Genomic DNA, 72,089 nt, shown 5'->3' with positions numbered 1-72,089 from the left:
ATTAACTGGCCAAAAACATTTGGTGAAAATGTAAATCCTTGTAAACCAGACCACGTATGGAAGAATATGTCGATTATTCCTCTCAAACTTTGAGAGGAATAAAAACAGCTGTTAACATTATCAAGTCACCATTAAACGACTCAGCAGGTAGCAAGAAAGCCAGTTAAATTAGTGTTCCAAGTAGTTCCTTGCTAGTTTTATATTGTAAAAAAATGATTTTACTCCTCTCTGAAAATTTCCATTTGAATGTATTGCTCCCTCTTTCCTTTATTGCATGAGTTTATAATTTTTTTTTCAAATTCTCCACCGCCCCCATTCAAAAACCCCAGACTGTTCCACACAGTACCCCCATCTGCTGCAGTCTCTTACAATATATTTAGCAGCCCCCTCATTCGTCCCTGACGTGAACTGCTTTCTAATGACAGAAAAGGGAAACAGAAAACCAAATAAGTTAAAAAATGCATTAATAAATAAAGCCAAAACAGGATGAAAAAGAAACAGAAAAAAGGACAGATTTATAAAAATAAATGCAGAATAGAAATTACTTACAAGACATTACATTAAGTGCTAAAAACCGTGAGAGAGAGGATACAAACAACAGTTAAAAAAAAAAAAAAAAAAAATTACAATAAAAGCAATTTTAAAAGACAGCCTAAGGAACACTATAAACTTTTTTTTTGTCTTTTTGGTGACAGATTAAAACTGGGCTGGATGTATGAAGAGTTACAAAGTGCAGTGTTTTTTGTGGAATATCAATGTTACTGTCAATGTTACAAAAACACTTGGGCAAACGTTTGAAAATCAAACAGTATGACAGTATTTGCACTTGGGAGGAAAGACCTTGATAAATCTGGCCCATTGTCTGCTGGCTCTACGTGTCTGAAAGCCTGCAATGCACGACTTTACTGCAGAGCGATTCAAAAGCCTGGCATCATGAGAAACATCACAATCGCCACTGAAAACGGGCGAGCGCAGAAACGGCAGCAGCATACAGCACCGTTCTGTTTGATGCCATTATGGGCTGCACATCATCCCACCTGCAATGATTCTTATCACTAATTTGCATTGCATGTGCATGTGCAGAACTTCTGAATAACCCTGTAAACGGAGGGTACAGTGCACTACTGCAGGTAAGCTAGTTTCAGTATTTGAAAGAGGAACTGAGATGAGGATTGTTTTTGATACACAGAAGAGAATGGAAAATCACAGTACAGTAACTGTGTCCCCCCACCTCCGCCCCCCAAGTCTCGGAAAAGTTGCATGATACAACATGCTTTAAACTATTTTCACATGATATATATAAATATATTTTTTACAACACATTTAACAGAAAAGTCTGGCAAAGAATTACTATAGAACTCGATTGGTTACCAATAAAAATTAAAAAAAAAAGTAAATAAAATGAGTTTGATCTTGTATCTCCGGTGATGCCATAAGCACTCAGCCTTCGAAACTGTATTTTTGAATAGTTTTAAAGCCACAAACTTTCAGCGTCATCTACTTACTGTATATGATATGCAAGCTCTGAAATAAGATATTTCAAAATCTCTATACATTAATGTAAGATTGGTCGGTTATCAAGAACAGGAGGCATGCTTAACCCCATTTAAACTGTTTATAACAACAAATTATAATGTCTCACTTTAGACTATTCTTTGCATTTTTCAAAAAAGATGGAATACCAGCAAACTAAGGTTAACTAAAACAGTTTTTTTTTGTTTTGAAGTCAGCGTTTCCTTTCCCCTTCCTCTCTGACAGTCTCTGGACTGCGCTTGCCATTAATAAAGCAGATTCGGATGGATTCAAACCTAGTAACGTTCCCGTCTTCATCACCACCACACTGCCCTTGTGGGAAGGGGGAACGTGTTGTAATGAGACTAACACAGTACTGCCCCCAGCAGCCTAGCCCTGACGCGCCCGACCCTGGCTCACTCCCTTTTAAAGTCCTTATGGGTTTGTTTCAGAGCTGCATCAGCTCGGCGTCTCTCGGTAAGGGCCGCTCATGTAGAACAACACAAGGCAATCTGCTGCACCTTCCCCAGCTCCATCAGCAGCTGCTTGATCCGGTGCTTCAGCTGGGGTAGTCTGGCAAGAGGCTCTGGAGGCTCCAGCTCCCCTGTGTAATCCAGCCAGCTCTCCAGAACTAGGAGAAAAAAAAAAAAAAAAAAAAAAAACAGATAAAGCAACACTGCGTTAGACAGAATAATCAAGCTCAGCTATTTCAACATTTGTGAATATTCTTAGTCCAGAACTTTCCCCAAATTCATCTCCCTTTTCAAGCACAGGTGACATTAAACGCACTGGTTTGTAATAGGCATGGGAATTTGGAACAGTTTTCTAGTCCCTACTATTACACGCCCAAGAATAAAAGGCAAATGCTATGTGTACCACAAACAGACAGCTTAACAGCGTAAACCAGTAAAGTTTAAGATTAGGAATACAAACAATGTCCCAGACATGATTTCTTCATTCAATACTCTTGTCATTAGGCACAGTTTTTTCCTTTTCTTTACTGAATTAAAATACAGAGCTCAATGAAACTTTCACCTCTTCCAATTAAAGCCTTAGCATAATGCTACACAGTACAAAACAGAGTACCAAATAATCCTTTTTGCTGTATTCAGAATAAAATAAGACTTATCATACAGCAACCTAAATATTCTACAGCTGTTTAATTCTAGCAAATAACATTAATAAAATAATCTGAACAGAACAAATATTGTAACCTGGCCAAAACAGAAAACACATTCCAACGTTACAATAGTTTGACATTACTACCAATTACAACTAGCCATTGAGTACTGGCATCAGATGAATCTTAAGCCAAGTTACTTAGTTTATTCAATAACCTGTAAATAATTCAAAACAAGGAACATGCCTGCTTGTCCTTTTAATGGTCAGTGCAAACGTTGACATTACTCCATCCATTCACAGAAAGTCAACAGTAGATGTTTTGCATTGCAGTCCAGAGTTAAAAAATGACTCCTTTCCAAGTATATTCTTATCAGTCATTGTTCTGTTTAGTATTTAATATGCCTTTATGTTCATCATAAAATTAAATTGCTTTTCCAATTTCAATGTCACCCCATGTCATATACATTTATTTGATTTCAGTTGACACATTTAAAGTTCAAGTGGTAGTGGTTTCTCGACTACCTAGCAACAGTGCACAGCTGCTGCGTGGAGTCACTGCAGAAGAACTCAAGCAGCGATCTGTTAACATGAGCTAAAAACAAGGCAACAAAATTGGCAACAAATTTCAAACAGAGTGAGTTTACTGTAGAATTTTACTGTTACAAGCATTGCGTAATTAATTAGGGTCTTTACGTTTAATATGCAAATAACACTCGTCAAGCGTTAGCATTTAAAATAAGACGTGTTTGCTTCTACCAGTAGGCTTTTTTCGTGTACTCGTATGTAATATGCTAGTCAAATAATTTTCAGGTATTCGACTACACTGACTCATCCTTAGTTTGTAAAACTTTCTTTAAAAATGAACTTTCTATTAGCAGATCCTATGATCATGTTGTCTGTTGCATGATATTGTTTTAAAAAAAGTAATAAATTAATAAATAAATATTGAGATACCATCCAGCTCCCTCTCTATGAAGTCCATTCTGTGGATGACTTCATCCTGAACAGCCTCGATATGGTCCATCAAGTTGATCTGCCATTGCTGCTGGAAGTTCATATCACCGTCCCTGTCCTCCCTGGCCACCTTCACATTGCAGCTTTCACCAGAACAGCTTCTCTTGGAAACTTCAGCTTCCTGACAGAAACAAACGCCACTTACAACAAAGTACAAAATCATGCGCCTGAAAATGACAGACACCTCATGGTGGCATACAAAAAAACCCTACAAAGTTAATTGTGTCAAATTACAATTTATCCAATTAGGTTTTTTTTATACAAAACTGAACAAACCCTTATTTTAAGTATGTGATTTAACTTAACTGACTGCAAGATAAAATAAATCCCACACAAATACAAAACACAGTTTGTAGCTCCACTAAGTTTCCAGACCTTGTCCTGTTCTTTTTCCAGGCGAGGCTCCCAGTCTGCTTTTCTTCTGTCTTGATCGGGGCTCCTCCCGTAGCGCTGCTCCAGCACCAGCAGGTCCTCCCCATTCTCCCTGAACCCCCTCATGCGCTCCTCCAGCTCAGAGCCCCGAGTCTCCACCACCAGCCTCTGCTCCACCGCAGGGTAGTAGGTGCGGGGCTTCTGGTAGCAGTGCTCGCTGGTGATGTAGGACTCCTGAACGGAGGGGATTCGACAGGGCTTCTCAGTGGCACTGATCTCCCTGTCCTCACCTTCCACCAGCCCTGCTGCGGTCACCTGCCTCTTCCTGGGCTTCTCTTTGGCGTCCACCTGCTTCCATGACTGACACCTGAACTTCAAGTCTGGATGGGCCTGGCTTCTAAAACAATGAAGCAAGACACAGTACTTAGGGGCCATTAAACAATACTATTTTGCAGGACACCAAAGTCCCGCCTATTGATTGACATGTACTTCGCTGCTCTAAACTGATTTAGAATTGCTCAACTGTTTGCTCCATCCCGATCTTTCCCATGGAGTTTTCACACCCACAATCCAGAGCAATGAAAAGCACCAAACTCCATTTTGTGCGCTGTTGCACTATGCAACTGTTCCCGCCCCTTTAATCATAAGCAGCCAATGGGAATGACATACTGCAGGATGCTCATCTTGAGCTGCAAGCCGTTCAGAACTTCAATGACTTTGTGGACGTCGCCCAGGAGCTGGTGTGTGGCTGTGATTTTCTTGGCATTTTGGTGGGAGTAGTTCTCTTCCAGGAAGGATAAGCCATACATGTGTCCATTACTGAGCCAGTCTTTGTCGTACCAGTATTTCAAACTCTGTCTCTGTCCTGGAACAAGAACACGAACACCGCGGACTGTGATCAACAATATCCATTTGTCAGAAATTCACTTAATACAGGTTGTGACTTTAAAATCCCAAGTATTTCAGATACTAATAAGCACTAGATGTTAATATAGAAGCCACATAACTTGCCTGTTCAATAGCAACATTAAAACATTAATATTTTAAATGTACCAGCCCCATTTTATATTATTTTTTTTAAATGAAACAGTTTATAGAATGATGAGACGTGTCACAGACACTTTTCCAATGGTGTTCTGTATTCAGAGGTTGACAATCTACCCATAGGTGTTTTTCAATGGCTGTCTGTTTCCCAACATGCACGCTACCTGGTTTAATATACCCGTTTAAATCGACAGGTCCCTTGTGATTACCCTCTAAAGAAGCTCATTTCTGAGCCTGGCTCACCTGGCGGATCTCGACATATATAGCAGATGTACTTCTCTGGAACATTGTCCTCAAGCAGACCCATACAGACCCCATGCTGCCAGCACAAGCACTCTTCACACTGTTAACAAGGAAAATAAGTAAAAACTTCAATAATTCTATTCAAACTTCCCCTAGAGATGTTTTAATTAAATTGCATTGATACTTTAAAATGTGACACTATGTATTGCACAACATGTATGGGTACAAATACAAAGCAGACAAAAAGAAAAGGTGACGTGACCTAGAATAATCACGCAGCGTTGATTCATTTTTCACCTGTATCATGAAGTCGTTCTCCTCCTGGACCTCGCAGATACAGCGGACAATCTCAAACTCTCGGCGCCCCTCGTTAGGCCCGTCGTCATCTGGGTTCGTCGTCACGTCGACGTCCTGACCCAGCTCGTCCTCGCTCCAGAGCAGGCTGTCCGTCGAAGAGTCGCTCACAGTGTCTTCGTCTGCAATATCCAATAAACACACCATACATACACAGGGCTCACAATCAGATTGTGCACTCTCTGTGTTACAATCAGAGCTCAAAATGGTACAGAACCCCAGTGGTGAATGGGTTGTGCTATTGCTCAGTGTGGATTATTCTTCAAACCACATTACCCCAGTAATAACAATTCTACCAGAAGAATTGATCAGCTAGCTGTTTCAGCCCCATGCTGGTGTAAAACTATCCTTTCCACTTGCACTTGCAAAATATACACATCTCTTATTATTAAAAAGGCATAGAAATATATAGAAAAATACAGTTAAAAAAAAAAAAATCTTAATACCCACCATCCACTTTTATCTTTTCTGTGTATCCGGGGCTGGAGTTGTATAACAACTTGTGTTTGTGCGAGAAGGGGGATTTGTGAGACAAATTCAATTTGGATTGAACGAATATTTTCTTGGGTGAGAAATCTCTAGAGATGTCAATATTTTCTTCACTACCAGTATACTCTGTTAAAGGGAAAGCAGACGCAGAAATAATTAAACAGACCAATTTGAACAACACTAATGGCTGAAAAGAAAAGCCATACTAAAAAGTTACAAGTATCTTATTTTTTTTTTGTCACGGAACGGCTAATGTTATAAATCAGTAAAATTGTATTTAGGGTTTGGGAAAATACAGCAGAAACAAACTTAAATTTACACTATAATAAATTGAACAGTGACTGAAATTAGACAAATCAGGTATGTAATAGTTTTGTAAATAAACAGTATTGCTCTAGGTGACTGAGTAATTTGGGGAGATTTAATTAATTAATTAATTTATTTATTTTAAATGAAAGACCCAAGAATTTCAATATTCAATTTCTATCCAGATCAAGCCCACCCCATCCAATCCCTCCACCTCTCGTTGTTACCCTCTTTAGTAATTTGAGAGATTTCTCAATCAGTTCACACTGGACTCATGCCGTGACTCATTTTCTGTTCCTTCTCTCAAACTATTTAACCTTGGGAGGATCTTGTACATGTAAAACAAATCAGGTATTTCTACAAGTAGTTTAAACTCAAGTCTGACATCTCAAGTGCAGGCTGGCTTACACAAACCCAAATAAAACACAGACCAGCGTGAACTTGAACTTGACCCTATAAAAAATAAAAATCTGCTGGAATTTTGCAGAAACTTTTCCCCATGCTTCTATGCACATAAGAGTGCATTTCAATTATTATTTTTTAAATGCACTTTACCATACTTCTCAATGCTCTGACCCTACGAGCTTAACCTAATTAACAACATCCCCCCAGATTTGAAAAGGGAAGAACAAGAGGGCGGAATGAGTCCAGTGTGCAATGATGCACCCCTGAAGAGTCCCTTACCAGATTTGTTCTTCTTTTTCTTCTTCTTCTTTTTCTTTAGCTTGACTCTCAGGAACTCCCTGTGTTTCTTCTCTCTGATCTTCTCTTTTTCTTTAACTACCAGGACAGAAACATCCAGAGCACATTACATTACATTACCATATAACACCTGAGGCTGTCCAAATCAGAAACAAGCTTAAAACGCACAGTGTACACTCTGAAATGAAATGGTGAGATTTGTATTAATGAAGGGTAGCGTTCTAAACCTAGACCCTCTCCCCCATGTGCAAGGATCACCTGTCTTGATTGTGTGTATGCATATCGCCAGGATATAAAAACAGGAGGTAGTGGGTCACCTGTGTCATTGGCACCCTTGTCCTTTTCCTTCTCCTGCTGCTTGCGATTCGATTTCTCCAGCTGGTTCTCTTTGCTCTTTTCTCGGAGGGAGGGCCGGTGGTTGTGCAGTGTGTTGACAGCAGGGGGAGCCGACGTCCTCCTCCTCTCGTGCAGTTTTCCAACCTTGCTGTCTGTGCGGGAGGAAGGCAAGTTTCTATGGGCAGAGTGCAGTGGTATATCTAAAAAAAATAACAAACAAGCTGCAAGGACATTATGATAGTCCTGAGCTTTTATTGCTTTTCGACTTTTTTTTTTTTTTTTTAAAGGCTCGAGTGAAAATACTCACATGCACTGGAAAAGTTCACTGGGACCTGATAAGTCCATGTCCTGATGATTCTAGTCTAGCCTACAATGATATACACATCTGAATATAAATCTTGCGGGGCATACATTTAAAGTTCCTATTGAATAGCAGTTCAAGTCATTCCAATAGCAGTTCAAGCTCACACTAAAAGCTGGAATGACTCAAGCTGCTGCGCGACGGGCGCGTGTTAAAAGATGCCCTGGGAAAGATGGGATGCTTACGCAAGGAGGCTGAAATGGTGCGTCGTCTCTTGGGGTTCTCCAGGGCTGCCTGCTTCTCCGAGGCGCGGGTCTGGATGCTCCTCTTCGTCGGGCTCTGCTCGCTCTCGGCTGCCTTGTCCACTCCGTGGTAGTACTTCATGTGGTAGTGCAGGAGCTTGGCCTTGCGGAAAGACTTGAGGCAGTCTGGTACCTTGCACTTGAAGGTGTGGTTTAGATCAATAGTGAGTGCCTTAGGGGACAGGGAGTCCTGCGATCGCTTTATAGCCGTGTACACTTCAATTCAAAAATAAAAAAAAATCTTGTTAAAAAAACACGTATTACCTACACAGTGTTGTTCACTTATGTTTTCATTATTATTTCTTTACTATAATTAGAAGGGTTTTACTTACAGGGCTCTCTGCTATATTTGTTAGGGTTTGGTGGCTGGGGCTGACGTTTCACAACAGGAGCTGTAGAAGAAACAAAACACAAGATTAAAACAAATCACTGAAACGCTGCTGAGCTGAGCAGTTATGCACATTATACCGACCGGAATTCAGTGCTTTAGCACATCTTATTTTCTGTTCATTCAACACCTTTTTTCTTAGCTTTTGTACACGTTTATTCATCTTTGTTATTCTTTTGCTTCTTACCCGTTTCAGTGGGCAGTTTGCCTGGCTCTCCTTTCAAAGCTGTTGTGGGAGTCTCGTTCGGTGCGGCTCCTTCCTCCTGTGTTGGTTTCTCACTTGACGGAGGTGCTGGGGATTCTGGAACAGCATTAGAGGATTCCTGACTCTGCCCTGAGGAGTCAACAGCAGATTTGAGCTCTGCTGATTCACCCTGATCTGCACACAGAAAGCACATGACACACGTAAAGAACTTTTAGTTCCAACAAGGCGTACAAAACTGCTATGCACAGCTGTTATTTGTACAAAAGTAATTTATAATCACAAATAAACGTACGCAAAGATGACCCTATTTCCTATGGTTTAAGAGAGACTGCACCCTGAGCTGTAATTATGGGAACGAGAGGGGAATTTCTAATCCTATAGAGGGTTATTGTAAAAATGTACTGGAAAAATAAAGCAAAAAACAAAGACACTTAACCTGTTGCAGACTCCTTTTGCTTGCTATGAGACTGTGTCGTGTGTTTGGAGTCTACGGGCACAGGCGTGCTTTTAATGGAGTGCTGCCCATGACCGTTAATAGGCAGTCTTGATGACTTTCTCCTGCTGCGGTCTTGATCACTACTGCCGGACTGACTGGACTTTTTGGTCTCTGAACAACAGAACAGATCCTTATTAAAAATGGGGTGCAAACACGTTTTGCATTGCAGACTGTTTTTGGTCATTACAGGTTTTACTATTGTGAACATAACTGGACAAACCATTAAGGTTATAACTAAGCTCAGGTTTTTTAGTACGCCCCACTATTTCCACCCCACTATCCGATCTTGGGAAAATTTAAAAAAAAAATAAAATAAAGAAAATGCTCAAAGAATGTCTGCAGTCTGTTATTTTCTACTCTTACTTTCAAAACCTTTTTAATAGTAAAGATTCAAACCACTTCTTTGAGCCAACACTGACCTGCATTTGTATCAAGCTTGGTTCTCTTTGACGGCACATGTGCTCCCAAAGATATTTTTCGTTTTCTCAACTCCAAGACACCATGCTGGTTATCAGGTGATTTAGCTGAGAAAACGCCAACCACAGGTATTACATTTCAATAGTTAGTCAGATTGTTATAATTTGTTCAGTAAAAGTGACCTAGTTTTAAACATGGTCTACACAAACCTTTTGATGGGGGTCTGCCTCGTTTCCTCCGTGCCTGGTTTGGGCTCTGCTCTGCTGGTTTTGAATCTCCAAGCTCTGCCGCTGGCTCTCTGTCCTCTGTAGACTGAGCGGTGGTTTTGGCAGCTTCCTTTTCCTTCTTTTCTTCAGCTTGTCCCTTCTGCTCCGACGTCTCTCCTCTGTCCTCCTCCTTGCCTGTCTCTTCGGTTCCATCGCCAGACCCCTCCGCTGTCTTCGCCTCTGTCTCTGGTACTTTCTGTTCTGGTTCTGTCTTTTTCTCTTCTGGTTCTGTCTGCTTCTCCACTTCTGTTTCAGTGTTTTCCGCATCCTTGTTCTCCATCAGTGCTTCTTCAGGCTGCTGGCTCTTCTCCTTCTCTGCAAGTCTGTTGTCTTCTTTCTTCGACTCTTTGCTGCTTGTTTCTTGCTCAGCCGATGTTACACTCTTCTCAGTTGTTTCCTCACCAGATTCCACGTTCTTCTCTTCCTCTTTCTTCTTTGTTTCCTCAACAGTTTTCTTCTTGTAAACTGTTTTTACTCTGGACGCTTTCCTCTCCTCTTTCACCATTTCGCTAGTCGAGCCCTGCTGTAGTTTTTTAGATTCCTCCTGGACCTCTCCCTTCACAGCCACTTCTCTGTCATCGTCTTCTTTATCAGCATCTCTTTTATTTTCTGTCTCGTTCCGTTTATATTTTTTACTCTTCGGCGATGAGCTCTGTTCTTTGATGTCTATAAATTTTTCCCTCACCTTAAGTCCCCTTGTGGATTTCTCTTTATCACACACTTTTTCTTTCTGTTTGTCTTCGATCTTAGATTTCCCCCCGCTTTTCTGTGAATCACAAAAAAGGATATGAGATTGCAACATTTCGAAACACAATTTTCCTGGGAAAAATACATCAGAAATACTTAAACTTCTTACCTCATTGCGGTAAGGTTTGACATGGATATCCTTAACAGCCTGAATAACTCCATCGTAAAACTTCACAGTGTAGGAAGCTAAAGGAAATTAAGGGGCATCAGTTACAGTGAGCAGGTCACAGGTTTTTAGAGAGCAGCTTGGAAACGTCTCCCAAGTAGCAATTCATTAATTAGCCCCAGCTAACACATGCAAGCACAGCTGTCTCAGGAGTACACCACTTTAGCATCTAATCACTGCTGCATGCTGAACACCTACAAAATATGCAAACCCATTCTCAGCAGAAACACAACTGTTAGATGATGCGCTTTGTGCTTTCATTTGTATATAGACTGAAACAGCATGGAGACGACTTAACCACTCCACTGTCAAATTCATCTCCAACACTCTTCTTTTATATTATACAACTATATTTCTATTGCTTGGCAGAGCATAAAGTGAAACATTTTCAAACCCCTTCAGATTTTAGTCCTCCTGCTTTGTACATCTGTTTGGAAATTAAAACTACTGCATTCTTCATGACAGAACTTTGGAGGAGATTTTTCTTTTCTTTTATATATATTAAGCAGTCACGTATACTGAACAGACTGAGTAAATAATAGATTACAGACTTGTTCAACACAGAAACAGTATGTCTATGCCCTTGTGCCCCCTTTAACTGCTCTAGTCGAAGCACATCTTGAATTGTTCTGGATGAATAACCATTACTCTCCAGCAACACTTACAGAGATCTCTGTTCACTGACAGGACCTTGGCAGGGTAAAATCGACAGTCCGTCCAGCTTGCAAGGACCTTCTCGTTCACTCGAAACTCCTGTGTGTGTGTGACAGATTGACACAGCTAAGAACACATGGCAGAGATCAGTTACAGCATTGCTCTTATTTTATTAGAATTATGCTTGGGAGGGGGGGGGGGGGGGCTATGATTAAAAAAAGGTTTATGTGATAAATACATCACAGGCGGTAAGCTAGACTGCGCTGGAGATGTACCCTGCTGCATTTAGCTTCTGTTGATAAATGCAAGCCCTGCCAGATTAGCAAATGACCAAGTCACAGAATGGGCTGCAAAAACTGTCCTGGCCTCAAAGAAAGCCTGCACATGAACCTGAGAGAACACGTATGGGATGAACTTTGTCACAGGTGACCATGGCATGATAATCTGCAGGAATTAAAGGAGGTTCACCTATTCCTTTTCCAAAAACCAGGACCTTCACTGATTCTACGTGATCTTTAGGCACTACAGAACAAGCATCAGGAGGGCATACAGTGAATCCTGTATGCTGTCCAATTCTAGTCCTGCGCTTGCTACAGGAGCCACAACAGCAGTGTGTCTTGAAGCTGCTGTATAGCTTGTATCTGTGTAGATATACTCACAGCCTGGACCTCCCCCTCCTGCAGTCCCTCCTTCCTCAGCTGGATTCGCTCGACTGGCCTGAGATAGGGGCTGCTCCATTCGAACCATTCATCATAGCGATGACTCCACTGTCTGTAGTGAATCAGCACTTTCTCTTCCTCATAATCAATCTTTTCAATGTTTGCTGCGTACCTGACCATTAAAAACACACACAGAGCAAAACCATTCAGTTTTATTAATGCAAATAGCCTAATTCCTTAGTGTTTGTTTACTACATTTCTTCCAAAAAACAAACAAACAAAAAAAACACCTTGGCTGACTGTCCAGTTTGTTTACATTTCCCAAAGGTAATTTTAGCTGAAGGGCCACCCCTTTGAAACCTGCTTGCTGCAATGTTATTATTAAACAGTCATGCTCTGCTGATACTTGCAGCGGTAGGAGGTTATAAATTACATTCTCGAGCTCTGTTGCAGCTGAGGAAGCAAAACAGAGACGTGTCGATTTATTAAATAGAATATCAAAGCATGCAAAGCACAGGCAGACACCTCCACTACTCACCAGTTCTTGAGAGTGTCCCGGGCCTCCAGATGAGCTCCCACCTCAAAGACGATTCCTCTTCGGTTTGGTGGATTCTTGCTCATTTTGCACACATTAAAAACCTAGGAGTTGAACCGAGAAGAATAAAATTCATCAGAATTTAAAGAAAGATTTAATCAAACTAAAAAAACACAACAATGTAAATGAATGTGTTACCCCCCTTTTTTAATTCAAGATGATCTCTGAGCAGCCAAAAAAAGCAGGAAAAGACTGAAAGAGTTCCGCTATCCAAAGAATAAAAAGCGAAAGTGTGCTGACAGGCTAGCTTGATGCTGACTGTCTTGTTTATAGTCTGCATTGAACTCCAACATGCAGAGTCAAGTTTGCTTGCAGGTATAATATACACCTGACAAACCTATCAATACCAAATGCATCAAGTTTCACCATAAACTGCATGACCAGTTCTCTGGATATGTCTAAAATCTAACTGAGCTACAGGCTACATACTTGAGGTTGGCATACAATGTGCTACGCGCATCTGACTGCTGTGTGATTAGTTTATAATGCTTAATAATCACTATGTGAATTTTTATTGAGACAGGCTGGGTTGAATTAGTTTCCAGAGCCATTCAAAGATTGAGCATCTTGGATCCTTGCCTCCATGCATTTCTGAGCACATCAAACTCAACTGTGATTTTAATTAGATATCACTGTGACACTGCCTGAAAATCTGGCAAGGTGAGCAAATAGGCTCTAAAACCGGTGCGATAAAATTGATGTGAAAGGCAATGGTCTGCAAAACTGTCATTAGAAACTACGGCTGCAACTAGTTCATGTGAGGGATAGTTAATTAGAATCTAGTTGACCGGTCAGTCTTATTTGTGGTCTCTGCATTTGAAACCCTTCTTTTCATTTGTACAAGTTACTGCTGCATGGCTAAGATGCACCTCGCTTGCTGTGCTTTGCTTTGCATGGTTCAGTCGAATCTGATTCAGACATTGTTACAGCTAGCAAATAATAGGAAGTTTGTGCCTTATATGTTCTTTATTTTTTGTTTCTAATAAGTATATTTTATGAACTGAAACAAACAAAAGAAAGTTAGGTACTGGTTATATATCAACCAGTTGCAGCTAGCCTATTACTGTATATTCACACCCAACTAGTTGTTGCTGGACTATTATTGCACAGCATTTTCTCTGGAGTATCACTTCATTTTAAATTAATCTGTTCATAACGATAATAATAATCATAATAAATTTAGCATTAATATTAATAATAACCGCATGACCAAAGTGTCAGCCATATTATGTTGAGGTCAAAAATCACAGACAAAGAGATCGCATTTTAACACTTAAAGAATTTATAGAGGCTTGAGACTTTCACTTCACCCTCACAGAGTAATCAGTAGCACAGCCTGTGATCCAAAGGTTCCCGTCTGTACTGCACGTTACATCATATTTGCCGACCCACGCTGGAACCTCCCACATTCAACATGATTGTTTGTTCCGTGATGGCTGGTAGGCCACTTACTGTAATTGTATGCTTTAATTAGACAGACTCACTTGTCAGATCAATAACCCACACACACTAACTACGCCATCTAAAATCAGCAGAAGCAGTCGTGAAATATTATGGTAATGCTACTGTATTAAAAATAACTAAAAAGGGGTCATCATATACTCATAGACTATTGGAGATAACTCACATTATATTCAAAACAACACTTTGTTTATATTGGGAGGGTGGCGGGGGGGTATTAGGCTCCCTACGTGACACGAAGCTACTAATATCCCTTCATTACAACAACAGCAAAGAAAAGAAACAAGCTGATGCATTGCGTAAAAAATAAAAACTAAGTGTTAAGTGTAAAAAAACTGTCATGATGACATACATTTGAAATCATATGTTTTATTTAAAATACTCCCACTGAGCAAGAAACAACTGCATAGGACAGTACAGGTCATCCAGCTAATGCTTACAGAGGGGGCTTCTCAGGAAATGGGTCACAGTAAAAATACTGCTTTCTTTCCAGAATTCCACTGGGGAATGATTAAGCAACCCTTGCTCTCTTTGCAGCCTGCAGGCTAACACAGCACCCCACCTGGTCCCCAAGGTCTTCATTGCTGTCTGTGTGCATGAACTGGGCCATGATTGGCTAACAACCAAACAAAACATCCAATCACAGCGTCTAAAACACCAGTACAACACTACAGCAGCAGGGCTTTTTTAAAAAAAAATTTAAAGGAAATCTGAATTTTTGAGTTTTTCCAAAATATTAACTAAAATACAGTCCTATAAATGAGTTTAGGAAAAATAATCTAGGTGTTTAGGAAATGTAACTCAACTTAAAACCAAATACTACCGATTATTGTATTTAACAGTGTTTCTACAATTGTCAAAACTGAAACTAGCCTGCCTAACTCAAATGAAGCCTGCGCCGAGTGTGATAACTCCACACTAACAGTTTAGTACTGGAAACACAGTAGGTGTTACGATTATTGAGGTGCAAAACGGATTAGGGTAGTGTTTGGTGTTTAAATACATACATACCGTCTAATATATTAATGTTAGGTTTCTCAATAAAGTACAGAGATGAGAAACTATGTTTCGGGGGGGGGGGGGGGGGGGGGTAATGTCTGTTACGTAAGTAGAAAGCACTGTAAACCGATATATAACACAAAACAAAGACCTCTAATTTTCAATTTAACCCATTGCGAAACCCCCCTGGGTCAATCTCTAAAGCAAAGCCAACAAGGACAGACAACCACGGTAGTATGTAAACGCCACGATTGAACCAGTGCATATGTTTCAACCTGCTTCAGCCTAACCTCCGCCTTGGTTTAATTGAATTTACATAAAACACCATGTGAGCGGGCCTGCCCACATGTGCATTATACGCGATTCTTTACAACAGCATGTCATTAAAATCAGTCAAACATGTCCACACCCACCTGGTTAATGGGTGTTATTTGTTTCATACTAGTTGACGACATATCAACAAGCAACGAATATTATACAACGCAACAGAGACGCAATCAGCGCCAGTGATGTGAAGCGGTACACAGTCATCATGACACAAATGGCGCGCAATAAGGCTCTCATCCGCGTTGTTTACCATACCGCATACTCGCATAAAACCAGACTTAAAAACTTCTTAAAGACTGGTAATTTAACCTACAAATAAACTTCTGTGTGGTAAAATAAGCAAGCCTTGTGTATTGATGAGATGTATTATCTTACGATACGAAACAGTCTTTATTAGAAAAACGTGCATGCAATTTTCTTTATCATGTTGTCCTGGTTTAAGTCTACGGCAGAATTACCTGATGTAAAGAACGACGACACCGTTTATACTGCGCTAGTAATACCAGCAAGTTAATTCACTTATCGAAATGAATACACAATAAAGAAAGTGAAATTACATACTGCTAATATCAGCCCCCGCCTTTTTGCCGACTCTGGACGCGCTCATTGGACAAGAACTCTGCCAGTGACTTATTTAAGACGCACGATAGGCTGAACAGACTGCCAATCCCTCGCAGATTTTACACAGGGCCTGTCTCTGGCCTATTCTTGGTGCCCACCGTAATGATCTCAAATGCATAGGGCCAACTTCCCGTAACACGCTGGAAAAAAAAAAGAAAAGAAAAAAAAGACCGGAGCATCGCCGTTGCACCAGCCTTACACCGGGCGACAGCATCCTAACGGGCAGCGCGCACCTTTGCATTGAAGACAAAATGGTTTGCCTTTTTTTTTTCCCCCAAGAAAGTCGTAGCATCACACTGTAAACACATGCGACAACTTTTTCTTGCGTCTATTCTGGAATTGCTTGCACTGTATTTAGCTCTAAACAATAATACGATAGTCATTTGTGCAGCACATCTTTGGAATCCGTGTTACACAAGCTCATTACCTGTTTTCCGCCCCGTGCGTCCCCCGTTGGTGTAATATTTACTGTTGTTAATCCGTATTAGCTTGTATTTAATACCCCGGGAGCCCACGCAGTTTATTTTCCCTCTAGCTGTGGCGGCGAGGTAGTGTGTGATGAAGCGCCACTCTGCGCATGCGCTCCAGCACAAAACGCTGTTTCTTCTCTCTCTCTCTTTATCTTTCCTTCAAGCGGAAAACATGTTATGGAGGAAGGATCGGAGAACAGATTTCTTGGAAGTGCTGTGTGCCAGTAAACGTAGATACAAGTTCTGGTAAATAGCCGCCAAGGTTGCAGGACGAGGGTTTGTTCAGAAAATGAACAAATACTGTGTGCTGACTGCATAACATCGGTTCGTCATATCGACTACATCAAATAAAACAAACACGACAACAGGTGATCGAAACAGCAATGTGATAAACTATAGCGATAATGTTTAACGGCCAGTCTCGCATCAAAATAAAATGAAAGCCAAGTTAGAATTATAACTCACTGAAGTACATTAAACAATTTAAAAATGACTCATCGTGTGCGTTCAACGTCAAGAAGTGTCCATGCAGAGTTCGACTACGTTTAGATCGTATACCCACATCTCATACCAACTCAGTGTACAAAAAAGCAGGTCAGCATGACGTGGATTTTAATCACTCAAGATCAACGAATTTCAGCACCAACTTTCATCACAAGTACAATTCTGTTTTACTAGATCTTAAGGGCTATGTTCCCAAATTGTATAATGAAATTCTATTTTTGAAAGGGCAAGTCCCATGTGACGCACCACAATGGCAAAGATGAGCGTGTTTAAGAGATTGTGAATTAGATTATTTAAAGTTGTTCAGTTCTAGTTTTGCAAGAGATTAAAATATTTTTGTCTCCTTTCAAAAACGCAGGAGATAATGGAATGATGGAGTAAACGACTTAAAAAAATGCGAATATCTAAAAAAAAGTGTGATACGTGGGCTGATGTAAGGATAAGCTCCTCCGCTGCATGTGTGTTTCCAGGGATAGGCATCACCACCATTACCCTTACCCTGGTCTAATTAGCAAGTGTGTCACCGGTTCTAAACGTAATCACTGAAAGGAGAGGTATGCAATAAACAGGTTATTTGATCAATCCACGACCACTGCATAGCAATCTGAAAAGCTTTAAATATCAGTGAATCAATGTTATTGAACAGAAGTTTCTCCCCTCACTGGCCAGGTTTCCTTTCTACCCTAAACCGACTTGTGGAATGAGGGCTGCATAACAAGCAAGTGGTTTGTGTAGATATAGGCAACACAGCAACATCTCACTCAAGAAAGTGATACTGTCTTCATTCTGCCACTAGAGCGCGTTATAAACGACAGTCATTCGTCACTCTATACAGCTACACAAATAGCTGCAGAGTGAAATTGATTTAATAAATCGTAAAAAAAATCTAAATTCACTTACAAAAGCTGTTTATTTAAAAACAATAGAATCATCCTTCTACAAGTTCTCCACAGTACTCATGTAGTTACTATACTTTTGGAATGCTCACACCATTATTTACAATGCTTTCAAAAGCTTTTCAACAATCCCAGTGATTACTTTGCAAATCATTTACTTGATGTATTTCACAAAGAAATAGATGCATTACTTTAAAAGGCAAAAAATAAAAAAATACAGGTTTGTATCTGCATTACTAAAACATGTGGATGTGCTTCTTCCATTCACGTAAATGATAGACTATGAGAAAAATCGTGGTGTACAAACATTACTGTGCGTACAAACAAAAAGCACTGCATTTATAAATGCATTGTGTGAAGACAAAGAAACACGACATGGTTCCAATGAGACTCTACTAGCACGATGTTTTAACTCTTACTGCACTTCTCCAATGTGTACAGCAGAGGTCAGCACTCTCCTAAAGATAAAAACACAAATGTAGCTCTGCAAAGCGCTCATTGACTTGTGCTGTGGAGTGTATATCATTTGTATATTGTATTATTAAATTACTTGGCTCATAGGTTAAGAAATCAATTGACCAGCAGCCACACCACACTCTTATTGTCAGGCAAAAGCTATCATTTTCAAATACGCAGGGCAACATTTCTTGTTTTTTTCCCCCCATAGCATTAGCAAACGTTTTGCTTCATTTTATATGTCCGATTACATTTCAGTCCTAGTAAGCGGGGGTTTGGTGTTTCATGGTTAGGTGGCAGTGCCAGTGGGAGTGGAAAGGAAGATGCTACACTGTTAAGAAAAAATGATTTTCAACAAGACTTAAAAAGTGATAAAAAAAAAAGCCAAGCTGGTTTGCCTTACTGCTAGAATCTGTTCTATTTTAAAAGATGGAAATTAATGCAACCAGTTCACACCACCATCACTGTGACAGGCCTGCATGTTACAGAAGGGCAAGCAATGTGAGCTGACGTTGTTCTGCTGGCCCGCTGCTGCAGTCCTGGTGTTCTGTAACACAGTTCACACGCCCTGGCTCTCTGAAATGCTGCATTGTAGAGGAAGAGCTATGTGAATACATTTATATAAAAGTGTTTAGCAATCAAACTTAACACTATTCGAGTGCATTAGCTTTCACAGGGCATTTGTTCGTTTGCTCCCAAGCTCTGGAACTCTGCCGAAATCCACTATTAAAGATGCTGTCTCGTTCAGAATGTAAACCGATGAGCTTTACTAGCAGGCTCCGGGGAGGAGCGGCTTGTGATTGTACAGTACCGGACTCAGAAGGCTTTTAGGAGTTTGAACAGATCTAGTCCATTTACATGCTCATGGAGTCAATGGTAATGTTGCACACGCTTGACAACTGGGATGCTCTACATCAATGATTTGTTTTATATGCAAATAGCACACCTCGCATGACATACATACAAGCTACATCTCCCTCTTGTCAGTTAATCTCAGTCTTGATAGGCATGATGGCCGGTCAGACAGGCTGATAAAGAGCTGGTGGTAGGCAGTGACTCAGGTACCACTCTATCCCTGGCTGGAAAAACCTGGAGTGTCAAAAGGGTTAAACCCCCCACAGGCCCATTCTGGAGAACAGACCTGCCTAAGATTTCAACCCCTAACACTTTCAAAGGAATGAAGAGGCAGGAATCATTGAGGTAATGGTAATGCACACCTGTAGCAATTTAAACACCTTGCAGACTTGTCATGTCAAGGCAGTGTTGTCTTGGATACAGTGCTTGTCAGTCTGTGCGTGGAACAGTATACGTTCTGAAAAAAAACATACTGTTGTCATTCAAGTAAAGTCATCTATTGAGTAAATGTTATGGCTGAAAGTGAATATACCTTAGTGGATCAAGAATATTGTACAGGGCAACTGACAGAAATGATACAAGCATTCACACTGTCTTTGTATCTCAGTCACAGCCAGTATACCATAAATATAGGATTTTGGGGTCATCGTTTTATCTGGCTTAAATCAGTACACCTATTTGAACAGAACGCACTGTAGCATCATGTTGTCAGGGGGTGGATGGAGGATATATTTAGCTGGTCTGCACAACAGTGCCATATTAAAAGAGTGAACTTTATCTTTTATTCATCACAAGAGCGTGTGGGAGGGTATTGTAGAGCGAGAGCTCTGAGCCGCAGTCACGTCTGGATTCAATTACCAGACAATGCACGCAATAAAGAAAGAGCTGCATTTGTGCTGAAAAAATGAATAAATAAAAAGAACCCAAATAATAGCACACAAAACTATTTAAAAAAAAACCTAACAGGCAAAATGCTTTGTAGAAATAACTCGTGATTGAACTTTACACTTTTTTTTTATTATTATTTATGAAAATTACAGAAATGAAGAGTCAACATTATACCAACTTTCACTTTGATCTCCTCACACACATCTGCAGAATCTCAGCATCATTTACAGCAAGGGCAAACAAACAGCATCCGTAAATAAAAACAGCAAAAAAAAAAAAAAAAAAAAGAACAGAAGCTAAGTGCAAAGGAATGACCTGCCACTTGGGAAACTGTATGCTTTACAGTTACAGTGTTACAGTTCACAGTTACAAAGAAAAATGTACAAAAAGAAAAAGTGGTTGCATTATTGTGAAACACAACAGGCAGTCTATGGCAAAACAAATACTGGTACAAAGAGAAACAGCTTCCTTCCCCCCCCACCCCCCCAACAGAAATATTATTTTTCTTCATTCCATATCACTCCGAAGTACAGTCATTAAGACATTACTATTCACATGTGCTATGCATACAGTGTGTTCTGTAATTCTGGACCCCCTCCCCGAGACATTGTTAATCTTCAATGTGTTTGTGCCACACAGCTGCGTTCAGGGAAATGTAACACGCTTGTTGTTTCTGAGCAACTTCCAGCTGTTCTAACCAGTCTGCCCCACTGCCTGCAGCATTCAAAGGTTAAACAATTATGCAATTCAAACAAACTTGAGATAATGGTTAGAAAAACACTTTGCCTACCGGAGCAGCGAGATTGCCCTAACACTTGTTATACCAGCCCGAACAGCTCCAAAGAGCATGCCAAACTATCTGACCAGGTCTACTCAATTACAGATTTAAAAAATATTGAAGCTGTCCATTTATTTACACATACAAGTTCCATCATAGTATAGTATGCAGTTATCTGCTCTATTCCTGCATATACTGTCTGTTAACAGAGAAAGCACAGTTCCCTACATGTCAATGCTCCAAAATCTGGGTCAACCGAAGGCCTTGTTTTAATTGTTCGACTGAGGTGGTGTACAGCTATAGCTACTGCTCCAGCATTCACTTTGCAAGTACTTTCCTTGCATATTTCTATCGTTGCTCATGTACTGCCACTATCCAGAATTCAATTATTTACTTATTTTTAATTAGTTTTCGAATCCAAATGGGTACTGTTTAATGAAACAAGATGTGATTCAAGGTAGATTATTTTTGCATTGTTCTTCAGACATGTAACATCTATACCCCTGTAAAGGGATATTTAAGTAGTTAAGTGGTAATTGGAGTGGTCATCGAGGTATTACCTCTTCCGAATAACTCACAGCCCGTCCTCTTTGTAAGGAGCTGGACAAGTAGGGCATTTCCACATGTCGAGCATGTTACTTTTACAACAGCCAGAACATGGCTGCTGCTTGCAAAGGGTTAACCCAAACAAACTAACCTCACAGAGATTTTTGGGGGTTTGAAACACACCCTTTAAATTTCACAAGCAGGCAAATTCGGTTTAGTTTCCAAAGAACTAAAAAAAAAAATGGTACACTGTGGAACTGTAATGACTGCAAAAATAAATATGGTTTTAGCCCGAGAGGCAGCCACAAGCTAGTCCATAAAAAAAACAAATAACCCCTTGACTGCAGAAAGCATGGTCTTCCATCCACGGTTTACCACACTTCACTGGCAGGACAGAAAGCAAAAACATCTGAAGCCATTCGTACAAACTGAAAACCACATCTATAAATAAGATGCCATTGTGGAAAACCAGTCAATTCTGCATGAAATGAGGCAATTGAAATGTGAAATCTTTATTATTATTATTACTTATGTATTATTGGTTAAAGCAACCCTATATTTCATGGGTTCCCCCCATACAAATTATTAGAATAGAGAATAGTTTTAGCGTAGTTATTTATTTTAAATCATAAAATCTAACCGCTGTGAAATTTACATATTTTGTTGTAGTTTTTTTTTTTAGGCTTAGATTACATTTCTGCTCAGTTGTCGCTCTGAATGCAATATGTTTTTAAAACATACAAAAGAAAGTCTCTTTAGAAACTGCATACTCAACCTACAACTTCATTTTTTTTTTCTTTTAACTAATATGGTGGCAATGCTCTACCATCTTTAAGATGAACGATTGCGTTTCATGATCAGATCATTGTGTACAGATAGGCCTCGCACAATGGGTAGACTAGGGGCTGTCACGCAACATTCTACCCAACAACGAACTCCACAAAAAGAACACATTTCAGGACTTGAATGATTGTCTAATAAAACACCGCTCGAACAGTACACCTGGACTGGAATGACCTTTATTGCAGACGCACAGTGAAGGCTGCTTGCCAAAAATCGGCAGCTTTGTATACTGCTGTGTTTGCTTCAGAAATCAACACTCCCACCCCGCAGCTGTACTGGGGATTTACTTTACCATCCATAAGAGAAGAGGGGTTGTTTTAATGATCTAAAACATCACAAAAGCACCATGCTTTCACTATATTAACCCTGGTGTGGTGCTTCACCATCCCAGCTGGGAAACTGCATGACCCTCTTGTTAACATCGCTAAATACAACAAGAAATACATGGATAGAGGTCCACAGAGCTGGTTTAATGCAGGTTCACCACTCTTTAGATCATTAAAACAGACCCCAATCTGTTGTCAAAGGCAGTGAATTGCACATATAAAATGGCTTATTGAGGTCCTGGTGAAAACATAAACAAGGACTATTTACAAGCACCAGGAACTGCAGTTGAGACACAATGCTTTTTAGCTAATATACCACATCTATGCACTGATAACTCACAGCTAATTGGACATGGCATCGTCCTAGCAACGGGTGACATTAAAATAATAGGATAGCAAACAAAATAAATAACTGTTCACAAATGACCCTGAAGAGAAAGACCAAGTAAAAATCCGAGCAGGCAGTGTCCATATTTTTTTTGGTGAAAGAAGCAGGATCCTGGTGGATCTAGTTTTCTGTTCTCATTTTAGTCAGTTGGACCAGTCCACAAAGAAGCAAGTTGTATTTGAAGGCATCACGAGCCCAGTTGCCAGTAGTACTGAGTTTAACCAGAATTAAATAAAAGGAACTTTAAAAATTAAATAAAAGAAAGAAAAAAACAGGAGCAAATCAGTTGTCATACAGAAGATTCAAAAATAAAAAAAAACAGAAACAAAATTAAAACGAACAAAAAAGGTAATATTGACAGACGTCAAGAAGCGTGCCAGAGGCAGTGTTCACACAATCCCTTCGATGAAACTGGTGTCTAGGTGCACGATCAGCATGCGCAGGAACGACATCTCCTTGCGCGTGTTCTCGAAGATGATGCGGGGATCGTCCGACTGGCACCGCAGACAGTTGGGTGCCATCACCATTGCCAAGTTATTGACGTCCATCTTGGTTTTGCTCACGTTCACCGGCTGCGCGAAAACCTATTCAAAAGAAACAATTAAACCACAGCATTTATATTTTCTCTCAAGTTAAGCCTTGTAAATAAACATGAAACATGTTCAAAAGTGAGACTCAAATAATAACCACCATTAAGAATACTCCTAAATAATGTTGCACCCCACTCTGAATTCTATGAAATGGACATATCTAATGTTACTGCCCAACTTTGCTTTGGGTAAATCTAATGCACTCTGAACTATTGTTGCAGGACATCCCTGACCATGCAAGCTGGTTTGTGGGTGCAGCACACCTGTATGGCAGGTCTAAACCCTTCACACTGGAACAATGAGCATCTAAAGCAGACATGCACTACTCCTTTAGCCACACACATGCTCTACGCAGCTGACGTTTGACACTGCAGAGCTCCAGTGAAGTCTGTCTTTATTTAGAGCTGCACAATGGAGGGCATGTTCGGAGAGAACCAGCTGTTTCCAATCACGCCCAGTCCCCAACCAGTTGTCAACAGCTGCACGCTTTGTTCCGTTATTACTCACTTTAAAAAGGTTTTATTGGTGGCAGTTTTTGATTTGTATAAAAATATAAACAAACAAAAAAATGTTTCTGCAGAAAGAAGTGAGGTTAGTTATTTTTTATTTTGAATGCCTTTGAAGTTGCAATAAACTGAAGCCTGACCTACAGAAGTATGCACAAAGGCTGCTTTATGGTGCCAGGCCGCTGACCTATACCAGGGTGTATGAATGGGCGGCTGACCTGCAGGAAGTGGATGAGGTAACACAGGACCAGGCGGTTGAGCTCGGGCAGGAAGTGCACCACGGCGATGGCAGCCTCGGGGTTCTCGTAGTTGTTGATACACTGCTGGTAGAAGCTCTGTGGGATGAGCGGCTCCTCCAGCTCTCTGTACCACAGCTTCAGCAGGGAGGCTGCAATGAAGGGGAGGGGGTGACATTTCAATACAAGTTCACCTTCTCTTCCAACAGGGGTGCACAGGACAAACCACATGTTTTAGTCTATGTATAGATCTAGTAACAATCTATATATAAAAACTGGTGAGCAACCTATCTATGTATGTACAACAAAATAGTGACACTCATCTTGCTCCCCTGATAAACTAACACTATACAGGATATAGCAAGAAGAGCCAAACTAGGCAATAGTTGTGTTACCTGGGACGGTAGGATCAGAAAGATCGTCTGGGATTTTCCACTGATCCACTAGTAGCTTCAGTGCGTTGACCTCATCGATATCACCAGGCACTCTGAAAGCAAACACAGCAAAGCCATGGCTGAACACTACACTCCAAACCGACAAAAGCGACAGGCGCATGAAAATCGACCTCCACTCACGATTCTAACAGTCACTCAACACGCGGGATCTTTTATTCCACAAACAATCCTTTTGACATTTTAAACCACACAAATAATTCAATGTTAAAAGATTAAAAACAGTTTCTGGATTGGTGTAACTTTACCATGCCAGTCATTTTGGTTACCAAATAAAGTCATTGTGAATGTTTCAGAAACAGAGCAAGCAATCTGCTGGTTTCACAAACCCCAGATTAGCAGCAATAATAATAATAATAATAATAATAATTTTTATTATTATTTGGCAGATGCCTTTATCTAAGGCAACTTACAGGTGTTATAGGGTAATACAAGGTTTCAGTGCAAAAACAATTTAAATACAGCGTCGCACTAACCTTGGATTACCTGATGTGACTGTAGGTAATGTAATCCAAGATCAATAATATTCAGGGCCTGTGAAACCAGACAAACAACTGACTGTTTGAATTTAAGCATGCAAACATGTTAACGTGAAGCCTGACTACTTCCCAGCCAGGACTCTTACCTGAAGATGCCCTCAGTCTGGGCTCCCCCAAGCGCCAGCACATACTGGGAGAGCTGGATCTGTGCCCAGGGCAGCTTGCGGTCGGGGAAGAGCTGGTGCTGCCGCTGCATGATCTCCTCCAGAGCGCTGCCGAACAGCGAGGGCGTCACGATGGCGTTCTTGGCGTGGTTGATCTCCTCGATGGTGGGCTTCCGCAGACCCTGTGGGACGAATTAACAAACACACATACCAACTGAGAACAGGGCCACCGAGCAGAGTAATGAACCCAGCCCCCCCCCCCAGAAATAACACAACACTGCATGACTTCTTTTAAAAGAAAGTGAATGAAACCATTGGCTTTGCTTGAACTGCCAGTACAAACCACTATTCAGCTCCCAAAAATCCTACATGCCAAACTCTTGGTATAGTTTTGAGAGACTAAACAGTCGTCATTCTGCGCTACGGGACAATCTGAAGTCTAGATTTCTCATTTCAATCAGGATTGGGTGTTCAGCTTCCACACAGTTGTTTAGCTGAGTGGGTTGTGGCACAAAGCAGCCAATTGTCTTGCCTCCCCTTGAAGGTCACACAGTGAGCAGTGCCTGCGAGTTGGAGGACCCTGGATTTGAATCCCAGCTCAGTCATCTGATCTTCCCAGTAAACCCTACTATCCTTCATAAATCAAACAGAACCATAGTATAAAACACTGAAGGTATAGCTTCTGCACTTTTGCTGCTTTTAAAAAACGCCTGTTTTTTTTGTTCGAGACGCAAACAATTACCGAGCACAAACAGGAGTATATAAATATTGACATAGTACTTAGACAGAAAAACACTGTCTATTCTATTTACATTACTGTGACAATAAAGCACACTCCACCCTTATGCAAAAAGGCTGCTGACTCATTTTATGTAAAGGACACCTGATCTCTCAACCTTACCTTTTTGCCTCCTGTGACAGCCACTTTCTGCAGTTTGCGGTAGCAGTATTGTGCATAGGTGCTGATCGGCAAACCTGTTTGTAAAAGAGAATAATAATAATAACAATAACAGGAAGATGAAAGAGCATTCCACCATTAGGTGATCAGCTGAACAGGAACCAACACTGGGGTCTATTCAATTGATGTAGCTATGACTGTCCTTTAAATAACTAAACAGAGCTTCCCTGGTGCTGTACATAATGTTTACTACAGAGACTTACAAACACTTTAGACTTCCCTTCTGGAAAGCACCTAGGTTTACAATAAACTGATACAGTGCTCAATAACTCATTGTAAAATACCCATACACGTCTGATTAAACTCAGGTGAACTGTTCCAAAGAAAACAGCCTAAGGTATATTAGTCAACCACAGGGATGGAAATAAGGCTCACATTGCATAGCAGTTTAATCCATTCCTGGTTTTACTAGGAGTTTAGTAAGGCACACCTGCACTTGTTACCTATACACTGGGGCTAATCAGGCTCATTTTAAAACCTGGAATGGGTGAAACTGCTATACAATAGGAGTCTTATTTCCATCCCTGCAAACAAGCCAGAACTAAGATATATAAGGAGGTGACCAATACTCTAAATTCTCTCAAGAACATGTGCTAACAATGGTGGATGCATTGCCATATTTCATCAAACCCGAATGACAGATTCTCTAGAAATACCCAGTAACTCATGTACAGTACACACGTCTCTTGTGATTATGTGTTGAAGCCAACATTTGGCTGCAATAAACAGAAATACATTGTTAGAAACACCCAGCACCTGTCTTGTTAACAACGAGGCTACTGAAGCAGAGGAAGGCACGGCTCTCCCTGTGTTTGTTCCACACTTTCATCACTAGTTATCACCTCAGCGAGACCCCAGGCAGCACCACCCCAGTGTGTCGAGAAAGAGTTCACACCTTCGCTGCACACAGCTGCTGAACAAATGGTCAATGCCTCGCAAAGACTGGGAGGCCTTCAACATTGAAAATCTCACCAGGACCAAAAATGCATCTGAAACAAAGGGGAGGGTGGCTCAGTGACCAACAGATTATCCAGCAAGTACAGAAAGTACAAGGATAACATAGGGATACAGTGGAAAGCTTGCTTCACCCACAGCCTCTGTACCCAAGTCTACCGGCTGGAGGTGCCGTGCTAATTGGAGCCTGATTTTCATAAAGATGTGAAGCTCCAGGCTCAGCATGCTTGTGTGCACATGAAGATTATCTACTTCCTATAACATGGCACATTGAGAACTTGGGAATCAAACAGTGTTTCCGTTACATCTGACTGCTACAGTAATTTTGGCATTTGCTTCAATATATGATCAGAACTGTTCTGTATTATTGAATTTACACACACACAACATACATATACACATACACTCACACTACCAATCTATACATATACACATGAAGATTGTGTGACAAATACAAACCACTTCTCTTGCTCTCCTGATAAATATTCAGGAGATACCAAGAAGAGCATATACCTGTATGCCATCCCCAAAATAAAACAAAACTCAAAAAACAATCTGCTCTACAACATTCTGAATTCTATACATAAAAACAGGCCAGTGCATCATACACACTCATTTCAGGACAGGAAACAATGTTATGAAATGCTTGCACTTGGATTTCTCTTCTATTCCAATAACGACCTTGAGGTTTAATTCAAACTGCTGTACTCTACTGCATTCTTCAAAACTGCCTTCTCAGATGTCTCCCAAGGAATGAAAAACATGCAAGTTGGAACGGGACCCAACTTTTAAACAAGAGTCGGGAAGGGTTGATTTAAATCCTAACCCTGGACTGCAGCTCCTGTAATCAAAATGAATAACCACTTGCAGATGTTTGTCAGAGCCGAGCGCGTACTGAACACTTAAAGAGGACAGGCCTCTCGTAAATCCACCATACACAGAGAAGCAGCGCGGACAAAGGCAGGAAACAGAACTGGGAAGGACTGCAATTCTCTCCCAGGGCTAAAAATGAAGCTGCACTAAAATGTACTGCTTTGGTATAACTGTACAGAGACCACCGCTACCATGTTTAACTGTCCCAGCAACTGCCACAACAACAACTCCTCACACGGTCATGACTTCATTATCTTTTAATGGGGCCACATTCACAGCATTTCAGAGGTTTCCCCCAGGAAGAACCACGTGTGACTTATTCTACATAAATCACTGAAGTGTGATGATAGATTTGCACTGTAATTTTGCTGGAATGCAACACCAGCAAGCTAATCACTCTCACGCCACAGCCCCCTGAGCCCCCCACCCCACCCACCCAAAAAATAAAAAAGAGGGTTCAGTACAATACTCTCTCCTGGTTACAACCCGAAGTGAGCTTGCTGATGTGTCTAATGAGATCAAGCCCAGCGTCTGTGAAATCATATTTGCATACAAATGCAGGGCAGTGCAATTGCAGGGTCTAATCCCCAGCTGCTCTCTATCCACGCTGCTGGTGTAGGGGCTTACTAAGGGGATGCTGTTCCCAAGCCGTCAGCTCTGACGCTACAATGCCTCTCTGCCCACTCTGTATGTGCCTGCCCGCGGCCCGCAGCCGGGCCATTGTTAACAAGAAGCTTTAAATGGTGGCATTGAGTCTTTGAAGACAAAGAAGCTTTCTTCAGCACAGATTAGTCCTAAAGTTTCAAACTAGCATATGTATAAAACTCTATTCCAACTGATAACTTGTTGTGCCACTGGAACAGATGGGGCAAGACAGCTCTATGCCAACGCCAACTGCACAGGGCAGATGAATTGTGCTGACATATGTATTATTTTTCCCCCCCAATTCATTTTCTCTGCCCATCTTGAGATTTAAGTCCTGTCACAACTTAATTTAGCTGGTGGGCAGGGAACATCCCAAAAAAACTAACAAACAACAAACATGCCAAAAAAAACCAAACATACTGGCTACTCCCTCTAGCACTAAAATCAGCACCTATAAATAAACGGTAACACCGATGAAGGCGTTTGTTATAACTCTTTGTCTTTGCTGGTAGCTGTGGATGAATGCCTCCGGGTTGAGGAGGAAGGTGACTCACGCACTCAGAAGGAGTGGGATTCATGCTTCATGGAGGACACGTGCTCCTCAGCGTTTACAGACATAACTCAGGAGTGGAGATTAAAAGATAATTGCTGGTATTGTAGAGTTTCTCATTAAAGCCCCGGGTGCTGTAGCACAGCAACACATTCTCTCTTCCATGGGGTGGGACAACGTGTCATTGAGCAGTATTTTAGGCAATTTGCAAACACAGATCTGCAGTGGAATGTCTGACTCCTTGACATATTCAAGAATTGTGAAGGTTCTGTATTGCCTCTGCAGAATACCTGTACTATAGACAAGTTATGCTTTTAGGCAGAAACTAACCCCTGATACAGTAGAATAATTGGCAAAAAATCAAGGAATACAGCTGTGTACCAAATAATAAGCCAATAACTTGAAGTGTCTATACCCCAGAGAAATAAGTCCCATGACCTCAATATGGCAGTCACATTAGGTCACAGTTCAATCTGTTAGATTTTGCCTGCAAAACTTTGCAAATATAACAGCAGAATATCAAACGGCTTAGCAGTCATCAGCGTTGGCTTAATTATTAAATACAATATTCCCTAAAGGGATGCTTAATAATGCCAAGTGAGGAATTACTGTACAATGGCAGGTAATATACATTATTCACGGGGATGGGGGCTACATCACAGTAGGTGGCACAGCCCAAACTGGACATGTATCGACATTTGGCTAATTAGAAACTGGGCAACCTACGCAATGGAGCACTTGCAATACATCACTGGTGAATGCAAGTGGTTTACAGAGCTTTAAAACCAAATGTCACTGCAAATAAAGAAACTGACATGGCTTATTTGCTTTGCCCAACAATAAAAAAGAGGCCTGCCTGCCTGCTGCTAAGTGCCACAGCTCTTGCTTCCTCTATCTAAAGATCACAGGTACGCCAAAGAAAAAGCATGGGATTTTATCCGTGTTACGTCCTGAAACAAAAATCGCACCCTCTATATTTGCGAGGGTTGGGTGCTGCTGAAAAAGAAAAGGCTGACCTGTTAAATTCATAGAGCGTTCTTGGTAACAGATCAATTACACTTCTGTAGTTTCTCACTCAGCCGTGCACAAAGTCAACATTTTTTCACTGTAGCTGGATCCCAGTGAATGGATCAATTGATTCATTCTTGCTTGGAGCACAGGCTGGGACTGCAATGCTTTGTATTGCCTGAGCTGACCCTGGCCCATATAAACACTTGGTGGGATACTGTTGCACAACAGGCATAAAAGCATGCATCCTACAGCAAAACCCTTATGAGTGTCCCATAAATATGGGTTAAGCTTTGTCATTCATAACTAACAGCAGTAGTTCATTTAAGAACATTTATTGCGCAATTTTTAACAGACACAACCTAAGCATTTTAATACAGTTAATAGATATTGCAAAGATATACATTATTCACAAAGGCACCACACAGAGGTGCTTGTTACTGTTTGTGTGCCAACACAGTACCATCTCTAAATGGGAAGTTGTAGAAGATTTAGTTTCTTCATGCATTGTACTTCAACAAAAAAAGAAAGACTCAGTGTACCGCAATCGACCTTTCATCTTGGGAACTGAACCATGTGTTGCCGTTTCTCATTCTCACACTCTCGCACTCTATGAGATCATCGAAACTCACCCTCTTCTTCCGTGTTCTGTTTTCTCTTTTTTCTTGATTTTGAGTTCTTCTTGTTTTTTGATTCCAACTGGTCCTTGATACTCTGGGTAACTGTACAACCAAAAAAAAACAAAAAAAAAAAAACAGAAATATAAAAGGGCCCTGTTGCACATTAACCATTCCATTCTCGACCGTGAAATTAACCCTCAACTCTGAAAATGCCAACAACCCCCCAGTATGTTACCACTTTCCTATCCATAACTTCAAAACATGCTCTGAGTCGCTTCTCGAGATCAATTTACAGGAAATTAAACGATTTCCACTGAACGTTCCTGCTTAGTTATATTAAAAAAAGTGCTCGTCTTTCTAAGCCAAACAAAATAAATGATTATTATCTTATAAGCGTTCCAAGACATCTTTGCTTCTTTCATATAACAATCTTGCACGTCTTGCGGTCAACAGCAGCGACTCACTTTTCTTATCGTATGCCGGGTCAAGGTGCCTCTGGATATAGCCCTCCAGGTAGCGGCGGAACTTGGGTGAAGGTGAGAAGAAGGCCAGGCTGATAGCCAGGAGCTCCCAGCCGGCTGCCATGCTGTGGAGGCACAGATTGTCCGTGGTCTGCCTGACCAGCTGAATGTAGAGCTCGTCCCTCAGGGCCTGCATGCTCCAGCACTTGGTGACGATGACGAGGGCCACGTGGGGCCGCTCCAGCCGAGCCTGCCGGTCTCCCATGTAGACCTGCACCAGCTTGAACATCTCGCAGGCCTCCTTCTTCACAGTCCTGTCGCTGGTGATCAGCATGGGCTTCTTGATGGAGCCCCGGTTCCAGGAGAGCATGTTGGCGATGGACACCCTCCGCCGGAAGATGCCCTGTGTGTGCATGTTGAGGTTCTTGGAGGCCCAGTCTGCCATGCTGGCCTCGGCCGGAGGTTTGCGCAGTGTGGCGTAAGGGAACTGGTAACCCACCACAGCGGAGCCCAGCGTGCCGCTACCCTTCTGGCCGTTCTCCAGTTTTGAGTTGGATTCCAGCGTTCCTGCCTAAAAAAACAAAGCAATACAAAGAAATCAATAAAAAAAAAACTAAAACGTAGACGTCCAGAAGGCATTAGCCATGTTCAGGGATCGGCAACTCTGGCAAGGTCTTTGTTCCAACCATGTTCCTAATTGTTTAACTGAACCAATTAAACCTCCAGCTAGGTCCAAAGGAATTAATTATTCATGTGTACCTGGTAATTCTGTTGTAGAAAGACTCTAGGACCAAAGTTGCCTATGCCTGGTCCAACTGATTTTTGGCTTCTGTTCAATGTTAAAGATAAAATATTCAGCTACAGCATGCAAAACCTTTAATACTAACCTTGATTCAAGTACTATTAACAAAACAACAGCAAATTCTCGTTTTTAGAAACAACGTCGTTGAGAAAGAGCATCCAATCCATCAACAGATAAATGTGTTTGTAATCATGTTAAAGTTACACTTCTCTGACTGACAAAAAATCCAATTTCAGAATATGCTGATTTGCAAAAACATTTCCATTGACTGCTTGACACAGCTGCAGAGAGAGGACCTTTAAAAATAAATTAAAAAAAACAAAAAAACAGGAAGTGATGACTACCAGGGTCATATATTTATTTATGTTTACCAACAATTGCATTTAGATCATTAGGAAAATGTTAACAGTAGAATGTTGTATAACATCACTGCATTCAAACCAAATTAGCCCCATTAAAAGAAATCGGAATTCTCTGCAATTAAACTGAAAAGTTAATCTGAAAACTACAGATGAAGTCACATTTCTGGAGGACATTATCAATATTAAAGACACCTGATCCCTGAACAAAACCCAGAACAAGAAGCTGTTCCTGCAATATCAACGCAGCTACGAAACGCAAACTTGCCTTCTTCCTACAGCCCCTGCAGTCCTTCATACCCCAGGAGAAACATTCAGCATCCTCCCACAATCAGCCACCTTTTACTTCATTCCACTCAAATGATCAGAGCCCGCTAAAGACTGGGATATTCTGTGCATTGCGACAACGTCTGATGGTAAAGGCACTGCCCTCTATACAAATTCCCTACAGTGCCCAGACCATATGGATCTCAGCATTCCCCTTCCTATACGGTGGAAGTTCAGATCTCCAGCACTGCTGTGAACTGGCACGCATGGCTGCCCAGACTGCTAAGAAGTGGTGGTGCTGGGCTGGCCTTCTACCAGACTTGAGGGCTGATCAGCAGCAAAGAACCCCACTGAATCTAGTACAGCACGCCTGTTAATATACCAGCACATGTAATGGTTTTGCATGCATTTAAAAGGAGTGCTAACAAGGTTTGGTTCATGCAATACAATAGAGATGTTTCATGTGCCCATAGTGACATCACAAGAGTTAAGCATTCCTAAAAGTAGCTGACTGTGCACATCATGTGTTGATAACGGGAGAGGAAGTGAAGTAGTGTAACGTTCAGGGTGCAGGACTTGGAAAACACACAAGACAACACTTTACTGAATGTCTGAAAGAATTATTGTGCATTAGGCAAGCAAGTCCCCAGTATGTTCATTGATGCCAGCTGGAGCACAAAGAAATAAAAGTGGAAAAAGCCTGATTAAAAACTGCAATGGAACACTGTTTTCTAAGCAAAGAAGCTGAACAAACCAAGGCTGCATGAGAAAATCTGCAAACACTGCATGTCTTATTTTTTTTATTATAAATTATCCATACAGAGAGCTATTTACAATACCACAGAACATAACTCTCTAGACAATTTCCATGAAAAAAATTAATAACTAGAGATTCACAGATTTACTTTAAAAGCCTGAATAAGCAAAGGAATCCCTTACAATTGAACTAAATTACCTCCAATAAAGAAAAAAGAACAAATTAGGTACTAGACAAGTTGGATTCCCAGACTAAACAGAATCAAACAAAAATTTCTGCAAAAGCACATAGTGATGGAGCATAATATGTCTAAATGTTAATGGACAAGGCCAAGTCTATTTCGGAGAATGATAAAAACATTTAATCCTTCATAATCCAAACAAATAAAAATAAAATTAGGCAACCCACCTGGCAGGTTAAACAAAACCTCACACGAGCAGTTCTCTAAACGATCAAAGCCTCTGGCGTAACATTTATTTTCCTCATGCAACATACAACCAGGCTTGATGCTCTATATCTTAATCCTGTTTCAGCAACAGCCGTCAGTATTTCCAGAAAACATCCTGAGATTCAGACAGAGCCACCTCTTCCACAGAACTGACAGAACACTGAATAAAAGTATTTGAAGGAATGTATTTAGGCAGTGTTAATTACAGAAGCTGCCACCTTTAAGCAATAAAGCCAAACACAGTAATTACAGTACAACTTCCTTAAACAGACTACAGCAGTATATTTTGGTGACTGCTTGCTGTCGCATTGTACATAAAAGGACCCACAATATAATGGGAGCAGGGAGGAGCTTATAGATGCTTCACACCAAACTTGCTACTGGCTTGTATACTTTAGTTTTCGACATGCTAATATGTAATTGAAATCATCCACTGTGAAATACCTGAGCACCCCTAAGCCCCCTGGCTATGGCTACCTATAGTAATAACAGAGTACGAGTGCCCTTACACTCTTTACCTGCGATGGAGATCTGGTTGGTTCAGGGGAGGACAGGCTGATCTGACTGGTGATGCTCTTCTCCAGGGAGTCGACTTTCTCGTAAGTCCGTTTCTGCCGGAGCTGCCCCTCCGTCTGTGGCGTGGGGGCGGAGGTGTCGCTGTGGCAGCTGGCCCTGGCGTCTTGGCCAGGTCGGTACAGGGAGCGGTTGCTGGCTGTGATGTCGTCTCTGGACCCAACGCACCCGCTGTACTTCTTCAGAGAGTCCAATGGGGAGCGGGCATGGCTGGCGTCGCGGGGGATGGAATTCTCTGACATTTCCGTGTCCAGGCTGGCCTTGCTGCCCCGAGTGGTACCCGACCGGCCCACCACCGCCCGCATCTCTGCCATGAGCTTTTCATTGAGGACGCTGAGCTCCCCGTTGCTTCCCACCGAGCCAGGTCGACCCTGCCCGCCTCCTACCATCTGTCTCCTCCGGTTCTTCCTCCGCAGGCTGGGCGAGGGCCCGGTGGAGTAGCCCGAGTCCTGATAGTTCACTGTGGCGACGGTGGGGTACTCCTGGGACGCTAGGCTGTTCTGCCGGCTGTGGCGCGCCTCGATGCTCTTCAACACGTTGGCCTCCAAGATTCTCCAGGACTGCTTCTTCTCAGAGATGTCTTTTTGCTGCTGGGCTGCCTTCGCAGAGGTCAGGCTGTCGGAGGTCCCAGCGGGGCTTGGGGATGATGGCTGCTGAGCCTGTTTGGAGGAAGACTCAACGTTGACCATGTGTTTGATGCACTCTCTGCCTGCAGGGCTGTATTCCGTTGCCGAGGGGTTCCTCTTGTGCTTGGACTGCTGTTGCACAGACGGGTGCTGAAGCAGCTTGGCTTGTTGCTGCTGCTGCTTCTGCAGGCTGTGGGTGGGGGTGTAGTGCTGGGCAGAAGGCCCGTTTTGGAGGTGTGCAGCCTCCACCTCCATTTCCATGGGCGGCTCATCGTAGATGGGGGACTCCAGCGGCGGTTCGTCATAGATGGGTGCTGTGGAGGCGTATTTGGGGGACCCGGGTCGCGACCCTCCTGCCTGAGACCTCTGAGGTGTATCATAGGTCACGGCGGAAGAGTTGTTGTTGGACATTACCAAGCAGAAGCTGCTTTTGTCAGTCTTTTTGATCTGCATGGCCTGCTTGGAGTCGCCAGGGGAGGCTGGCACCTTGCTGGGCAGCTGGGTTTTGTCAGCCTGCGTGGGGGGGGGAATATACCCCCCTGTGGGTTTGCTGGGTTGGGAGCTCACTGGATTGTTGTTGTTGTTGTGGTGGTGGTACTGCAGTATGTTGCCGGAGCCTGCTGTCTGGTTCCTGCCGATGTTGTTCACTTTCACCAGCATAGTTGCTTTCGAACCAGGGGTCGGCTGCCATCTCTGAGGGGAGTCCCTAGAAGACCAGAGAAAAACAGTGAAAATTAAAATGATTTCATAAAGGACATGCCTCAGTGTCGAACAGCAACTAGATATCCGTGGTGTTTCTTTTGGGTTTTTTTTTCGTTTTGACTGAATGAGGTGCAATAAAGATCACTGGTTATTATTCAAGGTTATTTATGGCCTAACCTTGTAGGCCATCTTCACGGACAATACGTTTATTCCCAGCAGTTAAATGAGATGCTCTGAACTAAAGTCACCAATCAGGATCAAGCCAGGTCACAGTTAATGGACTGTAAGCTAGTCTGTAAATAACCTTGTCTGTGCCTACAAGAGTGTGGTGACTGGGATCCTCCTGAGAGAGCCTTATTGAGGGGACAAAACCCCCTTTATGGGGGGGGGTCTTTTAATAACCTAAATAACAGGATTGATTAGAACAAAAAACAGCTGGTGAACATTTGATAATTGGTTATTGACGAGAATCTGGTGAACTCGCTTGTCCAAACAATTTAAAACGTATTTCATTATCATCTTTACAGCAAAGTAATAATGATTTGGATGTAAAGCTGCGTCCTATTGCAGGGCGGTCACACCACAGCATTTTCAAAACATGCCTCCTAGTTGGGATCACCACCTGGCCATGCCCTCATATCAACAGCTTTCACAAACTAACCCTTCCTGAAATACCACATCACACCTACAACAGGGCAGCACAACAACCCTTACAGCTGCTCCTTATTAGAATAGAACATGCACTGACACATAAAGACAATCCAGCATCAACATAAGAATCTACTGTTCAAAAAGTCATTAAAAACAGAATTAAAACACACCAGGAAAGTGCGGCAGTCTGCCTGCACAGTATCACTAAAATGCACTTAACGGTCAGCTTCCCACATTACTAAATATAAACTTCAATTCAAGGTACTATATGTCTGCCCATGTTGTAAAAGTAGATTGCAGAGTGTTACTATGTCCTTCAGCAGAGCCTCTGCTAATAGTTTCTTGTCTAACTTCTCACCACAAATCCTCTTAGCCCAATTACTGTAATTAATCTTCATCCGCTGTTCACACCAAATCTGACTTTAATCCAAGTGTGTGCGGAGCGGTTCAGGACGCTTGCACGCCTCACCTGCACGTTTCTGAGGCTGCCCACATTTCTTCATGCAGCCTGTGCATGAGCATTGACACTTCAGACAGGTCAAATGCTGCCTCCCCAATGCTCTGCGAACACAACTCCCCTCACAGCCACAGATGAAAAGCTAAAATGGAAAACGACTTTCAAATGCGAAATCACGTAAGGTTTACCTTTCTTGAAAATTTAAATCCGACGCCTTACCCGTCCTTTTTCTTTATTGTCTTTCCAAAGACACACTCTCACTCTACTTCCTGAACACAAATCAACAGTACATAAAAAACAACAATTTTCCAAAATCCTATTTCAGCAATCCATACTGTAACACTCAAGATTTGAAATAGTATCACTGGACCGAAACAAAAGCAAATCTCTTATGATTTATGACTTTCCGCACTCTAATGGTCTGCTGAAGGTAATCAAGACTAGCCCTGTTTTCCCAGTTACAGCAACGTGTGGGCCCCCAGCATCTATCTGTAGCCTTTTAAAGCTAATTTTCAGTAAATTGAACAATACCAAGTGACAATGCCCTTGAGAACATTGACCTACAGTGTGTTTCCTCCCTCTCTCTGTGACTTGGCATGGCTGTCTGATCCACCCTTTTGTGGCTCCTAATGTGTTATTTACAATCCCAGCAGTCTGGAAAAAGTCTACTAAGTATAGGCTCTTTCCTAAAAACTTCACACTGCAAATAAAACAGAAGCCATTGAATGTGTCTTTAATTTACTATAATCGTTCAGCTTCAACCCAAATGTCATTTATTTATTTATTTGTGGGTGTATTTGTACGATGTCAGTGCGGTGGCTCCAATAAAGCAAACACCAAAATAAACCTCTGTGTCTAAACAGATACAAATCCCCGGACACACAGTGACACAGAAAAACAAAACAATTGCCACAGAAGACCTCACCCTTTACTAGACATTTGCGGAAAACATTATGACATTTAAGTTTAGCAGGAAAAACAAACAAACAATCAGAATGTTATTTGAGGTTTTTAAAATAGGTCTTCAAGCTGAGGACGGTTTACTTTGTTCTCTATACAATATTTGCAGTAGCTCAGAATGTTTTGATAATCAGAATGCCTTGTTGTAAAGTCCAAAGACCATTGTCCTACAATAATACAGGACAATTCCAAACACTGTCTGTCTGCCATGACGCGATCAAACATGACCTGGGGATTTCAGCTCAGAGGTGATGGGGGGGGGGGGACAACGACATTCCAAAATATATTTTAAAAAGACAAATATAATATTTAACATAACCCACCAGTGACCTCCGAGGGACCAAAGTTCACCTCCCAACTTCCTGCCCAGAAAGACTACAGGCTCTTTGAAATTTAATTTAAATGCTCTTTCCTTTAATTTTAGTTCTTAATCTTTTTTTTTTTGGAACCCCACCCCCACTTAAAGATTATAAAAGCCCCCCCCCCACCAGGGTCCCAAGTGGTCGTGCTCTTCCCTCTAGACCATTAGTTCTCGCCTTGTCTGACAAAAAAAACAAAATAAAAACAAGTAAATTCCTCTTAATTAGTCCAGAATGATCAGAAGTCATGATAAGTCTTGAATTTCTGAAGGAGCCCTTCCATATGAGAACAAAGCATCTGTGGCAAACGTGTGCGACCCATGAAATGACATCGTGCCTGTCAGCACTAGAAAGCAAAATCACTGTACTGCATGCATTCTTCTGAAGACAAAGAGGCAGATGTTATTGTGTACCGTAAAACATGAAACGCCTGCTGGCAAGAAATATTAATCAATTTCACTTACTAAAAATTTGCAAAATATACATGCCGCAAAAATTAGCTCAAATCACTTTATATACAGCGGATGCATAGTTTACATGCACACATATTTGTTGCTTTACTGAGGCAAAATGAAGGTGCTGCAGATATTTCCTGTCCTCTTTTTTTTTTTAGGAACCAATATATCTGTCAAAATACATATGTGAAGCCGACAGCTAAATCAGACAAACACAAAACATCCTTCCTGCATTAGGTCATCTAATACATTTAAAAACAGGAAGAAAGGTCGACTGGTCTTAGTTGGGTTATTATCAGTGAAACAATTTCATAAGCTCTGGGCTGTGATATTTTGTTTATTTATTTTAAATGATTTTTGTCTATTTTAGTTTTAGCTTCATGGAACATTCTGGAGAGGCACTGTCAAAAATAATACCCATATATAGTCTGTTTGCCAGTGATATATTGTGATATGGTAAATACATCCATTACAGTATGTATAGTAGCAGGATTGTGTGCTTCCCTGATAAACTTGCAATTATCTGTCTATCAAGGCTTGATGGTGCTACTTCAATGACTAGGCCTCAGGCCTAGTCATTGTTTTGAAGGTAATGCAGAGGATTGCTGGTCTTTTAAATATAAAAACTAGCTACTAAGTAGAGGTTTTAAAATACAGTTTTTATTATCCAGCTTCACAGGCCCACGGCGTAGACATAACACTGATTAAAAGCAGCTACATCAGGGAGGGTCTAGAGTCCATGGAGGGCTGGTCCTGTGCAAAACATCTCGGGAGTATTCGGCCAATCACAGCTTGAACATCATTCACGGTTCAATGGGCTGTCAAAAGCTTTTACCAGTTAAGGGCCTAATAAAACGTGGATATTGGGACAGCCCTATTTCACGCTTATAACTTTTCAAAACGGTTCTGGATTTATTTGATGCCTGTGTTCTCAAACCACTGGATTATTAAATAATAAACTGAAGCGCAACAGATTGTCTCGGCTTACCCGTTTTTTTTGGTTTCACGCTTTGTTACAAGCACAGACACATATTGTAAGACTGAGAATGGCTCATCATTTTCAGCTACTATATATAACTATATAAATGTGAGGATCTCTAGGCCTTCAGCTTCTTCCCGTCTCAAACTGCCTCCATGGGGGGGGAAAAACATCATTGACCTTCGGTGAAAGAGTGTAAACAACTCATCAGCCCCCATACCTGTGTTTAATGAGCGGACATCTTGTGTACATATAGTTCTATGTACTCTGTTTGCCAGCCAACTGATGTGTATTGTTCATTTCCAGAAGAGAGACTAGAGTCTGCCTGAGATTTATTTCCTTCCTGAATCAGCAGGAACAATGGTCCCCCCTCGCCCCCTTCCAGCCAACCTCATTGTGTTCCATGGTACTGCCAGAGTCCTTAACCCCTTCACTCCTGCATAACTGCATGAACTGTGTGCCAAGATAGGAGTAAAGCACTAATGACACAGTTAAATACACATGTTAAAGTTTCACGTTAAGCAAGCAAACAGAGCTAAGTCGAAGTCTAAAATACCAGTGTAAACCCTTTCATCAGTGAGCAAACTACTCTTTACAATTAACAGGGAACTTCGTTTACAGTGTACTTGGTCCAGTTCTCTTCTGGTGCCAATTTGTTCTTTTTTGAAAGACTCTCAGAAGGAGCAAATGGCCGTAAATGGTTTCTTACAAGTTTCTCAGCTTACATAGGGAAAAATTTGGCAAAAAAATCACACACATACAAAACAATACACACAATTAAAACACATGCAGAGTTGCTCCAATAAAACTCCTTAGAAACACAAGCAACCTGTCACAGAACTGTAGTTCTGAAATTCATTGGTCCAATGGAATTCCCAATCCCACTGCTATTCCCACTCCCCCCTGGAGGGCAGAACGATTATCCACAATTTCCCCTTCGTAGAAGCATGTCTTCATAAACAATACAGCCTTCCAAAAAATATACGCTATGTGCCATTTTAAACAAAAAAAGGGGTTGCAACTACTGTATCTGTCTGTGATCACGGTACATTTACTGTATAGCACGAGTTGACCCTGTTACTGTTGGCATCCCTTGTACTTCCCTGACTCTGTGTGGGAAAGCAGGGTCGGGTAGAGTAAGGGGATCTCTCCTCAGCCTGTCAGATCATGCCCATTAATTTTGCTTTAAAAAAGCAGCGAAAGATGCAATTTACAGGTTCCCAAGCACAGTGGAATGCAACGCCCCAAAATGTACGTGCTTTGGATTCTTAGCTTTATGACTAGCTTCTGATACAGTAAACTGCAGCAGTCCCATGCAATGTAAACTTCTCAAACAAATCCCACAATCAGACCTGAAAGGACATACAGAACTTGTAAATACTGCACCCCCTACCTGAAAGCCAGTGACCAGTACTGAAACGTCCCTGTTTTCAAGAGAAACTTGAAACTTGGGTGCCACCTGAGTATCTTGAAGCTAATCTAAACTCTTCTCTTACTCGAATCATAAATTGAAAGTTGCTCAACGATTTAAAACTGGCTCACTACTGTTATTTCTGAAACCAATTTGAATTGCTAAACTGCAACTGAAGCACATTACTGTACCGATTCAGCCAGCCAGCCAGACCAACATTCTTGAGCAAGAGCACTCACAAGCTACGGATTAGAGAGAATGAAATAACAGTAAGTTAAGCTTCAACATCCAAAAACAGGTGTCTGGCACTGCAGAAGCAATCCCTTACAAAGACTGCTTCTGCCTCTGCCTCTGCCTCTGCCACTGCCTCTCACTGAAACCAAGTGCCTTTGGGGAGAGGGAAGAGAAAGAGGGCACACTCGCCGAGAGGATTTGTCATGGGAGAGCTGAGCATTCCCAGGAACTGGATCTTTCAAAGTCCTTCTGCTTGATGGTCTACGAGGACTTACATGTGAAGAGTTCAAATACCTTGTGCAAACAGGCTTCGCTCTATAAAGTGTTTAGAACTCAAAATCATAAAACCAGAATAAAAACTTCTTGGCCAAGTTGACAATTCCTTGACCATTGTCTGTCGACACTTAATCCCCAAAAATTTAGTAGCCCAGTTTATTAAAGAGCGAAAACTAAAACTTGTTTTAACTCGTGGACATTTTTGTCAGGCAGTTTGGACAGGCCTGCTATTGCTATTCTGTTTTAGAAGTCTCCAATCATTGCACCATCTTCCAGTTAAAGAGATTAAACCAAACTAGCAATTGCAGTCTTCCTATTAATCAACACAAATTCAATAAGTGAATGATTGCCAATAGCTGTATATAATGCCTTGTAATCTTGGTGGACTATTAAAAAGAAATCCATACAAAAAACAAAGATGTTTTTTTAATACCAGTAATTCGTGGAAGTCTTGCGAAGACAATTGGATTACCAATTCATGGCGTTTCAATTTAGTCGTTGTCTGGGGTGAGAACGTTAATTACGCTTTGTGTCTTTATTAATATGTCTATTCTCTTGGTAAATGTCAAGTTGTATTAGAGGACGAAGACTTCTTAATACTTCCTTTTACTGGTGTTGGTGTGCGCATTATTGCTACCTAGAAGACAGTATCTAGCGAGAACGAGGGGTGTTGAGGAGAGGGGGTGCCAATACGGAGTAACAATGCAAAAGCTAGGACATAGTAAGCATGCAAGTATTCAAGGACATGCTTCAAGTAAATGAGTCACCAGTACGAGACCACACAAACCACAAGGGAAATGGATCCAATCCAACAACAACTGGCTCCTGACCCCTGTGCACAGAGTCCCTCAAGGAAGCCTGCTTTCTCCCTGTAGTTCATTAGTAAATACCCAAACCTTCACTTGCATCTCCTTATCACAAAACAAGACCGCCTTCACGGAATAAACCACTCTGGGATATGCTGGTTTTGATGCCCGCTAATGGATTGATCTTTTCCTGTTTCAAAGAGAGATAAAATGCATCAGCACAATGGGGTTCTAGTGAACTGCAGGCATCCAAATCAAAAGACAGGAACGGTTTTCTAAAATCTACCATAATTCCAGCAGCAGCCTGCCGAGGAGCCACGTGTGCCCCTTCTTAAACGTGGAGATCTTTCCTAACCCAGTTTGGTATGATTACTCATGTGAAGGTGTTCTCATAATAAATGTGCATGCTAAAAAACAGGAGCTTTCATCCTCTCAAATGGACCTGGCATGAGATGAAGTGAATGTGCAGCTCTGCAAGTCAGCCAGGAATGTTCCTCTATAAATACCCTCCACCCTCATTATTACTGCAGGCTAGCGGGTATAATGCTATCTCTGATATAAGGTTTCTGTGTCTTGGCTTGCAAAACGCACCCAAGGACCACATTCATCAACACGCCACGGCCTGTGAGCTAGCAGGACAGAGCGCTCATAAATAACCAATTCCAGTATGTCATTAATGTCTAATGCAGTTTGAACATGTTAGCGTCCCATATGATATATGTGTGTAATGCTGTACACAGACCATTATTCATGCTGAAAAACCATTACTTAAATAATGTACAACAAGGTTTCAAAAATCTTAAATGGTGCAGATTTATTTTTATTCCATTAAAAATCTGTTATTTTCTGTGCATTCTGCGAGTACATCTGAAATTAAGAAATAATCTCTCTTTCTAAAACAAAACTAACAATTAGACACACATCAGTACCCTACCAGCACTGCAATTGTCCTTTCTTCCTAAATACTGTAGTCAGACAGTGTCTCTCTTTGCTGCTTTTTCCGATTTGTATTTCCAGCTTCCACTGCACACCTGTCTGTTTGGAATGTCAACAACAAAACAAATCCCCCCCCCTCCCCAGCTTTCTTCCAAACTGAGGATATGAATGCATCACAGACCAGGATGAGTCCCAATACAAAGACACCTTCCACACGAGCTTCAGCCCAGCCAGCTAGACAGCTGTATAACCAGCCCACAGCTGCACAGCATGGCTCTCACAAAACCACATGGGCACCACCATGGTACACACCTGCCCTTTGAAAGGGACAACTGTACCCACTGTAAATGCATTCCTTGTATCTGAGAATCTTCTTGTGTTTGTACCAAAATATTGACTGACTCTTATATTCTGGGCAAGGCAACTTCCTGCATGTTTGTTACAGTATAATCCCAGCCTGTTTTATCCTGCACAAGTAGAAAAGGGAATTGTATTTTGATACACACAACTGAGCTGAGGTTTTAAAAAATGTGTTGCATTGCAGGTAAGCACTCTCAAAAAAGTCTGACTGTGTTTATTCCTCCCCCCCCATTCTATATTCTTCTTAAAATCAATTCAGAATTCCAATTCCCATTCCATTTTAATCCATTCCAATTAAAATTCCTTCAAAGGAACTGCAAGTGGAATTGATTAAAATGGAATGGGAATTGGAACTGGAATTGGGAATTCGTTATAATGGAATTGGAATAAGAAAGGAATTGACCCCAACAAACACTCACATAAATACACAGAAACATTTCAAATGTATTTCATTAACTTTGTTACTTACTGTACCACAATTAGTTCACAGGTCAGAATGGATATCTAGTACTAATTCTTACTGGATAACAGTGACACTAAATCTAAAGCTGAAACAAGCTGTTTAAATAAATGAGCGGTCAAAGTGCAAGGCAAGCCTACATGAGTAAACAAATCCGACATCCCATATGCCACTGATGAATGGTCACAAATGCATTCTAAGCTGGCTTAGATACATGACAGCAACACAACAGGCTCTACTCAGAACTAATTCATGACTGCAGGATTGTGAAATCCCAAGCTGAATAACTTCTATAATAATGCTCTGTTTGGTTATAAATGGAGTTGTAGTTAATAGCGAGATACTATTAGTATTGTACGCCTTCAATAAAACAGATACTATATTTTTAAATAGGATAGTATCTTTTTAAAATGTGTGTTCCCGGTCACATCCTTTCATAGTATTAAACCATAAAACTACCAAAACTTTTCACCTTTGTTTTAATAATTTAACACAGGGAATTTGATAACCTCATAAAAATTAAGCTTGGAAATACAGTACTGGCCAAAAGCCAGACATGCCAATTTACTGGAGTATTTCTACAATAAGAATTAAAATAGAAAATGTATAATGTATATTTTAGGGGGTGATTACTGATTAACAAATAAAAAAAACATGTGCACCAAAATACTATGGAAACATATGTGCTGAACTGGCCTGTTTCTTAACTTCCAGTTAGTCTTATATTTCCATGTATGACTAAGCAAAACATGCATATAACTTCACTTGCTTGACTTTTACACTTCTGTCTTATTATTTCTGCACATTCACCAGTAATTCACTGGCATGTTCAGTTCCCACTGGCAGTCTAGAAGTATTTCATGTAGTTATGAAAGCATCCCTCGTGCGGCCTCAAAAAGCACATGCTGTATTATATGGATACCTGCTTCACTGGATTGTCTCCACTTGGGATCTCCAATCCTTTCTACTGTAGTCAGAGACAGATGCCTAACTGGTTTAAATAAGAAATCAAATCCTCTCCGAGCCGGTCAATAAACTTCTGACATCACTGCCAGATAGGAGAACAGGCAGCCTGAGATCCACTGCACAAGGGGGAAAAAGTGGTTTGCTACTATAAATTATATATTTCAATTACAAAACTAGTAAGACAGCTCTGAATTAAATACATTATTAAATTTTATTTTTTTATTATTAAATTATTTTTTTTAACCCTGATTTAAAGCAAAGTGTCACCAAAAACATTTGCACGAGAACAAAAGCTGGAACAGGACTGGCCCAAAGTCTTGGGAGCTGTCGTCATTGTTAATCAGTCTGACAGAACACAACTCCCTCCTCCCACTGCTGAACTGGTTCCAGAGAGATAATGAGAAAAGCACAGATTGGATCCCGGTTCGAACACACAGACACTGCGCAGCCTTGCTGTCATTCTCCCCGTCGGTAACTCGATGCCTGTGCGGGGTAAGAGAGGCCGGAGCCCCTGGTGGGTGAAATGAAGTCCGTTTAGTAGCTCAATTAAGGCCTGGACTCTCGGCCTATGAAATGACAGCTCCTTTCAGTAGCACACAGCTGTTCATTGTTATGGACAGACTCCGAGCCAGAGCAGTCAAGAAAATGCTGCAGCAGCAGCTGCCTTTTGCGGTTTCCAACCCTTCAGTCGATCCGCCTGCAGGTTTAATTGTTAAACCAACTCCGGTAGTAGTATTTTTTTAGTGCGTGGGGACTAATTTTCGTTTTTAACTTTGGTAAACATCAGATTAAGTATGGGTTTCCGCTCCCTTGTGAGTATTCCTATTCACACACACTGTAGGAGTCTGCTTCTTTTTTATTGGTTAGTTAATTTTGTATCCATATGTGTAATACTAGTTCAAAGCAAAGGTGCAAAGGAAATGAGTATCTGATACTGGTACGAAATTGTTTTGACTGGAAAAAAAACCCCCATCTATACCTACGAGTCCAAAATCTGCATTCAGAACTTTTCCTTATATAGTAAAACCCAGCAAGATAGTTTCTTACCATCAAATGCTGCCTGTTTAAATACACCCTCCACCAAGCAGCACAATATCCTTCAACACCGTCTTGTATTCTGTGCCAAATCTCTGATCGAAAACAACCTTATGCAAGACCCACTGGCCCATACAATTATTAAAAAATTGAAATATGAATCCAAATGAATAATAAATGCCCAGTGATGTAAAATTATAACCTAATATAAAACATGCTTTGCATTAAAACCCACTTCTGCCTTTTGTCCTACAGTGGTTCCTGTGGAGATAGCTGCAGATCCATTCCCCCCATGCAAGGACCAGCTTCACATCATTAACCAGCTGTGAGATTAGCAATGAAGGATCAGTCACCATGATCCCCCACCCCCAGGCTCAACTACTGATTCCAGCACAGGGTACTCTGCTGAAAGTACACCAGGACTTCCACCATCTAATTTACAGCACCCCCCCCCACCCCCAGCCTGATGTGTGAAAGACTCCAAAACAGCTGGTAACACCAGGATAGGTCCTGGCTATGGACGAAACCAAAAGTTCAGGGCCTACCTCCCGTGATCTTTCCTGCTGTCCAGGCTGTCTCCTCTGCCCTTGGCGGGGGTCTCTCTGCCTGTGGAGTCCCACTCCAGGGGTGCTGGGGGGGCAGCAATGCTGGGTCCGTGCATGGGGGTGCGTCGGCCCTCGCTGCTGGTGCCGCTGCCCCTGTGCGCACTGTGGCGCCCGAGCCCCGACTCGGAACTGCGCTTCATGGCCTGCAGCTGCGCCAGGGGCACCACGTCACAGTTCTGGGGCCGGTGCCACACGGTCTGCCTCGTGGCAGAGTTGTAGTAGTAGAAACGGTTGTTGTTTTGGTCAAACAGCTCCCACCACTGGCTGCCGTCGGACTGACGCACAGTGGCGTTGGCGGGGGGTTCCCAGCCACACTCCCCTGTCAGCAGGTTGACAAACATGCGCTCGCGGGAGCGAGGCTCGAGGATCTCCACCCAGTCAGAGCTGTAAAGCAACAAAACAGAGGATTTAATGAAACACCTCTGCACAGTTCAGAGGTGAACTGTGATACACAAGAACTCCTTTAACCTAAACTCCTCACAAACTAACAATAATCATACTGCATCTGCTGGAGAGCATCAAGGCCTACTGCATTAACACAAGTACTGTAAAACAGCCAGATACTCTGTAGCACTCTAATTTGAATTAATAAACAAAGACGACAGGGCTTTATTGAATCCAAGTAAGCCCTTTGCGTTAAGAGTAAAAACAAACAAACCGACACAGATTAATGGCTAGCAATGGTCCAGATGGTAGAGTCAGGGGAAGAGATACAGAATAAAAGAACTGCCTGATCACAGCTCTCACGCAAAAGCCAAACCGCAGTGGCACTCGTTATCATTCCTTCTTAACAAACTACTAATTATCCATCATTATTTGTTTGTTGTTTTGTAATACAGTAGACTAGCATGGCAAGTTCACAGCCATTTGCTTTGTATCACTTAACAGTTTTGTAACATTATTTTCTTTTGGAAAACAGCTTTACTACAGTGAAGAAGCTTAGAAAGTCCACCCCTTTGTCTGATATTGTATCCAGACAAAATGTAAAAAATACTTAACTACTGTAGTCAGAGCTTTACCTCAGTCAGTCTCTGTAATCCCATTACCAAAAGCTACATTCAGTTTAGTACAATAAAATAAAATGCAGTCGCACCAGACACTACGTTGCAGAAATAGAATCCATCCCAGCAAAACAAAAAGCCAGCAGGTGTGTTTGTTCAACCGCAGTTTGGATTCTAACCCCTGCAACATGTTTTCTTTGCATCCTGTGAAGATCCTAACGAGTTAGGAGAAAGCCTGCCGGCTTAAGCGAGCCGAGCATTTCTTTATTTTCTTTTTTCGTGAAAAGGTCCTGGGTCGAATCTCCAACCTCTCTGCTGGAGTCATCCCTCAGGTGATTGGATTTCAATGCCAGGTCATGGAGTCCTGTGCTGCACTGCATGCAGAGTGTGAGAAAGTCAGAAGTGTCTCTCGCTGTAGGGTAGCCAATGTCCATCAGCATGGCCATTCCTCTTCCCCTTGATCTGATTGTATTTCAGCCACTGTCTGGACAGATGGCCACCCTGTCCTGGAGAGTGTGCTCCAGTCAGAGCTGCTACAGTACAGGGAAGGAACCCAGAGGAGCGTCCAGTGCACTCTCTTAAAAAGATTACCATGGTTTACCATGTTCATTAATATACTTTACCATACCTCGTTATTCTTTACAATGCTTTACCGTGCTTTCACTATGCCTTATTACACTTTGATTTTACTATGGTAAACTTTCATAAGGGCTGGCACATGATCTCCTTGATAGAGCAAGGCCCACATGTGTTTGCACAGTAACACACATACAAATACACACCTTTGTTTTCTTGTTTGTGTTTAATTGACAGTATAGGACAGGTGCATCACTACAGCACCAACACATGACTAAGCATTCATTTGAAGATTCTGAGGAGATATATTATATTATAATCTTTTACCCACACACTGCTACTATAGTAGGTCTTTATACATACAGTGCTCAGTGTGAGAATCTAAAATAAGAACTGTATTCTTCCAACACAAATATCTGAATGAAAAGATTTATTATTATTATTATTTGTTTATTTAGCAGACGTCTTTATCCAAGGCGACTTACAGAGACTAGGGTGTGTGAAGTATGCATCAGCTGCAGAGTCACTTACAATTACATCTCACCCGAAAGACGGAGCACAAGGAGGTTAAGTGACTTGCTCAGGGTCACACAATGAGTCAGTGGCTGAGGTGGGATTTGAACCGGGGACCTTCGGGTTACAAGACGATTTACGTAACGGCGGAGAGGGTTTGGAGATCTAGAGGGACACGTCTGCATACCCAGAGTCTGACTGCAGCAGGGCCTGCAGAGTTTGTACACTCTGTACACAGTTAACATGGCACTGCAGTACACAAGCTCAGGAAGCCTAATCCAGACACTGGGCAAGCGAGTCAAACATGTCAAGACATGCTTCCTGTTAGCATTTACTAATTGACATAGCTTGAATATTTCAGAAAGCATGGGTGCAGGGGGGCTCGTACAGTAGTAGCCCTCCTGTGAAAATCATACACTGACAAATTAAGTAGTTATATATATTGTTACATAGTTTTCAAAACTTTGGCTAACAGCTTGTATTTGCACAGCAGAAAGGATTCAAATTTGGAGTCATTTACAAAGCACACCACCACCAACTAAAATCCTGCTCCGAAACTAACTGGTAGGCGGAACACAAGCAGCTATCCCGAAATCTCTCAGTGAACCCAGTGGGAAGAGAATGGAAGACGGCTGTGAACAATAGTGGTTTGGATCACCCAGGGAAGTGCCTCTGATAAGCCTAATGTTGTTGCCATTGAAGCCAAGCGATTTGATCTTTTTTCCTCTCTTGTCTTTTATGGATTTAGTGTACAGTAGATACAAGTAGATATCTTTAGGGATACAAGGCTGATAGGACTGAAATTTTCCATTAAACAGCTGGAAAGAAACAGGCAGTTCTAGACATCTGAGACACACACACACACACACACACACACACACACAACCCAGTGGGACAAGACTTCAACCCTCAGCCTCTCTGCACCAGATGAGCTAAAGAAATCTCATAGCTCTGATCTTATTGATGAATCAGCCCAAACTTTACCAACAAAATAAATAACCCCACACCGCTATCATGTGTCCTCAGGCGAGTATTAACTCTGTGTGTGCCGCCCCAGACAGCGAGCGAGGTTAACAGCAGCCCCCCGTCACACAAACACAACCACAGCAGCTGCTATCCATGACAACACCCTACTGTGAAGAAACTCCACTCACTCTCACCTGTCCCCCCCACCCCCCTCCCCACATAAAAAAAAGGTTTAATGTTATTTTGTTTCGTTTTTTTCTGCGCTAGATACGTTACTTGGGTGCTACGAGTGTTGTCTTTGCTTGGTATGCTCAACAAGTCTCGACATGTTTTATTGGGTAAATCCAGCGATTGTTGTCTGTCTTTCTGCTGTTCTAACGGAAAAAAAACAGTGCGTAATTAGACAGTTATTTTGTTTTTTTGGGAATGAGCTCAATACATTTGGTGACTTTCAGTAAGACTTGCTGGTGTTTACAATAGACCAGGTTATGACCTATCATATACAATATTACCTACTACTGACCATATACAAATAAACCTAAAGAAGGGGCTCTTGATGTAATGCTTTCAGATACCAGTATCATGCTGATATTACTTTGATCCTAATTTAAAAAAACAAAACCAAGTCATTCAGAAAATATATATATATATATATATATATATATATATATATATATATATATATATATATATATATATATATATATATATATATATATTTTTTTTTTTTTTTTAATAGTTGCCCAAACAAAAAAAAACAACAAAACACTCACCTGAATGCTGTCAGCAGGCTAAAGTTCAGTCATGTAGGCCAAGTTTATAATCACAACACAGATAGCGAGGTCAGATAGGAGTGAGGTCAAAATGTGTTACTTCCCTTAACAATGAAACAACATTCCTTGCTCATGAACACACATGTATTTATAACTTTTTGGGATGTCCCCAAATTGTTTACTTGGACCTGAAAATCAAACTGTAAACAGAAAGGATTGAAAACAGAGTGATTACTTCATAACAGTCCAATAGTCCAAAAATCGGTCAGATTCCTGGCACATTTTATATATAAATAAACAAAAACAGGAAACATTACGGATTTGTAATCAAAGAAACAAGGTTGCTCGAATAACAAAAGCAAACTGGAAACATGGCAAATTAAAAGGGGGATGTAGGTTACAGCAATTTTCATTTTTATAGTACAGTTCGAACAAACAAAATAAACTGTGTTGATGTGGAAATAAATGCCCATGCCATCAAGTACGGTGTGCAAACAGAGCATCTTTGATCATTGATATACTGGGCAATGATAATCATTTACCGTAGATCTCATGACTGGCAAAGAATTAAATGACATCATTATGTGACGTTTCCTCTTTAAACTGGAATACAGAAAAAAAGTTTTGTTGCTATGGAGCTTGGCCCACAAATACAAAATAGTTCTGGCAAATAATTATACATGACTGCCCACTGACAAATCACATTTTAAAACATAATCTAACATGAGTGCTACTTAAAAAGGAGAGATAAACTGCACGCCAATTAATTTTGATTCAGAATTGTAACAAATAACCTGTGATGTTTTAGAACCAGGAGTTGAAATTCAATCTGCTAGACCAGAGATTGGACCTGATAAATATTTCACTGGCAATTTTCAGTTGAACATGAGATTTTTCTTAATGTGCTCCTTCTCCAGAGGGGACATATCGCCTGGCAAAATGAAAAGTCTCGGAATGTTGGTGAATCTGGCATTTTCATTGGTGGAGGAGGTCCTAATGACAGATTAGGGTCTTATCAATTAAGGGACAAAGATCTGCACTAATCTGGGACAGATGGGGGCAGGGGCAGAGCCTCTTTAGCCAGGGATGGACACAGAAAAGCTGGGCTGCCTGCCATCCTTCATTGTCCATACAAAAATCATACAAGAGTCTTGCACAAACACAGAAGTCAGGCTCAAACATGAATATGTTGGGCTTTCAACACGAGGAAACGGGCATTAAATCCCCCTGCAACATATACCAGACACCTCCGTCCAAAAGAAACTATTAAAAAAACTGGAGATCATTTAATAGGATTATTCTTAACATTGGTTCCTAGGACAGTAGACCGATCAACACTGTTTCTGCTCCCAAGTGATCTTCTTATGTCTTTGAAGGCTGAACCTGTTGGCATGTGGAACTGCCACAATGCTGTAGACCTGGGCTTACTAGAATGCTTGCTGCCCTTCTCTCTACTGTAGACAACATGCTTTTCTTGGCATCTTGTCTGAGGTTTTTTTTTTTGCAAAGCTGTTAATAAAAACAGAAGCTGGGGTTTTATAGAAAATACCTTGAGCTATTTGGATTGCGTGTGCATGTGCGTGCGTGTGTGCGTGTGTGTGTGTGTAGGGGTATAGGAGGGGAGTCTTATTTATCACCTGCATCCTTGCCAATTTGGAATTTTTTTTTTTTTTTTTTTTTTTTTTTTTTACCTCGAGTACAGGAGTGAGCAGCAAGGTTGGTCACTAGAATTGCATGAATTTGGGTTTGGCTTTCCACTTGAAAGAAGCATCAGCATGTTCAAACACTTACACGTTAAACACCTACATCTGAATTAAATTAAACAAACAGTAAACAACACCTTAAAAGGGAAAGTGGTTTTAACCAGTTCTTTGCAAATTCGGCAGGCAGTAAATACACTGTGCCCCCCCTCCCCCGCCTCGGATTTCAAATCACTATCTTACAAACACCCTTAAATCTTTAGCAGAGGCTTAATTAAACAATAAAAAACAAGGCAAAAAAACAACACTCTTACTGATTCTGATCAGCCAGTGTTCCTGCGAGAACCAAACACAAGGAGTACAATTATGTGAGCCTAGCAATTCCGAGTCCAAGAACTCCACGCTCAACAAGGCCTCCATTAACCCTGTGCTAACACCCCTAGAAGGACATCTGTACTTGCCTTTCCAAAGCACACAGCATCATTGTATACCCGGACGGCACCGACTGCTTTCAAGATGAGGTCTTGTCTACTGTCCAGGTTAAAGGACTCTGTGTACTGGAGTGGATGATGCACAGGAGAAAAATCTGTAGTTTGAAGATGACTGTATCTTCTACAAAACCTCAGTTAGCCATCAAATGATTTTATTTCAGTGGATGGAAATGCATATGTTATTAATGTGTCTCAGTGGTCAAGAGGAGTACAACAATACCTCAGTAATTTTAAACACAAAAATCTGTGGTTTCCTGAGATTTCTAGGAAATGCCAAATCACATTTTCTTTTAGTGCAGAATGCATCCATGTGTTATACCAAAAAACAATGTACAGTACCTATAACAGCGTTTAGGGTATTGGAAGTAAAACTAAAAAACTATTATGCCACCTAGATACAATTTCGACTAATGCATTCATCAGTAAACTAGTGCCTATTGCACTCAGTCTTACTGTAAATACAGTACACGAGGCATTAGCCAAAATGTCGACTTGACTTGATAGTTTCACCTCAGATCCCCTCAATATCCTAGTGCCTTCATTCAACTGTACTGTAAAACCAAGATGCAATCTGCAATCCATCAAACTGGGATCTCCAGCAGGTTAGCTCGGGTAAACAATTCAGTGCAGATAAGTCAAATATCCTTAACCTGATTCCAAAAAAAACACGGATGAGCCAATGCATTTGTGGAGCACAGTAAACAGAGCCGATTCTTGGACATGTTTGATCAGTACTAGCTGTGTCATCTCCCTTCCTTTTCCTCTTACCTATTTATAAACCGGCTGGCGGGGTAACACAATATCCTGATCAGGGTTACACCTTCACAAGCCAGGAATGTGGGCTGGGCTGGAGCGCAGGGCTGCAACAGTAAAGCACTTTTTTGCTTTTGGCAAAAACCTTCCACAGAGGAAAGCACAAATCAAAAACTACTGTATAATTCAGAACAGCAGGAGAATATTTGAGATAAGATAAACAATTAAGGTTGACTGGGTGACCGAGCTCCTGCCATTGTTCTCTCTGAGCAGGAGTGCTCTTGGCTTTACTTGAGAGCTATTTTGGAGCTGGGGGAAAAAAAACGAAAAACTGCAGCTAGGTTTGAGGTGAGCGTCCCTGGCCAAGTCCTGCAGCTTTCGGCCAAGTTTCCTAAAACAGACCCTATTCCAGGATCCTCTTCATAAAGCCTGGAATTTCAGGCTGTCAAAACCTGGATTAAAAATAGCATCACCTGTTTGGTACGACAGAAATACCTTATTACAGTGCTTTGAATGAGTTTAAAATTATATATTGTAATTAAGCGCTTTTAAAGTCCACTACAGTGACTGGAGCAGGCAAATGCAAGCGCCACTGGAAACTCAGACGCTCCAAATTACTGTATATAAACAGGAATCATTTTACGACTGTTGTTATTTTATGATTTTCTATTTAATATACAAATTCCAGAAGCAAAGCACTGTATATCCAAACTATATTTTGTGTACAGGTATTCTTTGAGGAATGCATAGCTTGTGAAGGCTGGGTCAAATAATTAAAGGCAGACGTTGCTAATGATATGCAGTAGTGCAACCTTAGCCACATAACCATTAGAATCGTTAGTTTAAACTTACATAATAACTCCCACATGCTCTGGATCAAACACCACGTTACTTGGTTCACAGTAGGGTAGTAAATATAGTGAAAACACAGCAAGCCTGACAAAACGGCACAGAAATTATGATTAGAATGAAACACTACTTGTTTAAAAGCATCTACATTGACGATGCATAGTTTGAAATGTTTGATGAGTGAAATCCCAATCAAAGTTATCCTTATGAGCAACACCCTGGTATTACAGTACCAAGTGAACCAAACAAAATCCAAACCCCAAACCTCAAAGTTCAGTGTAACAATCTAACAGTGACATGCTATACGCACTTAAATATTTTACCCAGATCACAGAAAGCAATGCATTTTAATAATTCCAATACAGGACTGCTGCAGTATAGACTCATCACGCTTTGCACAGCAGTTGGTTCCAGGTTTTATGGTCTTAATTAGACTGCCACTTGTTATCTGTTGCATCTCAGTGGACAATGAATCTCACAATGAAACGTGGAGTGGGGCTCTGCTATGCAATGGGAGTTTTACTTCTATCCCTGGGGTAATGCACTGTGCTTTGTGAATCACTGTTTTTGCAGTGGAACAGACAGCAGTTGTTGTTTAAAGCATGGGTCTGCTCATTCTCCTTGCTCCTGGGTCTATTCCGGCCAGTCTGAACAGAAATCGTTGCCAGTTACCTGTAGGGTTTTAGTGCCAGCTTGCAAAGCTCTGTGCCAGCTCAGTATTTACTGCCAGCGCTTTCCAGTCTGAAGACACAAAGTCCTTTCTCCCCTGAAAGTTACAATTTAAAAGTAAAAATAAAATGTGCCAAACATCCTCTCCAGTCGGCTGCCAACAGCAATTACAGGAGGACCAAAGAAAACAGAACCCCAGTCTCGAGTTACATTTCCAGCGTTACACACAGTTTTTAGCAGATGATGTGTTTTCTCTCCGTGTGAATTCAAACGTTTAAGATACAGAGATTGATCTGGATTGTCATAACAGCAGCTTTTCACAACAAGTCCAACTTCAGTTGCCCATAACTTTTCTTCCATGTACTGTCCATTTTCACTGTAGTGTGTGCCAGAGGAATTCTTAATCTTGTATTTAAGCAAAACAGGTTTTTTGGCAGCGCAACATTTCAATCTTGAATATTTAGCGTGGACCTCGTCCATAATGTCAAAACGAAACTAATACTTGAAGTAAAAGCTTGACCTCAAACGGCTCATAAAGTAGGCTTGCGGTCGAAAGGAACGCTTAAATTTTGGGGCTGCATCATGATGTAACTTCATTGGAATTGCAGCAAAATGTTTTTTTTATCAATTTAAAAGTTGACAAAGAATTACCACAATTTACTGTAAAGCGTACTGTTGAACTATCACAAAAAAAAGGGTGAGTTGTGATGACTCCATATCGTATGCTTTATCACCCTCTAAAACAAGCATGAAAAAAGATAAGATATACAGGTGCTTGTGCTGCCTGGACGACAGACAACACTGCACTGCTGTTTACCGACAGTGGTACGACAGACAGGCCGAGGCGTTATCACCCAGCTGATCTGTTTGCTTTGCTGGAGGTGTTAGTGGGCTCTGCTGCACATCTCTATAAAGGAAAGTACACCTCCGATAGCACAGTGCAAACCAGAGACAGGGTGAAAAGATATCTGATACACAAAAATCAAGACTGCACTAGTCAGGAAACATCCTTCAGAAGTGTTTTATAGCAGCACAGCTAAAGAATCGTCACACAAGACTATTTGGGACCCACCTCCATGATTTCCTTGTGCAGTACTGCCGATTTACATAAATGCAAAGCATAAACAAAACAAAAAAAAAACAAGTAAATGCTTGTACGAATAATTGATCAGGAAGAACAAGCAGACATACCACAGTCGGAAAGACATTTTTTTCAGCCATGATCTCATCTCTCAGACAAGTGTTTTAACAGTGAAACTCAAGTGAGAGCCAACATGCCCACCCATTTACACTGTACATAATGTGGCAGACTGTTTGTCTAACATGTGTGTTTAAGATCCATAAAACATTTTTCGCCATGACCAGAAAACGAAACTACTTTAAATTTGGAAATCGGCCTTTTGAAAAATCCTGCAGAAGCATCTGCACTGAAACAAAAGTTCCATAACTTTTGAAAGTACTAGAGGAGTAATCTTTGTCAAACCTCCTGTGTGTTACAGCCTAATCATGCCTCACAGTCTTTCCTGGTTTCATTAGTTCTCCCTGAAACAGTTGTTGCACTAGTGAAAGAGCAGTAAAATGCCTTCCAGGGGGTCTCCAGATGAATCCAATGGCACCGTAGCTCTTTGTTTTGACCCCAACAGCCCACATCCTGAGCCACCCTTGGTAATAGCATGGTTAGATGGGACAAACTTAGCTACGGTACACAAACTGTGTACACATGACTGGCACTGCAGAACAAACTAACTGGGAGGAATACCAGCCAATCCTAACCCTAATATGGAATTGAAATGTTTACGTGCCACATACAGTAGTTTTCACTTGCTATTTTAGGAGCCCACAATGGTATTCTCTGTAGGTGGCTACAGTAAAATTTTATTAGGGGGCTGAAGCGTAAAAAACGGATAAAAACATTTGGGGCATGAAAACAAACTGGGTTGGCTTTCTGATAAAGAGTCCAGAGTAAGCTAAATGTATTGTTTTTCGACCGGTAATAATTTGGTATGTTTAGGGAAACAATGTTGTGAACATTTTTACAACCAGGATCCTAATTGAACGTCCCAGGTTCAAATGAATTACTGAAGGACCTGGTTGGAATGTTCCTGGACTGGAATAGAATGGAATGGAAAGGAACAGTCAAGTTAGTTCCACTGTGATCCACAAAATTATGTTGTATTGTATGACAGTGCATTGTAAGGAGCACCACTAGAAGGGATTCATAACATAAGACTGTAGTACCTTACATCCCAGCCCAGGACACACACAGTCTCTTTGGAAATTCACCACTCTCCTTTCACAGAGGACTAAATTAGAGTACAAAGCCCAGAGAAAGCACTTAGAGGATTTGAAATACCTCAAAAAAGAGAGGAGTCAAGGAGGTCACAATTTACAGCAATTACTGCCCTTCTAAAAGACTGCAGTCTTCCCCTGGTCTCTACAGCCCTCTCGTTCTTCAATCGGATCATCGTGAAATTCAAGCCGTTTTCAAGGAAGCACTTGTCTGTTGATGGTGCAGCTGTGCCGCAAGGGAATTGTCTGATGATCCTTAAAAACCAGCAGTTAAGTCTAGACAGCTCTCAGGCTTTTTTGGTCCTTCCTCATGTTTGTGTTCCGTGACGTGCCCTTCATTGTCTTCCAGTGGTTGCCAACACTGACGCTGTCGCTGCCATGCCTCTTACTCCAAACCTTATATTGTGCTTGGGTCTAAAATACATGTCATCTGGCGGTCCAGACAGACAGCCCATTTCTTTAACACTAAATGTGAAACAATGCTCAGACTAACATGCGCTTTCCCATGTTGGAATATTCAGATATTGCTTTCATTATGAATTAGCTGAAGAAACAGTAATGTCAATACAATGTTCAAGTAAAGAAATTCCTTAAGGCTAAAAAGATTTTAAAAAATTAAAAAACTGTTACCCCGTCAGGTTACCATATAAGCAAGAGAGAAAAACTTCTGTACAGTAGCACTAGTTTAAGATGTACCTACAATCTTTTCGTTGCCATCAGACTGCACTGTATGTTGATCTTTCAGTAATAAATAAAGCTTATGTCCATTCTGCTGAAATTGCGAACAATTTTTGCTGTGCTGCGCAAACTGCATGCAATGCAACGCTGGTTTGATCGCTTGGCCAAAACCTCTCGTCAACAATCGCAAAAAAGATGCATCATACGTAAGGTTAAACCATGCATTTCTGTGTCTGGGAGGGCAAGGGCTCAGAGGAAAGAAGGACTATGAGAATATAGCATAGAGTAAGAGAAGACTACTAAGTCTTCCAAAACAAAAGATGGCAGTGTTTTGGTATTCATACAGATCAGTTTTTATATTTCCCAGAATTCAGATCTTTAGAGGCTGTAGCTGTCAGCGTCCATTCGGACAAATAGAGAAATTGTAACAGCGTGAACAAATGCAGGCTTTATTCTGCAAAGGACAAACTGTCACACATTATTAAGTGTGACTTGTGTATCCGCCATGGAGCTTGTACAGGAATCTGGCGAGTGTCCAGAAGCTATGGGGCTGGTGCCAGCAATCCTATCACCACAGCGCGCAGCAGGGCAGCCAGCACTCATCTGTTCTTCTCAGCTAAGGTAACCTTTAAGCCGGCAGGTTCCTTTAAAGCTGCTGCAGCCCCCTTTCAAATCGGTCTGACCCTGGAGAGATCCTCTGCAAAACCACCAACTGAAAAGGACAGGACTGCTGTCGGGCAGCCTGGTTTGATTCAAGATGCACTTTGAAGTATCAGAACTGAAAAGTGTCTGTTTAAGTTACTGTTGGTAATCTACATTTTTTTTAAATAAGTTTCAGTTCGACAATTTCAAATTAAAAAATAACAAAACAAAGCCTATTGGACAGTGTCGTTTCTTGATTATAGTTTCTAAATCAATCTAAATGTTATCCTCTTCTGTGGATGAAAGTTGTGTTTAAAAACAACGTTAATCTCTCATACTACCGTATACAAGCTCAATGAGACACTTACTTGAATGTGTTTTTTGTTTGTTTGTTATTCTCAGAGCCGTAGCTATTGTTGCTTAGCAAGCCTTTAATATACACTATCCAAACCGAATGATGTTGAAGTGACTTTTAACCCTCATGTATTGTACTGGATTAATTAAAGGCATTTCTATACTCTCTCTCCCCCCAAGGAGTGTCCAGGACATTTAGAATTTCGGAAGTTGGAACTTTTTTCTTTGTTCCGTTGTAGAGCTTTACCTCCGGTCAGCTTTCATATTCAACTGCAGGCTCTAGAACACTTAGAACAACTTTATCAAGTTCTTATCAACCCCTGCCCTTCCTCATGTCATCCAGAGAAGGTGAATTCCTTGTCAAACACCCATTGAAGATAAGGTACACCAGCTTTAAAACTGTGAATTACAAATGCAGCAGGCCTGAGTAATGGCTTGAGCTCATGGTTAGTCATGTAGGTTGCCTTTGATCAAAGTGTCTGGATCAGAAAAACCACCTCCTCTCAAGTGGCCCAAGGCAAAGCACACTCACTTGAAATTCAGCTTGCAGTCCTTCTCATTGTACTGTTTGTGTGCACTTATACAGTACTGTAGGTCAAGCACATTTTAGTATATACTAAACAAGATAAAAATTAAAATAGAGATATCTTAAGTCTTCACATGTAATAATGTTGAACTTTTCCAGCTACTGTACCCCTTTATAGTCCTGCTTTGAAAGGTAAACAGGGAAGGAGGTCAGGTACCATCAAGCACAGTCTGGGTCCAACACCCTGTAAAGAAACTGGGACCAGGCACCTCCACAGTCCACAGAGATGGAAATGAGACTCCTATTGCATAGCAGTTTCACACATTGCTGATTTTAATATGTGCTTGACTTGCCCCAGTGTTTAAGTAACGCGCTCAAGTGTGTTTGTTAAACTCAGAGCAAAACCAGGAATGGATCAAACTGCTATGCAATGGGAGTCTAACTGCCACCATTGTACCCAGATCTTTGGGCTGAATATGAAGGCCTGCCAGTTCACGGAATAAGACAGCCAGACTCATCTGAACAGTGTGCCAGCATGCAAATTATCCAGTGATTTCCATAAAGTGATTAGTAACTGTTATGTAAATGAAGGCAGGGATGAAAATAAAGACAGGCATCATAACTGGGAGAGGCCCCTCAGAGCAGAGAAGCAGAAACTCACCAAGAATGAACCATAAACTCAAGGACAACAAGGCAGTCAACTCCAGCAATGCAGCTCAATAACTTCGCTGTCGGACCACCCTACTAAACCCTAGGCTATTCAGTTCTGGGCCTAAACCAGATTTGAAACCCAGTTCCATGGGTGAAGGGTCATGCATGTACGCAGCATCCAAACAGCTGGCATTTCCTACATGACAACTTCTGTGCTCAGCACTTTCTATTTAAGGTTTCGGATGAGAGCTATGGTCTGCTGCTTGAGAGCCACCCATTGTTTATAGTCTTCTTAAAACACTGGAGCATTTTTTTAATTGTGGCCAATTCTGTCCTCTAAGGCTCAGGCCAGTTAGCTACTTGAAACCCTGGCAATGTTAAAATGTGAATAAAATCTGCCTTTGTTTAAACAGCGCTGACAAACAGGACACTGCAGCGGCCCTGATCGCTGGTACAAAAGGGCTTTTATACACGGCCCATCGTTACAGGAATCTGAAAGGCCACGGAGCTGCGAATGACAGGAAGGAAGAGGGTCATTCCAGCCTGCCGCTGTACTGCGCAGACAGAACTCTCCTCCTATCCGACTGCTGGGTCCACATGAACGGTGGAGGAAAGGGACTTGCAAAATAAATACATTCCTTAGAAAATGTAAGTGCTATGTAAGAGAAGCCTCTCCGAATGCAAACTGTATATATTTAAAAAAAATAATAATTATAATGATGAGAGATGGCGGAGATAAAATGTAAACCGTTTACGCAAAATAATGTAATCTTATAAAGAAATCACACACATGGAAGCAAAATAAAATGGCATTCAGAGAATTGTTTGCAGCCAGCAGAGAAACAGGAGGAAAGTCTCTATGAAGGGTAACAATAACAAGGAGGTTTTATCCTGCTGCTTGCAAATACAACAAGTCTTCAGGCTGTAGCAAACAGAGAGAGAGAGAGAGAGAACAAACAAGCTCAGTTGTTTTTGGTGTGTGGCTGACAGAAACAGACAGGTGTGTGAGTGGGAAACAGAAAGCATGTGATGTTACCAAACTACGCAGGGTGGAAAGGTCAAGAGGCATAGTCAATTAAACCGTTCCCTATCACACCAAAATAATCAGTATGCAGTGGCTTGCACAATCCCCTTCACACAGTCTGATATTGAGCATGACCGCTGCCACTACACGTGCAGCGACACACACGCACACACACACAACACTTTAAGGTTGAATAACTAACATCATTCCAGGGTTACAGAAGTCAATAGCCTTGGTTGTTTTTTATCTGAGGTTCACCTGCTCTGGACACAAGCACACTGTATTTGATCAATAACTAATTGGACCCTGCTTGTGCTGCAGTCCCACCCTGGCTGCAAAGATCTGGTATCAGCAGCAGGATGAATAGAAAAAGAAACAAATAGGCTGTAGAGAATTAAAGTTTTGCATTGCTGATATTGATTCAAAGGGAGGATCTTCATAGGGAAATTCTTACTTCAAAACCAGCCTGCTGTCGCTAGCTTACAGTAACCCTCCACAATGCAGGCAGGCTACCCAAAAGCCCAGCCCTGGCTCAGTTCTCATTCAGATCAGCTTAAACTCCATGGTTTTAAACCTATTTAATCCAAGTCTGCTATGCAGTGGAGTGTCAAAGAAGGACCTTCTTATACAGATCATAACGAAAATGATAGAGCACTAGTGTACACTGTTGTACATTGAGCATTCGTCCCACTGAAATCATTCCTTTATATTTATTTAAAACACATGAGCAAAACCTAAAATGGAATCATCACCTTTTCTTTTTTCTAAAGGATTAAATCATACTGGGAAATCAGTAACCTGATTACTTGATATGGTAATGCAATGCGTTACCAACACTGCCTGCAGGCAGGCCTCTAGATGTAAACCACCAGATGACCTACACTACCCTTCAGAGTCAATGGTTCATGAAGGACAGACTTTCGTTAATGAGGCAAACCTGAAAATCCAATGCACTCGACACACAGAGAGAGGATTCACGCAGACACCAGTGTCCTTCTTGAGTAAGGCAGACCAAGAGATCAGTTCTCTGCCTTGCTCAAGATGGGCACTAGGAACAAGGCACCAGCCGTGCACCTGAACTCTAATTAAAACAGCCTGGTAAAATACTACTCAGGACAATAAGGAATGACAAAAACAATCCTGAGCTTGTTACTGCTGTACTGTACAGGACATACACCGATCTCTACAGAATCACTGACGCTTCAAAACAGGGGTTCCTGATTCCTGTAGAAAGACGGATGGGAGGTTCATACCACACCAGTATTGTTTTATGTTTAGACAACACTCACTCCAAAGGCTGCCAAGTAATGAATCATGGCCTTTGCCTGCAGTACGTCAATCAATCGCCACACTGTCTGTTTCCGTGGAAACGGCATTTTCTTTCACCCCACTTCAACAGGCCTACCTGTTTGGTGGATGTGCTTTAGTTTGGTTATATAAAAATCTCTTGTCTAATGGACAGAGTGACCCAGCAAACAGACACCGGCGAATAGATAGGAATGAAGGGCTAGCAGAATGTAAAGCAGCTAATGACAAATTCCACAGGCTCTTAGTCCAGGAGAAGTATCTGGCACAAAAATCTGGTGTTGGTAAAGACTGGGCACTCCCTGCGGAGGAAGCCTTTGGCATTCTGGTTCGCAGCAATGTTTCCAAATGATCCTGGTTTATTTAAAAAGAAAACTCCACAAGAGCAGATTGCACAAAGATTGGTTTAATGTAACCTGGCAGGGGTCTCAGAACAATAAGATCAGAGAGAAAATGGAGGGCTGCACAGCAATAGTTGCCAGTATTAAGCCCTTCTATTCATGGGGTCATGTCCCCTCTGGTTTTAGAGTTTTCAGCACAACTGGATTCAACTCCCTTCAAGCGTAAAGTGAACGAGATGTACACAATTTCCTGGATCTAATGAAGTCAATGAGGCTGAACGTTTTGGGATTCTGGGCTCTTTGTGAATGTCTAGATTATAACCTCTCAAGTGTTTGCTGCCTAGCTTGCCCAGGACCACATTTGAAATACAATGCACAGATCACATAGGGGAAGAATAAAAATCTACACTGATTTATAATTCAAAACTTTTGCTCCAGAGCAGACTTTGCAAGAGAAAACAGGAAAAGTCTAAATTAGCATACAGGGTCATGTGACGTTTTCTATTTTTAGGAAAGGATCCCACAGGGAGCTAGTCAATTGGCTAGTACAGAACAGTACACATGCCTGTCTACCTACGGAAGAAGCCAGCTATGAAGATTTCTTTGTTACCACTATGGATAAACAGCAATGCAACAAGTGACAATAAAGCAATCAATCAGGAAGTCAAACTTGCACTAACTACAACACAGATCTAGATATTACACCTTACCCCCACCCCCACAGTCAATACTGCAAGCTTTTAAAAAGCACGTCTTTTAACAGCATGACAATCATTATGCAAGACGAATCGTGCGTCTGATTACTGTTTGCTATAAATAATTCACAGCACCTCAAGGATCATAGCTTCCCACCGAAACAGTCTCCCGAGTCAGGCAGCGCTGACAAAACTTTGTAATTAGTCAAAGCAACACTAGCTAGGATCAATTGTGAGGGTCCGATCAATACATATTTAGAAGCAAGCAAGAAACCTGACTACAGGGAAACGAAATGTTACACAGACAGGGCTGCTACTAACATCACTTTAAAAACCCAGGGCTGTGCGGCAGCCTGCTACCACCAACCAGGCTAGCAACAAACTCCTGATCGAAAGTCTAGTGCAGACCACTCAACTTCGTTCGGAGGGCACAATTAATCACAGGGGCTTTTCCTTCCTGCAGACTTATTTCCAAGGGCAAGGAAAGCTGTGTGCCATTTAGCATTTCATTTCACACGCAGGCTTGTGAGATCCGAGATCCCGGCTAGGTCTTAACGTGATAAGCCAGCCTATGTAACATTAGGCGAGTGAGTAAGCAAAATCTAATACTGCAATAGCCAGAGGGAGGGGCGCTTGTAAAAGCAGATGTTGCTGCATTCTGGGGCTAAAGCCACCTGTCCATTTTCTGCTGCAGAATGTTTCCTATACCTCTGACGGCAAACTGTGGTTCACTGGTGTGCATTTCCATATGCTCCTGATAATGCACGCCAAGTGGCCTGAAGGAAATGAGACTCCCTTTGCATTGCAGTTTGAGGCATTCCAGTTTTAATAGAGATCAACTAGCCACAGTTTACAGACAAACCCAAGTGGGTAATGTCTTTAACCAAGTGCTAACCAGGGTTTTGAAAACCGTTTGATTTTCTCTTGTTACCTTTATTAACAGAAAGAAGCAGAACCTTGAATCTACTGTGAACACAAGAAAGGGGAGGGAAGTGAGATTACTGCTAGCGCTAAGAGGGACAAAAAGGGATTTTAAAACTTGGAGCACCACTGCTTGACTCAAGCACATGTAAAAAGGTGCAGGTTTAATTGGTGTTGGTTTATACCCTATAAAAGTGAAAGGTATAAAGAACGCGATCAAATGTAGATTTAATGTATCCAGCTGGGCTTTCTCTCTAGCAATTAAAATAATAATAATAATAAATTAGCATTGCCACAAAAAGCAGCCCCCTAAAAAAAGCCACACAGGTCAGCATATGGAACAAGGACTATTAACGGCACATTAAAAAAATCTTGGGCTTAGTTCTAAGACAAGCACATTTGTTGTTTAGTCTCTGTAGATTCAGAAAAGGAAACTGGTAATTAAAAATGAACCGCAACCAAAAAGCCTTTCCAAAGCCACAAGAAATATGGTCTATGGGAATAAAAAGTCTGTTTACCCAATGCTTGCACAGGAAAACCTATAGGATACACTTACTTTCAGTGCATGAAAACTAAAGAGTATTTTTTTTCTTTTAACAGAATTTTGATCTTTGTTTTTGTTATACAATAGAAATAATTATGATTTTTAATTAAATACAACAGTAAACCAAAATCTATGAGCTATGACGACCAACTTCCTTAAAAAGCACATATATTTTCTATTGGACTTTGTTTCTGTTGACTGTTTGCCTAGTCACCTACACTAATCAATACAGTTGAGCACAGAGGCGGCATACAGTAGTCGTGGGGGCCATCCATTGAAACACAGTAGATCAAAAACACAATAGTGTGTCCTGTGACACTTTAGAAATATGACTAATGTGTCAAATCACACCGCTGCTACAACAGCCTGCGGGCAGCAACCAAACATTCAGACACGTACTGTAAATCACAGGAGTAAATGTCTCGCCAACATGCCGTACAGGTAGTTACAAATTGACACCTAGGCAAGCAGAGCGTGGAATGCTTAACAAACGCTGAAATAAAACTTAACTACACTACATCTGTCTAATAACATGCCAATCGTGACCTGCCATGCCCAGTTGCAGGTCGTTATTGACACGCCATCTAAAACGTACACAAATTGCAATGTTGCCTCATATTTCCTCCAAGGGCATATGAATGATCAGAAAACAATACGGAGATTCGACCATCGTGGTTGTTTTATCTGCATATTAATGCCACGGTCAACGCAACAGATTTCTGCAGCAAAGCAAACTTAAATCAATGCCTGTTGCACAAACCTACAAGACGTTGACTATCAGTATATTTTCTCTTTAAAAAGGAAAAGTCATAAATAATATTAAAAGGCTGCGTCTTTTTGGAGACTATGTTTGTGGAAATATCACCATTAAAATTAAAAATATCTATTTAATTAACACCAACGCAATAAAAATACCAATACTGTACTAATTTTAATGCCGATTATATTTAACCATTTTAATGTTTGTTTGTTTTTTTAAAAAAACTATTTACAAACTTTCTTGGGGAGTTAAAACAATTACTACAATAAACAAAAAGCAAAGCGGATAAATGGATCAATAAACATGTGTCGGTCGAGAGCACATTTAAACACAGCGATCATATAAAACAACTTGCAAACATTAAAAATACAGTAAATTACAGTAGCTGTTCAAATCTCATGAATTTTCCACAAGCAGTGGATACGACTAGTGTATCTTCCACTGTATTTAAGTGTATTTAGATTTTTTATGCATTCTGTTTCCCCAAAAAAACTTTTCCAGAAGTTGTACTGTCCCAAAGTTATGTTTAGAACACAGATCCATGAATAATATTAACAATAACAATAACAATAACGTTCAAGGTGAAATTTCTTACCTCGTCTCACTCATTTTCCTCACATTGTCCGAGTAAAACTTACGTGAGAGTTTTCTCTATTGCAAGTCTAGCTGTGCTGGCAATAGTCTGAACGCAGCAAATGCACTGTTTCCACACCCCTGTGACTCAAACACTCCCTCCCCCCAGTCACCGGCAGGATGTGTAATTCGATCTCCACACTGTCTCGCATGAGATTAGAGAAAAATAATTTCCCATTCTTTTTTCCATGCTCGTCCAGCGTACTGTGGTTCACTGGCCCTCTACTGGGACGGAGGAACAACTGACATTAGCAGAAATTTGGGTTTGTTTTTATTTATTAGTTTTCCTGGATATAGCCTTCATTGAAGACTACAGTCCAGATCGTCGTGTAATGAAGAAGGTTTTCAAAATAGCTGTGAACTGACGGTCTGGCTCATTTGCATGGACATTTGCACACACATGCATTAGGGCAAAGTGCATCTCCTCCACCCCCAGCTTCACCCTCCCCAATACACACACACAAACACACCTTTTCTGACCATTAATCCTCTGTGCAGCTCCTGCTACTTCAGCTGTATTGAAAGGATTATTGTATAATTGAAAGCTATATCTCGGAAACAACTTGTCCGATTTTGATGAAACTTTGTATGTGCTGTGGATAAGAGTCACAGTAACTAACATACTAACTATTTCATAAGTTGTTTCATGGGGGGCATGTCATGTTACTGGCTTAACTTGCTTATTTAGCTTGGGGTTCCTTAAGGGAAACGTCAATGCAATGTATCACACACGCATGGCACTGTGGCGTATTACTCCTATAGGGATCACATTTCCCTTGAGCAAAATTGGTCCCATTTCACAGCTTTACTGAGACTTTTTAAAAGTCTGTTTAGAATGGTTTAAACACAAATTGATATTCATTAAACCAACAAGAGAGACATTGCCCGTGTTGTCTGAATTGGTTAAACTTGGTCTGTAAGGAGACTAAATTACCGGTATGTATGCATTTCTGGAGAGCCCACAACAAGCATTTAAGCAGAATTCAGCAAGTATCCTTTAATGATTAATTACATCTCACTTTTCCAACATAATCATTATCATTAGACACAATAATGAGGCCACTAGTTATTAGCAGAAATCACATAATGATCAGCTACCAATTTCTGGGAGGACATCGGACCGGCGTTGGTGTGTGTGCATGGAGGATCTTGAATGCTCCTCAAATACACTCTCAAGTGCCTTTCTTAAATAGCTTACATATTAGTCAGTAATGAGGGAATAAAACTAAATACAGCAAAAAGCAGAAGAGACTGGCATCAAAGTGCCCTTTACTTAAACCCAGAATATAAATATAGCGTTTGAATAATGCAATGTAATAATTTAGTAGCAAAAATAAAATGCTGTCGATGTCTAAGAGACGGGGGGGGGGGGGGGGGGGGTTCCATTCCACCACAGCTGTCTAACTATAAGATTGAACTAGTGTTTGAATGTTTATTTTCTTTTAAACCTCTGCTTACATTCCTTAAAGATTAAATACGTTTTTAAAAAGGAATATAGATAGTTATCTTTCAATAATGGACAACATTGAGAATGCTTGGCCGTTTTAAAAATAAACAAAAGTTGCGACTCAATGTAACTGAAGCCAAATTATTCCACCCTAAAAAGTCACAGGGTCAGAAAAAAAATGATTAAAATACCACATGGGTTTATGATATCAGGGGTCATAGGTCATGCCTTTATTTAAAACAATATTTAGTTAAGTGTAATTCATTAGCAATGTCAGTGTGAGTCAACTGAACTCCCTCTCTCACGTAAAGCTGAGGAAAGGAAATACAGTAATACACTATGAATCCTACATGCTTGTATGCATGCATGCATGTATGTATGTATGTATGTATGTATGTATGAGATGTATTTAAATGAGCTTTTATTGAGCATATTGTTTTGTATGGTACTTGTTTTATTGGTAAAGTATTCATCTTTGATTTGTAGTGTTTAGTTCTTTATGTGTGCATGACACTGAATTGTAGAAAATAAAAGTTATATTATAAAAGTATATTAAAATCATAATCTCCGTTTTGATACTCAGTGGAAAAGCAGCCGAATACAATCATGTTTTGAAAACAAACTTCATGTCGTAACTGAGCTTCATCAAACGAGGTCATACTGATGTTAAGTTAAAATATATAGCTCTTTTTCTTTTTACAAGCATAGTTTGGTTTCCATAATTAGTGATTCAATTTGAAATCTGTGACAGCCTACAGATCAATTGTTATTATCCTCATTTACCAAAGTACCCAGATTGATAGGGTACCTCTATGCCAAACACAGGATCCTTCAGGCACTGCGGCCACAAGTGTGCTTTTAAAATGTAAAGGGATGCAACATTATCTCATGAGGATTTTATCACTGTGACGTGTGGTACCTACAGTATCAATAATTATCCACAGAATGTTCACTTTCAAGTATACAGAGGCCTCGGCTGGTCAGTTAAAGTACTACATTTCATTGTGGTCCTTGGTGGCATCAAGTCACACGAGTGAATGCACAAACCTGACTGACCTGGGTGGGAAGGTCTTTGCCTAATGCACTGTCCTTCACTTATGGATTCAGAAGGGGGGCTAGGGGTAATATAAGCAGACTGGTAACCCAACAATGCCTGGGTTCTGGTGAAGCAAGTACAGAAAGATATGTCTAGTTAGCATGCATCCAGGAAGTGGAAGTGAATGACTTGTCTTCTGTGGATCCAGCAGTCAGGGTTCGAGTACAGGGTCTCACTCATTTAGTTGCCTATATGGTTGCTAGAAAGAAAACCATTTCTAGAGGTTACCAGCAATCTGCATTACAAAGCAACCCCAATTTGCATCAACTAACACGTCAGCCTAATTAAAGACAAAAGTGTGTATTGCACAGTCTGCCGTGCTGCACCCACCTTTTAAACACCATTACAGGGATTGTGATGCAAATTTAATAGCAGCATGTCTACAACACCAAAAGTGCAATATACAAGGGAAGCAGCCTTCACCTTGGCGTATAACTTAGTAGACAACAGCACCCTCTGCTGTTCAAAAAAGGAACACATTTCCCTTGAGCAAAAAATGGGCCAATTTCACACAGCCTTATGTGGCTTTTTAAGTCTGCTTTGAATGATTTAAACACAGACTGATATTTATTAAAGTGTTTACAAAGTAGTCCAAGCAGGGATGGGAATAAGCATCATATTACATAACAGTTTCACCCATTCCAGGGTTTAATATGAGCTTGATCGACCGCAGTGTATATGCAACACGCTTGTGTGTTCCTTATTAAACTCATAGTAAAACCCCCGCTATGCAATGGGAGCCTTATTTCCATGCCCACAAGGTAAGTAGCGTGCTAGGGGTGCATTGCAAAACACGAAGGTGCGGTACAGTGGCTTACAATTGCATCTGCCTTTTGTAAGATGCCGCACAGGCGCACGTGAGTCCAATAAGCGATGCTCTTTCTTTGTGATTTGTTACAGCAGCACCGACTCCTTTAAATACGTCCATACTGGTTGTATTTATTACCCCCAAAAACAGGGATACGGGAATTGATTTTAGAATGTTGTTGCTTTTTTAAAAACTTTGTTTCAATGTATCACACACGCACGGCACTGTGCAATAACCTAACCAATAGCATTTTAAAATCCGTGTAATAATATATGGTGCACTATTTACACAGCGGATTTTGAATATATGTAAACTAGTACTAGACACGATGTCTTCTTTTATTTCTGAAGATTGAAACAACAACAGCAAAAGAGAGAGCAAGCAATCCTTTTCGGTAGATAAGGTTGTTATGGAGAGTGTTTCGTGATTTACCTCACTTCCTGTCCTGCCCCCCCCCCCCCGCCCGCCCGCAATGAATGAAACTGTCCCGGCAGTGACGTCAGTTCCAGAAGTGAGTTAAGAAACGTGGCCTTAGTGAAGAGACTGGGACGGATCCAGAGCACGAATTGAGACAGGGGAAGAATCTCGTAACGCGAATAAACTGTAGCACCTGAGAAACACACGCAGAAATGGCCGAAGTTGACCAGGGATCGGCTTTCCCCGGCGAGGCTGCATCGCCAGCGATTGACAGCCTCAATGCCACCGACTCGAACGGTACCGACTCGACTAACGCAACGGTAGCCAAGTTCGTCTCCACACCGGAGGGTACAGCGTTGGCTTACGGGAGTCTGGTCTTAATGGCCCTGCTGCCTATTTTTTTTGGAGCTCTTCGATCTGTCATCTGCGCAAAAGGCAAGGTAAGAAAACAAACAAACAAAAAAACAAAAAAACAAAGATTGCATTGTAACTAAAGTCATATATTTATTGATTTATTTATTTTGTTTGTTTTTGTTTGCTATACCGGTAAAGTAAACATGCCCGTTCAATTGTGTTTGAAAAAACATAAAAATGACAACCCCGATTTTGCAGTGGCAGTACGCAGCAAATGTAATCCATACCGGCCATATGCTATGTGATATTGTGTTTGTTTTCATAATACACCGGGCCTTGCACGACATAGTACTCGCGTTTAGGCAGACAAACATACTTAAATATGCGTGTTGGTTATAAAATACGGCTAAACTATATTGTTATTATTGTTTCTGTTGTAAAGAGCTACTGGCCCAGGAAGGAAGCAGTTGTCCTGGTAATTTTAAGGAAACGTCATCACTAGCTGGTACCAGATTCCACCTGGCGCTTCACTGTATAGTCATCTTGGTGCTTTGGATGAAAGATGGACTGAAACTGGGCATTCTAGTAAATGCAAAAGCACTTTGGTTTTGTTTAGGCTTATTGTGTACATGCAGGGATTGAAATAAGACTCCTATTGCATAGCAGTTTCACCTATTCCACGTTTTACTACGAACTTGATTAGCCACAGGGTAACAAGCTGAGGTGTCCTGTCATTAAATCGCTAGTAAAATCAGAAGTCTCTCAAAGTGCTATGCAATGGGACTCTCATTGCCACGCCTGATGTGCATTTAAAGACTGTTGCCAGGTGTAAGGCTTGTGGTTTCAAAGGCATTCACATTGTGCCAGCATCACTTAAAACTACATCAGTGCGTGTCGCCACATAAGCTAATTCACATTGAACTAGCATTGGCAACACAGGAATTACTGGCTACTTTGGACATGTTGCACGTAAGCTACCGTATTCAGTCCCCGCCATTGCCTGCACAGGTGATAAATGATGCTTTATCTAATAACTAGTGTTGTAAACCGAACCCTGACTTTGACATATCGTGCAAATTCTAACGACGATTAACGATCATTATCGAGTTAAAATGCTTTTTAAAAATTAATAAAAAAATAAAAAAAAACACTTCCCTCACAGTAACAGTTTAAAGGGACAACAAGTTATCTTTTTCTATAGCATGGTATACAAAATTAATTCAAACAAATCCCAATGCTTTGAGACACGTTTGATAAATACATTGGCATTTAAATATAACACTGT

General features: G+C 41.2%; 3 protein-coding genes across 7 annotated transcripts in view; 1 reads left to right on the top strand and 2 right to left on the bottom strand.

Moving 5' to 3' along the window:
- Positions 1–16,731, bottom strand: part of LOC117421472 (PHD finger protein 20-like) — a 17,262-nt gene extending 531 nt beyond the window's left edge. The window contains exons 1-20 of one of the 3 annotated variants that reach the window (XM_058990926.1): positions 16,526–16,731; positions 12,634–12,734; positions 12,096–12,267; positions 11,448–11,535; positions 10,726–10,802; positions 9,813–10,635; positions 9,606–9,710; positions 9,127–9,297; positions 8,673–8,864; positions 8,430–8,489; positions 8,041–8,313; positions 7,476–7,646; positions 7,141–7,236; positions 6,112–6,276; positions 5,605–5,783; positions 5,308–5,407; positions 4,690–4,885; positions 4,024–4,417; positions 3,589–3,769; positions 1–2,143 (exon numbers count right to left, since the gene is read on the bottom strand). The exon at positions 1–2,143 is cut by the window's left edge and continues 531 nt beyond it. In XM_058990926.1, the coding sequence (XP_058846909.1) occupies positions 2,001–2,143; positions 3,589–3,769; positions 4,024–4,417; positions 4,690–4,885; positions 5,308–5,407; positions 5,605–5,783; positions 6,112–6,276; positions 7,141–7,236; positions 7,476–7,646; positions 8,041–8,313; positions 8,430–8,489; positions 8,673–8,864; positions 9,127–9,297; positions 9,606–9,710; positions 9,813–10,635; positions 10,726–10,802; positions 11,448–11,535; positions 12,096–12,267; positions 12,634–12,716 (3,669 nt within the window). In that variant the 5' untranslated portion in view covers positions 12,717–12,734; positions 16,526–16,731 and the 3' untranslated portion in view covers positions 1–2,000. The remainder of the gene's footprint in view (positions 2,144–3,588; positions 3,770–4,023; positions 4,418–4,689; positions 4,886–5,307; positions 5,408–5,604; positions 5,784–6,111; positions 6,277–7,140; positions 7,237–7,475; positions 7,647–8,040; positions 8,314–8,429; positions 8,490–8,672; positions 8,865–9,126; positions 9,298–9,605; positions 9,711–9,812; positions 10,636–10,725; positions 10,803–11,447; positions 11,536–12,095; positions 12,268–12,633; positions 12,735–16,525) is intronic. The other 2 variants (XM_058990928.1, XM_058990929.1) reach the window with 2 other exon arrangements.
- A 3,543-nt stretch (positions 16,732–20,274) lies between these two features.
- On the bottom strand, positions 20,275–67,120 carry LOC131698586 (rho GTPase-activating protein 39-like). 2 transcript variants are annotated; one of them, XM_058990924.1, is made up of 10 exons: positions 66,645–67,120; positions 46,969–47,412; positions 34,696–36,082; positions 31,548–32,115; positions 31,096–31,185; positions 26,377–26,450; positions 25,458–25,657; positions 24,776–24,867; positions 24,363–24,532; positions 20,275–23,632 (listed from the first exon to the last, which is right to left on the bottom strand). In XM_058990924.1, the coding sequence occupies exons 1-10, from the start codon at positions 66,656–66,658 to the stop codon at positions 23,438–23,440; spliced, it is 3,234 nt and encodes a 1,077-aa protein (XP_058846907.1). In that variant the 5' UTR covers positions 66,659–67,120; the 3' UTR covers positions 20,275–23,437. The 2 variants fall into 2 exon arrangements, with proteins under 2 accessions (XP_058846907.1, XP_058846908.1); XM_058990925.1 differs by lacking the exon at positions 46,969–47,412 and having other exon boundaries at positions 66,645–67,119.
- A 3,403-nt stretch (positions 67,121–70,523) lies between these two features.
- The window catches only part of LOC117424570 (minor histocompatibility antigen H13-like), a 14,065-nt gene continuing 12,499 nt past the window's right edge, over positions 70,524–72,089 (top strand). Inside the window, exon 1 of one of the 2 annotated variants that reach the window (XM_058990922.1) lies at positions 70,524–70,890. In XM_058990922.1, coding sequence (XP_058846905.1) covers positions 70,663–70,890 — 228 coding nt within the window. In that variant the 5' untranslated portion in view covers positions 70,524–70,662. The remainder of the gene's footprint in view (positions 70,891–72,089) is intronic. The other variant, XM_058990923.1, reaches the window with a different exon arrangement.

Source organism: Acipenser ruthenus, chromosome 18 (assembly GCF_902713425.1).
Source record: "Acipenser ruthenus chromosome 18, fAciRut3.2 maternal haplotype, whole genome shotgun sequence".
Taxonomy (NCBI): Eukaryota; Metazoa; Chordata; class Actinopteri; order Acipenseriformes; family Acipenseridae; genus Acipenser; species Acipenser ruthenus.
The sequence above is the reverse complement of the archived record's forward strand: the minus strand, read 5'-3'. Positions and strand labels throughout refer to the sequence as shown.

What these genes read in the sequence shown, in the direction of transcription:
- LOC131698586 (XM_058990924.1), bottom strand. An exon ending in AGCAGGAAAGATCACGGGAG is followed by an intron (nt 36,083 to 46,968) that starts GTAGGCCCTGAA and finishes CTGGTCTTCTAG; the next exon opens with GGACTCCCCTCAGAGATGGC. An exon ending in CAGACTGAGGGCATCTTCAG is followed by an intron (nt 24,868 to 25,457) that starts GTAAGAGTCCTG and finishes GTTTGCTTTCAG; the next exon opens with AGTGCCTGGTGATATCGATG.